The 55,283-nt window shown below is 44.7% G+C and overlaps 2 protein-coding genes and 1 pseudogene across 3 annotated transcripts; all 3 read left to right on the forward strand.

Moving 5' to 3' along the window:
- Positions 1–13,763: 13,763 nt before the first annotated feature.
- Positions 13,764–14,145, forward strand: LOC121463575 (annotated as a pseudogene).
- A 2,192-nt stretch (positions 14,146–16,337) lies between these two features.
- Thg1l (tRNA-histidine guanylyltransferase 1 like) lies at positions 16,338–25,133 on the forward strand. Of its 2 annotated transcripts, XM_041676279.1 has the most exons (6): positions 16,338–16,586; positions 17,982–18,158; positions 19,563–19,732; positions 21,586–21,674; positions 22,693–22,800; positions 24,775–25,133. In XM_041676279.1, the coding sequence occupies exons 1-6, from the start codon at positions 16,396–16,398 to the stop codon at positions 24,934–24,936; spliced, it is 897 nt and encodes a 298-aa protein (XP_041532213.1). In that variant the 5' UTR covers positions 16,338–16,395; the 3' UTR covers positions 24,937–25,133. The 2 variants fall into 2 exon arrangements, with proteins under 2 accessions (XP_041532213.1, XP_041532214.1); XM_041676280.1 differs by lacking the exon at positions 16,338–16,586 and having other exon boundaries at positions 18,092–18,158; positions 19,658–19,732.
- A 3,545-nt stretch (positions 25,134–28,678) lies between these two features.
- On the forward strand, positions 28,679–48,743 carry Lsm11 (LSM11, U7 small nuclear RNA associated). The gene is made up of 4 exons (XM_041676696.1): positions 28,679–29,144; positions 35,317–35,456; positions 44,958–45,041; positions 45,425–48,743. Exons 1-4 carry the CDS (start codon positions 28,694–28,696, stop codon positions 45,836–45,838), a joined length of 1,089 nt encoding a protein of 362 aa, XP_041532630.1. The 5' UTR covers positions 28,679–28,693; the 3' UTR covers positions 45,839–48,743.
- The last annotated feature ends 6,540 nt before the right edge of the window (positions 48,744–55,283 follow it).

Here is a 55,283-nt window from a genome sequence, read left to right on the forward strand (position 1 = left end):
GAAGAAGAAGAAGAAGAAGCTGCTGCTCACAGAACAAGTTTTTATTCATGCTCTGGTAATGAGTTGATCTTTTTGCTTTATTCTCTTTCAGGCCAGGAAGAGTTTCAATATTGGAAAGACTAGTTGGGAAGCAGAAGGGAAGGGGGCCAGTGAAATGGGAGAAAACAAGATAAGAAAATTAGGGGTGGATATGATTAAAGCATATTAAATTCTTGTATGAAAATGTTATCATGAGACCTATTATTTTATGCAGTTACTATATACTAATGAAAAAGCAGACTCAAAAGTAGAAAATCGAGCAACAGCTGTGCACTATGCCATGCTGCTGGGGCGAGCAGAACTTGACCAAGCTCAACCAAGCACTCAGTTCATGGTTTCTAGCCCCAGGCACCCTATAGCAAGTGGGAGAGAAGACCCTGCACCTCGCCTGGGCAAGACAGTGGAGCTGGGCCTGCTGGTGTGAGTGTGAGTGAGCCAGACAGGTTTTAGTGGGTGGGCTGGCTGAAGCAGTGCTGGAGAGGACATGGTGGGTGTCGACAGTGGGGAAAAACTGGCGAGCTGACTAGTTTGCCCACCTGATACCCAGGCAAGGACAGAGATGTGAGTGGGCCCAACCCAACATCATCTACGAACAGAGCAGGAGCAGGGTATGATCCTACAGATGCAAACCTTACAAGAGCTCCATGACACAAGACAATGGTGGGAATGCCTGGGCAAGACCTGGTGAGAGCCCACTGTCGATGGCTACAGAGGACAAAGGCCTCTAACCAGACCATGATTCCTGGTAATGAACACTTACAAATGAAGAGAAAAGACTGGAAAGACTAAAGGGTGAAGACGCGTCAGCTTCCACAACGAAATCCCCCCCCCCTCCTTTATTTCATTCTTGTTTTGCTTTGTTGGTCTGGTTTGGTTTTTAGTTTTTCTTTTAAATTTTGTTTTGTTTTGTGGGGGAGGTTGCAAGGGCAGAGGTCAGATGTGGGCTGGGAAGATGGGCAGGATTGGGATGCACGATGTGAAAATCGAAAAGAACCAATAAAAGTTAATTTTTTAAAAAGTGTAAAATCTGAATTTCTCTATATTAAGTAAAGACATTAAATTATTTCTGAGGCTGGGCAACAAGCTAAGGAGATTATAAAGAGATGCCCTACTTGTTCTTTCTATAATCAAACACCGTTGCCTGCAGGAAGTAACCCAAAGGGTACTCAAAGAAATGAAATATGGCAGATGGATGTGTTCTACTTTACAGAATTTGGTAAATTAAAATATGTATACCACACCATTGACACATATTCAGGTTTTCAATGGGCAACTGCCCTGAGCTCAGAAAAGGCTGATTCGGTAATCACACATTTATTGGAAGTTATGGCCATCATGGGTATACCTGCACAAATAAGACAGATAATGGTCCAGCTTATGTCTCTAGGAAAATGAAATGGTTTTTTGGTTATTATAATATTAAGCATGTTACAGGCATACCACACAGTCCTACAGGTCAAGCAGTTATAGAAAGATCAAATTGTACTATAAAGGATATGCTGAACAAACAGAAAGGGATGGAAAATACCCCCAGAAATAGATTGCATAATACTTTATTAACCTTGAATTTTGTTAACGCTTATGAGAAAGGAACAGCAACAGCAGAAAGACTTTGGATAATGGAAAAGTCTGCTGAACTAAATCAACCAGTTTATTTCAAGGATGTGCTGACCTCCTTGTGTGATCAAGATAATTATGCATTGTTTACATTTGGAGGTCATTGTCCTCAATTATTGTACAATTGTTTATTGTCTTAGTCTTTAAGTTAGATAGGTATTAAGAATTATAAATCAATAGTCATCTATGTTTGTCATACTTATAGTTAGACTAATCAGGTTCTTTAGATACATAGAGATTATATTCTGTATAGATAGGTAATCTTCAACCACTTCAAGGATCTGTGGAACATGGCATTTAAATAACTTAGGGTTTTGTTAACATAAGACATGATTGCTTCTGGCAGCACTGATTTATTTCTGAGAGAATGTTGAGCACCAAAGACACTCCACTTGGAGCCTGTTTTCTTCTTGGCAAAAACTGGCCTTTGGGCAAATAAATGTTCATGCCTCAACCACTGAAAAGATATAGTATCCAAAAATAGATAAACAGGACTGTGAAATCTTGCCATGTCAGGGTAAGATGGTTGTGAAAAATCCCTTGCCTTTGAAAATGGTCTGTCAGTTATTCTAGGCCTTAGCCAAAGTTGGTTGCTTCAACGTTGCAAATGAGACTTTGGGTGATTGCCTAGGTAGTCAGTTGTCTTTGTCATATATTGCTAGCTTTGGAAGCTACTTGATTGTACTTCCTGCCTGCTCAAGTAATATTATCTCCCTTCTCAGGCCTTCGATAGGGTTGAAGATTAGATGGTTGTAGTTACCTTCCTCTTATGATCTAGCCAAGCCATTTCCAATACAAGACTTAGACTCCCTAGGATAGAATGTTTATTAAAACATTTAGCATATGTTCCTCTCTTAATATTGTTTTTCATCTCTCAAGAAAGTACTAATTACCAGCAAGATGTGGTGGCACAGGTCTATAAACCCAGAATTTGAGCATTGGATACAAAAGGATTAGGAGTTGAAGGCTAGCCTAGGCTATATAATGGCACCCTGCCTCAAGACTAGTAAGCCTCAGGATAGGGATATAGCTCAGTTTGTAGAGTCATTGCCTAGTATACAAGAGGCCCTGGGTTTGGACCCTAGTATGCATAGTGTGGTCATGGTAGCATAGGCCTGCATTCCATAATGCAGCAGTAGGAGTGGGAAGATCAGAAGTTCAAGGTCATCCTCAGTTACATAGCAAATATGAGATCAGACTGAGTTATGGGCAATGCTATCTGATGAACAACTACAACAAAAAGTGTCCAAAAAAAAAACCATAGGGGGATCATAATTCGGGGTTATCTTCCACTGTATTTGGAGCTTGAAGCCAGTCTAAGCTACATGAGATTCCCTTCTTTAAAGAAAGTGTTTATAGGGGCTGGAGAGATGGCTTGGTGGTTAAGAGCACTGACTGCTCTTCCAGAGGTCCTGAGTTCAATTCCCAGCAACCACATGGTGGCTCACAGCCATCTATAATGAGACCTGACACCCCTTCTGGCTTGCGGGCACACATGGAAGGAATGCTGTACACATAATAAATAAATAAATAAATATTTATAAAAAAGAAAGTGTTTATAAAGAAAAGAATCCACAGATGAGTGTGATATTACAGCATGCAGTATCAAAACACTGGCTAACGATATAAGATTTACATTACAGCCCTGACTTCCTAATCCTTGCTCTGTCACTTGCTATGTAACCTTGAATATGACACTGAATTTTGGACGCCTGTTCCCCCAGCTATAAAATGAGCATAGCGACCACATATACTTAAGTAGAGGTAAAGAGATACTCCATTGGAAAGGCTGAGCATGGGGTTTGGTCCCGAAGAAACACTTAAAACGGGGTTCTTCTTATTGGTGAAGAATAGAGAATAGCTGACATCTTTGTAAATCTCAGTCCTGGTTGTGTGGGAAGATGGAGAGACATACGGCCAAAATTCAATTCAGAAATGGAAAAGGCAATGTTCCTCTCCGGATTTAAAAACTAGAACCTATGTCTAGTTACAAAGTAAAGATATTTGGTGTTTCTTTCTATTCTACTAAGTTCTGATTCATACTGCAGCTTCTCATTCTGAAATTCTTCCGTTCCAGAACCGTGTCTTACAAAGGCTTAAAGGGAGGGTCATGTTCACATTATTTCTGTGACGAGTCAGATCCGAGCACGCAGGAGTTGCTGGGTGTTTGGTCTAAGAATGTATTCTCAAGCAGTCATCTTCAAAACCAAAATATCTTGGAGAAAAAAAAAGATTTCCTTAAATGGTGTAAGTTCACATAGAGCCCAGGATGGAATGTAGTTTAGTCTCTGAAAGCCTTTGAATTCTCTTCCCAATTTAATATTTCACCAGTGGTAATGTTATAATTAAAGAGTTAGGGTTAAATTGTCAAGGTCAAGAACACTGAGGTGGGCAAATAAGGCTTAGAATAAGCTAGCCAAGCTAGTCAGATAAAAGGAAGAACAGGGCTCTGGGAAAGGCTAGCCTGGGTGGCCTCTGGCCCATTCCCACAAGGCAGTCTCCGAGTAGCATATACTAGGCATCACTGCCATTTGCTCTAGTAAACTCAGCTTTATGGGTAATCATATTTTGATAATATTCTTGGGTCTAATTGTAAAAGACTGAATTGGGAATAAAGGTGCTCTAGTAACCATTTTATTCTTGTTGCTCCGGTGATAAAAGACTGTGTCCAAAAACAACTTACGGAAGAAAGAGTTTATTTTGGCTGATGGTCCTAGAGGGTAAGAGTCCCTTGTGGCGGAGAGACATAGTGATGGGTGGCAGACATGAAGGCAAACGCAGGACGCCAAGGAACCACATTTCCAACCAGAAGCAGAAAGCAGACAGCAAACTGGAAGTGAGCTATAAACTGTTGTTTTGTTTTGTTTCTCAAGACAGGGCTTCTCTGTAGCTTTGGAGCCTGTCCTGGAACTTGCTCTATAGACCAGGCTGGCCTCAAACTCACAGAGATCCGCCTGCCTCTGCCTCCCGACTGCTGGGATTAAAGGCGTGCACCACCACCGCTGGTAAGCTTCTAGAAACTCTGCAAGCACAGTGTCAGTAACGTACTTCCTCCAGCAAGGTTGTGCCTCCTCTCCAAACAGACCCACCAACTGGAAGGAAACCAAGTGTTCAAATATCTGAGCCTATGGGGACATTTCTCCTTCCAACCACCATGAACAACTTCTAAAAAAACTGCCTCTGCCTATTGGCAGAAAGAAACCATATAAGACCACTCCCTAGGCGGGGCCAACCATTGCCTCGCTTACTAAATAAGCCTTAACTAATGCTCGCTTCACCCTCCACAATGCACTGATTTTAATTCTTTTTTTTTCTGTTGATACAATTAAAAAGGTCATCCTATTGAATTACAAGTGTGACATACTCCTCTCAGACTAACCACACACACACACACACACACACACACACAAATCCTTTACTGGAAATGTCCCCTCTATCAACATGTCAAAGAGTGCCATAGAAACAGAATTCACGTTTAGACTGGCGGTCCAGGTTCCATGTTTAGATTGGTGTGAAGAGTTCAAATGGCTTGTTCAATAACCCAGGTCTATTCATTTGAAAAAATTAAATTGAAATCTATCTGCCGGTGTCAATCTGACTATCTAATTAGGGCCCACACTAATTCTGAAGCACTCAATTACACAGTCCTATAAATAACTCCTAGCTGTATGGTATAATTTATACCTCTTCAAGCATGGCTCTGCCTCCATACCAATTATATTTTCATTGTTCAGAACATCTCAACACTTTGCCTTTTAAAAATAGATTAAAAACTGTGATTTAAGACCGGCAAAATGTTTTACAGAGAACAAAATGTTTTTTGTTTTTTATTGTTTTAATCAAACTCTTCCTTTTAATCAATGCTGCATATCCCAAAATATCTAACTAGATTCTCAGCTGGCATAGATGCCTCCAGGTTCCCTTTGCTCTCCTCTACTCCTCACGCCTCAGCAAATTAATTTTCCTAAAACATTAGATACAACAAAGTCAAATCCTCCGCTCATATTTCATCTCTGTAAATCCAGTTTGTCTCCTGGTTTCCCTCCTACAGCCTGCTCGCCATCTCTCTTAGGATTGTCCCATGCTCTTCGATCCAACTGCATTAGCCTCGGTTCTTTAGAGGAGCAAACCTGACAGACCAAGTGTAATTTATAGAAGGGCCATGATTAGATTGACGAGCAGGCTAGGGTAAAGTGGCAGTAGCAGCAGCAGCAGTAGAGAGGCAGTCAGTCCAACAAGGGCCCTCTGCAAGTTGAAGAAGCTGAACCCCTGCAGCTGTTCAGACTTGAACCTGAATGTCTCAGTGAAGCCCCCTGCAATGTCACTGGTATTGAACGCCCATGGGAAGGTAATAGAAGCTGGCATCTGATGTCAGAGGAAGATGGTGACAGCAATGATGGTGACAGCACTTATTTAGGAAGGCGCCAAGGCAGGCTGGCACACAGCTATTTTCTCAGCCCTCTTTGTACCTGGACTTCCTTGAAAAATTCCACCCAGTGAGGAAATCGTCTCAGCTCATCCTCTCTGGAAACACGCTAGCATCAGAGCCCAAAGGTTTACCTTTGAAGTAAGATTGTAAACCCTGCCAGCCTGACATTGAAGACCACACCCGCACCTACATATTCCGAATTACAGCCAGAGTCTCTCTTCCGTTCATTGTATCAACTGCTTTTGATTCCCTAAAACCTAAGAAACGGGATTCAAATGAGTTTTCCTAATATTCGGAAAGCATGCCAAAGGCTCAAAGTTGAAAAACTTAAGTAGTCTATTTCTAAATTCAGAGACCTTAAGAATCCACTGGCAGTCGGACTTGGTGGCACACACCCTTCATCCCAGCACTCGGGAGGTAGAGGCAGAAAGATCTCCGTGAATTTGAGGCCTCCGGAATAGTCAGGACTACACAGAAAGAGTCTTCCTCAACCCCACACCCAAAAAAGGAAAGGAAAAAAAGGAAGGAAGGAAAGAAGGAAGGAAGGAAGGAAGGAAGGAAGGAAAAGAACCTACTGTTACTTTGTACACACCGCCTTTAAGGGTGTGGTGACAAAAGCAATCTGGTCAAAATTCTTTTATTTTACTTTTGAAACCACATTTTTATTTACTTTACAGGTAGGGGTGAGTGTGGAGGTGAGAGGGCTGCTCACATGAGTAAGTTCTCGTCTACCACGCAGTCCAGGGACTGAACTCAGATTCTCAGCTTGGCGGCAGGTGTGCATTTACCTGTTGTCTTTTGGGCCCTGGGCAAGCTTGTTTAAGCTAGTCGTTAACTACCAAGAAATGAGAAGCGGAAAGAATAGTTATTGGGAAAATACAAGCTTTTTTTATTGTTGTTTGTTTGTTTTTTGTTTTTGTTTATTTGTTTGTTTTTTGGCTGTGAAGACAGGATTTCTCTGTAGCTTTGGAGCCTATCCTGGAATTCACTCTTTGGACCAAGCTGGCTTCGAACTCACAGAGATCTGCCTGTCTCTGCCTTCCGAGTGCTGGGATTAAAGGCCTGTGCTACCACAGCTTGACTGAAAAAAATATATTATTTTACATATGATGTACAGCCCCAATGAATTAAGAATTCAAAAAACCAACTGTTACATAGAAAAACACGTTTGGTCTTATTCATCTGGTAAATGTTTACTAATTGCTTTGTGTGTGCCAGCAACTTGCTCAGCATGAAGGATGAGTCTCGAAAGTAAAGAGGACTTTTTAAGGTATAATCCCAGCACTGGTGGTGAGGACTGAATGAGACCTGTTTTGAGTTTGTGGACAGCCTGTACTATGTAGTGAAACTCTGCCTCAAAAAAAAAATACCTTCCCCCTAAAAATTAAACAAAGTTCTTGTTCTCCTGGGGCTTAGAGGACTCCAGAGCTGTCTCTGGTCCAGTCATGACACTCAAAAATGTCATCAGAAATTTTCTTCTCAATTTCTCAAATTTCCTTCCCTTTATGGACTGTGTTGGCCAGTTTTATGTCAACTTGACACAAGCCAAAGTCATCAGAGAGGAGGGAGACTCAATTCAGAAAAAAACTACAGAAGATTGGGCAGTAGGCAAGCCTGCAGGGTGTTTTCTAATTAGTGACTGCTGTGGGAGACCCAGCTCCTTGTGGGTGGGGCCCATGCCTAGGCTGGTGATCTTGGGTGGTATAAGAAAGCAGGCTGAGCAAGCCATGAGGACTCAGTCAGTAAAGCAGCTCCCATCTGTGGTTGTTGCATCAGCTTCTACCTCCAGGTTCCTGGCCTATTTGAGTTCCTGCAGTGGAAGTGTATCCTAAACGAACCCTTTCCTCCCTAAATTGCTTTGGTCATGGTATTTCATCACAGCAACAATAACTCTAAATAGGACAGAGACCTTATTCCTTTTTTTTTATTTTTATAATTTAACTTCTTCATTGATTCTTTGAGGGTTTCACAGCTTGCACCCCAATTCTGCTCACCTCCCGGTCACCCATAATCTCCCCTCATCCATGCAGGGTCCCCCCCCCACCAAAATAAAATATTTTAAAAATCAGACCAAAACAAAACAAACAAACAAACAAAAACAAAACGCCTCTTCACATCTCTCTTTCCTGCCTCTCAAACACACCTCTGCATTCATCCTGGTGGCACTGGGAACCTTGGTGTGTCATACAGTACATCCTTTTGTCCAATCAGCTTTATTAGCAAATGTTCAAGGCCTCCGGTTTCTTAAACACCATCATTATTGGATCCTCACTGGAACTCTCCTGGGATATCCTGTGCATTATTCCCCAGGACCAGAAGGGACTTGATTCTGTTCTTCCCCTGAGAGTCAGTACGAACAGGAGAGTGGGAGAGGAGCCCAGTGGTAAACACTGACCGGGCCCATTGACCTGGCTTGGGTCAGATAGGCATCTCTGATTCTCTCCATGTCTGAAAGACTGGGAAGACCACCAGATATTTCTATTACAGAGAGGACGAAGAGAGTATGGAATTCAGTGTGGGCTGTACCCAAACCTTCTCCCAGAACAAGCCTGGGTCGGCTTGGGGAGGGGAGGTCTTTCCTCTGTACTAATTTGCACTGTGTTTACCCTGGAGCAAAGGTAAGAAAAAGTTATCTCTGCCCGAGTTGTGAAGTCTGCATATGGGAACAGACTGTTGGGCTGCTGTGACCTAAACTTAGGAAGATAATGAGGGGTAATAAAAAACTATGGTTATCTACTTTGTTCCTTAAACCATGAAGAAACAGGGAGGTACAGAGGGCACTGGACTTGGAGGCAAGAGGACTGATTTCCGACTACAGTTCTAAAAGCCAGATATCAGGAAGCCACTTCATGAACCCCACTCCCACAAACTGTTTCTTTTATGATGTTGAGGATTTCTGTCTTGACTCACCTACAGACTTATTGGGAGGGAAAAAAGTGAGATCCTGTATGAAAGAATGGTTTGGAAACTCAGCTTCTTCTGCCTGTGTGATGGTTAGACCTTGTTGTCCATTTAAATGGTTTTGAAATCACCTAGGAGACACACCTCCTGTGTGTGTCTTTGAAGGAGTTTCCAGAGAGGCTTGGCTAAGGAGACAAGACTCAGCCTGAGTGTGGATCTCACAATCCCATGGGCCAGGGATCCCAAGGTGAATAGCAAGGAAAAGGAGAATGACTTGAGTACAGCATCATCTCTCTTGCTTCTACACTGCAGATAGAATGTGACCAGCTGCCAAAAGCTCCTGCCGCCGTGTGTTCACCACCATCGCGGACTGTATTCCTTCAAACTGTGGGCCCAAATAAACTCTTCCTGCCTTTCTTAACTTTTTCCTTGTCAGATATTTTGTCAGTACAGTGAAAAAAGTGACTAACACAGCCTGGAAGTTATTGTCCTTGTTTATTATATCTTTCTACACAAGTGTTCCCTCTCACATAACAAAGGAGCTCAATAGATAATTATGAATTGTCTGGTCAATGATATGAAAACTCATTTCCTGTGGGTACTTTTCCAAAATTGTATACAAGGGACAGGGCAGAGACAGCACTGTGCCTTAAAGTGTCATCTCAACAGAGCATAAACTCTAATAGGCAGGCACCATGGGCATTGTATTGTTTCACCAGCTGGACATGCAACACAGTAGAGAATTAAGAAACATTTGTCCAGTGATTTAAAGTAAAGTCATGAAATAAATGTGACAAGGTCTAGTGGACTAGAAAAGCACATCTATTTCCCATTTTTGTTCTTGTAACTCCTTTCCCCAGCCCTCCAGCAACTAAATCCTTCTGGAATTCTGCTGAATAGAGCAGTCGACTAAATATATCCATTTAAGGACACACAATCAATGACTATCTTAAAATAAAAGCCACTCATTCTGAGTTGTAGAAGAAATATCTTAAAATACAAAAAAAACCCTCAAGGCTCTGTAATTATTCACTTCTTCTAGAATGTTCATTCCAGATTTCATAACCTTGAACATCCTGGAATGTCTTAATGCCTCTATGTTTGAAAACCATGGCAGAACGAAGCAGCCCTTCCTGGAAGCATATCCATGACTCAGACAGAAATTGGATTAGAGTGGTTCTGAGGGCGAAGGAGAGTTGGGGGGCAAGTCAATCCTTCCCCTTCCCTCTTCCACCCTGAATGCATTTGCATAATGCTGCTCTTAGTGAAATTGAAATGAGTCAGCATGGAAGAAGACAAACTGAAATATGACTTCCAAACCAAAACCAATTACTTCTCTCTCCATTAAAGCAGTCTTTGAAGTAATAGAAATAATAATAATAATAAATAGAGGCCATTATAGATGTGAGTCAGAAATACCTGTCATGTTCAGAATTCTTTATTTTTAATCATGGAAAAATATACATAAAATTTACCATTTTGACCATTTTTAAGCATACAGTTCAGTAGTGTTAAGTACAACCACATTATTGTGAACCAATCTCCAGACCTCTTTTCATCTTATAAAACTAAATTCTGCATCTATTAAACAAAGGAACTCTCCATCGTCCTCCCCCAGCAACCAGCATCCTACCTCAGTCTCTGTGGGCTTGATTGCATGAGACACGTCACATGAATGCAAGCACATGCTATTTGTGTTTATGAGCCTGGCATGCCTTATGTGGCGTGGCACCCTCAAAATTCAGCCATATTATGGCGTATGTCGATGTTTCCTTACTTTTCCAGACAGAATAACATCTTGTCATAAATCCATACCACATTTTGCCTTGCCTATTCATCCATGATTGGACATTTGGGCTTTATCTTCATCTTAGCTATGGCCATAGGTGTACCTCTTAGAAATTTAGAACAATTTACAGGTGGTTGTTAGCTGCCACGTGGGTGCTGGGAACTGAGCCCAGGTCCCCCTGCAAGAGCAACAAGTGCTCTCAACCATAGCCATCTCTCCGGCTCTTCATACATTTTTAGACACTTTGTGTATTTGTGTGTGCTGGGAATGGGGGGCTTCATGCCATGATGTGCACTTGGAGATCAGAGGACAATTTGGGGGTGGTTGGTTTTCTCTTTTGACCCCATGGTTCTAACTTGAGTCATCAGGCTCAGTAACAAGCACCTTTTCCTGCCTAGCCATCTTGCCGGTCCAAGACCATTTTTAATGGTGCATTAAATATTTTTCACTTTGCAAAACAGGTTACGTAAAGAGGTTCTATTTTATTTTCAGTGCCATCTGCTGTAACTCTCAGTTTTGGCCTTTATGGATGATCAAACAGCAATGCAAAAACAAATACCTAATTTTTATAATTAATTCTATAAACTAAGCTTTTCTCAAAATAAGCTTAGCTTAAGGAGAAATCAGCCAAATCTTAATGAAGCAGTGGTTTCTGAATGGAAGAGTCTCAGAAATAGAAATATAACAAAAACATGTTGCCATTTAAAAAAAAAAAAACTTCAGAAAAAAAAATCCCCATTGTTGGTGACAGCCAGGCGCCAGGCTAAAAGAACTGCATGTCCTAGCGTCTTCTGAAGATAAGAAAGGCCAGAAATAAGTCAGAAGAATTTGTCCTGCTTTCGTGAAAAACCCATAAAGAGAAATGATTCATGGGGAGGTATGGCCTTTGGCTGCCTTTTTTCTTTCTTCTGCCCATCTGGAACCGAGATGCTATGATCAGAGCTGCAGCCACTGAAGACAAGCTGCATACCAGAACGGGAGGCCCCAACCTCTGAGGGTGATGTGCATAGTGCATGAGCTTGTGTGCACAATGTGAATAGTTCACAGCCAAGCGCCGAGCAGGTCCTTAAAAACGGACCAGATAAAGTTACACGGGATGTCTGTTTGGACTTTAAGGTATGTTGATAGGAAGGGACATAATCCCTCTATATGTCCATATAGGAAAGATGAGATATTAAATACAATGCATGTCCCTACAGCAAACACTAGAATCAATCACTGTTAACATTCTGCCACATGTGCCTTTTCTGACAACCTATGTTTACCTTGCCAAATACTTCCAATATCTCCTAAGTTTATTCTCCTGTCCAAGCACATAGCTGTTCTCTTCCCTAACTCCCTGCTTTTAATTAGCCAACATTTCCAGTAGATTGCATTACTGTTCCACTTATTGATTTCCCCCTTCTGTGTAGGAGGATAATACTCCCCTGCTGGCTCCAGGGCCCAGGGAACATCAGGGAAAGGGGGCAGAACAGAAGAGAGAGAGGAGTGCTGTAAAACATTGTCTTCTGGTAGTGGGGCAGCCATAGCAATCAGGAACACTGGCAGCTGTGGTGACAAGCAGAAGAGCCGTGCCAAGAAAACAAGGTATGAAAGTAGGTTTAAGGGACCAGTTGGGGAAGAAAGGGGCGGGTCAGGAGGGTGTGAGGTAGATAAAGACGATAATGGGGGAGTGATGATGATCACAGAACATCGTATGTGTATGAAACTGACAAAAATGGGGGGGAGGGACAGCAAAAAGATGCTGCACCGCCCAGTGGTGAAACTTCTCAAATCACTTCCTGGATTTTGCATTGAGATTATTTGGGGATCAAGAGGCCTTCCTGGAAAAAAAAAAAAAAAAAAAAAAAAACAGCAGTGAGCAAGAAGTAAACTCAAGCAGACAGTGGTGATTAATGACTGATTATTATTAGACTACTCCTAGAGTGTGTACAGCAGTTTTGAAGGTAGTGCTGAGTCAAAATGTGTACCTTGTGTTTGGTTTGACCTTGAAGCCCTTTTCAATCTGAAAGAGCATGCTGGTTAGCTTGTGTCAACTGGACACAAACTGGGCAAGAGGAACCTCAGCTGAAGAACTGTCTCCATCAGGTTGGCCTTTGGGCCTATCTTCGGGGCATTTTCTTGATTAATGTTTGATGTGGAGAGCCCAGCTCACTATGAAAGGCTGCATTTTTCTCTCATATGTGGACTCTAAAATAAATATGTGGAAATAGAAGAGGAAATATTATGGAAAGAAAGAGGATCAAGTAGAAAATGTATGAGAAATGGGGAGGACAATGGGAGATGAATATAATCAGAATGTGGTGCACACATGTATGAAAATGATGTCCATTATTTTGTACAATTGCCACACACTAATAAAAACATTCATAAAATAAATACGGTACAGCATTGGTAATGACCTGAGTTCCTAGAAACACCTGTGGTGAATCCTACTTCATTCGTGGTGTTAATCAGAAAAGTAAACACAAAGTTTTAAGGTCAACTCACAAAACAATAAAAACCCCAGAACCAACACAAAACCACTAAGGATTTGATAGATAAATGAATGCAAAAAAAACTGAGAATTTCCAGGCAAACCATTACTAGGATTTGGTGTCTATCTCTACACAAACCTATGTTTGTACACAAACCTATGGTGGGTCAGCTACCCAATAACCAGGCCAACTCATCCTTCTGTCCTAGTATGCACACTAAGGTTTTCATCTGTGTTTTTGTTTTTTTGTTTTGTTTTGTTTTTTTATATTTATTTATTTATTATGTATACAATATTCTTTCTGCGTGTATGCCTGAAGGTCAGAAGAGGACACCAGACCTCATTACAGATGGTTGTGAGCCACCATGTGGTTGCTGGGAATTGAACTCAGGACCTTTGGAAGAGCAGGCAATGCTCTTAACCGCTGAGCCATCTCTCCAGCCCTGTGTTTTTGTTTTTTAACTTTTTAAAAAACCAGAGGCATGGAGGAGATGGACCTTCCACCCTAGACCATGGCCAAGTTTGACCGTAACTTCACGGAGAAGGCCCCGGGGCTAGTATCCGCTGCTGTGACTTACTCGAAGCCTCGATTGGCCACATTTTGGCAATACGCGAAGGTTGAGCTGGTTCCCCCAACCCCTGCTGAACTCCCTGCAGCTATTCAGAGTGCGGAAAAAAAATAATTCAAAGTGCTAAAACTGGTAGCTTCAAACATCGTACGGTTAAGGAAGCTGTGCTGAATGGTTTGGTGGCCACTGAGGTGTGGATGTGGTTTTATGTCGGAAAGATCATAGGCAAACGTGGCATCGTTGGCTATGATGTGTGAAGACTGACCTTCACATCTGATTTTATTTGAGTTCTTTCAATATTCTTGGACCACAGTAATGAGACTGCTATCTGAATAAAATACGAACTGTCACAAACAAAACAAAAAGCCAGAGGCGTGGCAGAGATGGCTTATTGCTTAAGAGTTCTTGCTGCTCTTTCAGAAGACTGGAGTTCAATTCCCTGCACCCACATCTGGGGTCTCACAAGCAACTGTAACTTCTGCTCCAAGGGAATCTCACACCCTCCTCTGGTCTTCTTGAGTACACAGGAATGCACAAGCAATAAAAAAGAAAATCTCTTTTCAAAGATGCGAAGAGAAAATTATTTAAAATATACCATTGCCTGGATCATACTTGAAAGCGTTCTGTAAGAAGCTTGGGACAAGCCAGGAGCACGCCTTTAATCCCAGCACTCGGGAGGCAGAGGCAGGCGGATCTCTGTGAGTTCGAGACCAGCCTGGTCTACAAAGGGAGTTCCAGGACAGGCTCCAAAGCTACAGAGAAACCCTGTATCGAAAAAACAACAACAACAACAAAAAAAAAACAACAAAAAAAAGAAGCTTGCAATTTCCAAAGTATCCTCCAATTCTAAGATGTGGGGAAGATTATGACCATTGGTTCACTACTTGAGTCAACTCTAACCATGTTTGTCATGTGGCACTGACCGGGATCTCCAGGGGCTGTAGGTTTTAACAAAATCCATGGCACTTCCTCGGTGACTAGCGGAGGGTAGTGAGTGATCTGGCTTGTGACTAGGTTTTTTCATTTTGTGACTAGCAAACAATTTGTGAGACAATACCACCAGATTTGGGGGAATGTGGGGTTTTACACAAATTATATAAATTACAGTTTTAGTATCTATTAGTAATCCATGTTTGAATTATTTCATAGAAAAACCTGATTCCCTGAGACCACCATTCTATATCTGAAACTACGCAGTGTTCTCTCGTAAAGTACTTTACCTCATCAACCAGCACTGGATTACAACTCTACACAAGACAAACAGGAAACAAATTAAAAAAAAAAACTAAATAAAAAACCCGCCAGTTAGCAGGGTAAGAAGTTAGTGGTTAGTGTAATAACTACCTCTAACACCACCACATAAAGCTTTCCTGTGGGTATGGTTATAGTGTTGTGGGCTTTCGCCTTTTCCGTGTACCATCATCAATGACCGTAGTTCCTACTGATGCTCAGATCATCTCTAACTTGCCCGGTGGGGCCCTCCTCATACAGGCTCGTTTTTTTGTCCCCACCTCTTATTACTCCAATGAGGAGCGGCGCTGCAATCAAGAGCTGACGATATTTCTTCTGTGCCAGTGGGCAAAGCTGGGAAAGGATTCCCAGAGTTCAAGGCTGGGTAAATGGCTCAGCATTTAAAATGATTGCCAGGAAAGCATAGAGAACCTAGTTCAAATCCCAAACACTCACATAAAAAGTGGGACATGGGAAGTTTATTCCTGTAATCCCAACACTAGGGAGGCAGAGGTGAGACGCTCCCTAAAACTTGCTGACCACCTAGTTTAGCTGAATCAGTGAATGACAGTCTCAAAAATTAAGAGGGGGGAGGGGTGGAGGAAGACACTTGACGTCCACCTCTGACCTCCACGTGCACATAAACAGATGCACACAAACTCATACACATGCAAAGTTACTTTATATTGATGAGTACAAAGCGTAAATTCACCTAGTAGTATATATGGCAGAGTAACATGTCTCTGGTATTAGCTATTGGGAAGCCTGAGGAAGGAACCATGTGGCTTCCAGGGACCAAAATTAAGTCATCACACTTGGCATCAAACACCTTTATAGATTGAGCTGTCTCGCTGCCACTGTCTTTGTTTGAATCACACATCTTCAGAACAACCAGTAAATAAAGCAAGGAAAAACAAACAAGACCAATGGGAGAAATACAAAATTGTACACAAGACTGATTTCTCTTTTATGTTCCTTGTTTAAACTTACCGGGATGAATCTGGAAGGTCCTACCCACAGTTATAAAGTGATAATTTAGTGTATTTCAGTCTTTGCAAGGAATTTATAAACGCTATTTAGTAATTTATAAATGCTATCTAGAAATACGAGACAAAAAAAAGTCACGACTACACTTTTAAACTTGGTGACAAAACGACGTTTAACAGCTTCGTGAAAGAGATTTGTTGCGGGGGGGGGGAGGGGGGGACACAATAGTGCCTAGTCCGGCAACTTGCAGAGTTGAAGACGGGAGAGTCGAGAGAGAAACCTCCACCTAGGCTAGAGCGGCTCCACCAGCGACAGGAACTTCCGGGGTGGGGCCCGCCTAGTGCTACCCCCACGGGGAATGTGGCCTTTCAGCGCTGCTGAGCTTGGCAGTCGCTTTACCGCTACTTCTGTTACTTTAAGACGGTGCCTGAGGTTGGGGGTGACCATGGCCAAGAGCAAGTTCGAGTACGTGCGGGATTTTGAGGCTGACGATACCTGCTTGCCGCACTGCTGGGTTGTGGTGCGGCTAGACGGCCGGAATTTCCACCGGTGAGCTGGCGGGGCGGGAGACCGCGTGCGGGCCGCCCGCATTTCCGGGGAAATGGGCGGTTCCCAGTTACTGGGGTAACGCGGCAGCCAATGAGCACTCAATATTGAGCGTCACCGGAAGGGTTGGCTACTGTCAGACTTTGTTGCCAGCTAGTTGAGATATTGAAAAGCAGCCAGCTACTGTAAAGCTACTTCACAGTAGTACAGCTGCTGTGAAGAGCCCGTGCTACTTAAGCCGAAACCAGTTAAGAAACCAGTTCTTGGAGGCCGGGCGGTGGTGGCGCACGCCTTTAATCCCAGCACTCGGGAGGCAGAGGCAGGTGGATCTCTGTGAGTTCGAGACCAGCCTGGTCTACAAGAGCTAGTGCCAGGACAGGCTCCAAAGCCACAGAGAAACCCTGTCTCAAAAAACCAAAAAAAAAAAAAAAAAAAAAAAAAAAAAAAAAAAAAAAAAAAAAAAAAAAAGAAACCAGTTCTTAATCAAGAACTTTGTCGGGGGGGGGGGGGGCGGGGGGGAACGTCACATCCCAGGCCAGCACTTGAACTCCAGTCAAATGTGCAACCGTTCAGTTATCTTTGCGGACTGGCTGTTAAGAAAGAGGCCTCTGTAAAGCTAGAGGTGGGCAGGAGTTGACAGCATGCCCCTTTCTCCCTGTCAGTTTCAGATAACATGGATGGCTGCACTGTAGTCAGGGGGGAAAAGAGGGAGACAGTGTAAACCGATGGGGACTTAATATTAATAAAGGGTTACGTTATTGTTAGTTATTATCATTTTACAATTGTATAACTACATAGAGATATAAAAATGTGTACTGAGTACTTAAGAGCCAGGCAGAAATACATTTTGATTTCTTAATCATCAGGACTATTTACCCAGTAAGGTGAACTTCACAGGAAAGTCAATTAAAGCCTAGTAATTGTATCCCTTTTTGTCAACTGATTAAAGCAAGAAAGAAAACTTGCATTTTTTTTCCTCTGTGTGTATGTAAGCGTGTGGTCAGTTTTCGGGTGTCACCCCTCAGAGCTGTCCACCTTGTCTTTTTTGAGACAGTGTCTCTCAAGGAACTTCCTTGGAACTCACCAAATACTCTAGCCTGGTGGTCATCTGGCCCCAGGAATCCGCTTGCCTTCACCTCCCCAGCATTGGGATTGCAAGCTTGTGCCACCAACTACCCCCCTCCTTTTGTGTTTCAGTGATAGAACTTAGCCTTCATATTTATAAGACAGTTTACCTGCTGGGGCTTTTCTCCATCTCTGGGCTGTAGTTCTCAAGGAATTATGTCCAGCTGTAGCTAGTAACACACTTGTGGCATCGTCCCCTCTTAACTGCTCCATGGATGGTGTTGGTAATGACCAAGTCTCCGCCATGTGCACCCTTCTCTTTCGTCTGTGAAGGTTTGCTGAGAAGCACAATTTTGCAAAACCTAATGACAGCCGAGCTCTCCAGCTGATGACCAAATGTGCCCAGACAGTAATGGAGGAGCTGGAGGACATTGTGATCGCGTATGGACAGAGTGATGAGTATAGCTTCGTGTTCAGGCGGAAAAGCAATTGGTTTAAAAGAAGAGCCAGGTGAGTTTTTGTTTTGTTTTTTTGAGATAGGGTTTCCCTGTGTAGCTTTGGAGCCTATCTGGACTAGCTCTGTAGACCAGGCTGGCCTCGAACTCACAGAGATCCACCTACCTCTAGCTTCCTAAGTGCTGGGATTAAAGGTATGCGCTACCACTGTCCAGCTAGCCAGGTTAGCTTTAAAACCAGCCCTCTGTTAGGGTTGTTTTTTCCCGTTCCCTGCTCCTCTTTTTATCTCAACAACAGCTGAGATCTTAAAGATTTTGGGTGATGTTGCATATACAGAGGTCACATTTCCTATTTTAACTGTTTCTTTCTATTGAGGTCTGAGCGTTCCTGTGCTATCTATTTTTCAGATGCTTTTGTTATCTGATTCTTTCCCATCTGTATCTCATCAGTTCGGCTTCCAGACTGACCTACATTGAATATTTAAGACTGTAAACAGAGAGTATTAAAATAGAGTATTAGTGATTCATAGGTAGCTTTGCCAGTGTCATTCTTTTCCATTAAAGTATTACTTAAACATTTAACTAAGGAGATAAATTTGATATTTAATCTGGTAGTATAATGAAACTCTTAGAGGAATCAAATTATATGATGAATTGGTATGTTTTAAAAATATCGGTTCCCCTTCTTCTGAGACTGAAAACAATACCCAAACCCCAAAGCAACAACGACAAAGTCTTGAACCATAAATTTATACTACATGCTATGGAGAAACATTTGGAATGTGCTTGATAGTTTTATGTCAATTTGACCCAAGCTAAAGTCATCTGAGAATGAATCTCAGTTAAGAAAATCCCTCCAGAAGACCCGACCGTAGGGAAGCCTGCAGAGCTTTTTCTTAGTGATTGATAGGGGAGGGCCCAGATCATGTAGGTGGTCCTGGGTTCTATAAGAAAGCAGGCTACCCTCTAAGGAGTGGAATGGGGGTGGAAGGAGGTGGGGATGGGAAAAGAGGAAGAAAGGGGAAGTGGGTTGGTATGTAAAATTAAAAAATAAAACAAAAAACAGTAAACAGCACCCCCTCCGTGGCTTTTACATCAGCCCCTGCCTCCAGGGTCCTACTCTGCATGAGTCCCTGTCCTGACTTTCTTCAGTGATAAACGGTGATATGGAAGTATGAGCCAAATAAACCCTTTCCTACCCAAGTTGCTTTGGTCATGGTGTTTCATTGCAGTAATGGTAACTCTGACTAAGATAGTGAATAACTTAAATAGAGGCAGGCTACATTCAAAACATATAGCCAAAATGTTAGTAGTTTTTCTTAGCTGAATATATTTTCTCTTCTGGCCGGCTGGACAGTTTGTGTACTTTCTCTGTTGCATCCACAGGTCCTATCTTGGTGTCGAATTAATATCAAACACTTTCTTTTCCCCTCCACCCAACCTGTCTTGCATTTGCAAGTAAGTTCATGACTCTCGTGGCCTCCCAGTTCGCCTCCAGCTATGTGTTCTACTGGCGGGATTACTTTGAGGATCAGCCACTTCTGTACCCACCAGGATTTGATGGCAGAGTCGTGTTGTATCCTAGCAACCAGACCTTGAAGGACTACCTCAGTTGGCGACAGGCAGACTGTAAGTGGCACCGTGTGCACAGTTCAAGTCAAACTACCAAACCTGTACATTAACGCCGTGGGTCTCATACAAGGTTTGCTCATTGGTGTGTTGTTTAGAGTCAAGTATTTAAAAAAAAAAGTTTTTCTTTTCTATAGAGTCTTGAGTGTGCGTGTGTGTGTGCGCATGTACATGTTTGTATATGAGTGTATGCGCTTATGTGTGCTTGCCTCTACAAGAAGGAAGAAGTGGGATGTACTGCTCTGTCACTCTTCTCTGCTTTATTCCTGGAGCAACTCTGGCAGCTAGAATGCCCCAGAGATCCTCCTATCTCCAACAGCTCAACAGCTCTGGGGTTCCAGGTGAACGTGGCCTTTTATTTTATTCATTTATATGTTTTTGTTTGTTTGTTTATGTTTTTTATTTTTCAAGACAAGGTTTCTCTGTAGCTTTGGTGCCTGTCCTGGAACTAGCTCTTGTAGACCAGGCTGGCCATGAACTCACAGAGATCCATCTGTCCCTGCCTCTGCCTCCCCGAGTGCTGGGATTAAAGGCGCGCGCCACCACCGCCCGGCTCCACGTGGCTTCTTACACTGGGATCCAAACTCAGGTCGTCTGGCTTGCACAGCAAGAACTCTTACCCATGTAGCCATTTCTCCCACCTCTGTTAGCTTTTTAAAATCAGAAGATAAGGCAGTCTTGCATTTGCACTCAGTTTATGAGAGCCTGCGTGGTGGCAGTTGCCTTTTCGCTCTGAAACACACACACAGAGACACACACGAAGTCATAAGTTGCACAGTACCTGCTTTTCCCGGCCATTTCCCTGGAGCTATCCACTGATCTGTGACCTTTCAGAGCATCAGTGCCAGCGTCGGTGGCACTTGTGTTGTGATGCCCGCCTTACATGACTACACTGGTGTAGCATGAATTCTAGTTGGTCTTAATAATAAAAACTCAGAGTCAGATATTAGGGAGTGAAAGGGGAGAGATCAGAGAAGCAGAGTAGCCAGCCACTAGAGAGTTTCTTACCTCTACCAATGCTCAGACCAAAGGGACAATCCGGTCCTCAGACTGCGTCCTCAGACTGACTGCCTAGACTGCACTGGCCCCCAGACTGCATCTTCAGACTGCATGCTCCTCAGACGGCACTGAGCTCCTGTCTCCTCCTGCTTTAGGTTCCTCTCTCTGCCCAGCCATATCACTCCTGTCTCCACCTCCCTAGTGCTGGGATTAAAGGTGTGTGGTCCCAAGTGCTGGCATCACCTTGTGTGAGCTCTGTTTCTTTTTTAGACAGATTCAATCTTGTGTAGCCCAAGGTGGCCTGAACTAACAGATCCCTCTGCCTCTGTCCCCTGAGTCCTGGGTTTTAAAAGTGTGTGCCAACACTGCCTGGCTTAGCTCTGCATTCTGATAGTAAAACACAAACAAAATATTACTACACAATGAGGCTTGTAATTGCGTGTTTTTATTTTGCCAGAAAAATTGGGAATGAAACTGAAATAATATAAATCAAGTAGGCTGGAAAATATTTCTAGAATGAATGCCTATGTCGGCATATTTGCATAAGGTATTACTGAAATGACCACGTGAAGCTGTTCTCAGGGAATAAGTCTTATGTACCTAGCCCTTTCCCTGTCTGTCCCCTGTGTAGGTAGACTGGGCAAGCCACTAAATGTTTCTGAGATCTGTGTACTTTAAAGTGGTGAGAAGCTAGGTTGTGGGTTTCTGGAGGCATATATAGTCTCTATATAAAACAATGTACAGAATAATAGTCTATATATAAAACAATGTACAGATACTATAAAACATACTATTATATATTTATATATAACTAAGATTCAGTATACATAAATGTTATTTTGTTTTCCTCACAGGTCACATCAATAATCTTTATAATACAGTGTTCTGGGCCCTTGTCCAACAGTCTGGACTAACACCAGTCCAAGCCCAGGAGAGATTAAAGGTATAAAGATCCTATGGCAGAAACATAGCTGACAACATTTGCTCTGGTCTCTCATAGCATTTCTGGAATGTTCTCTTTGGTTCCTTAGCTTCCTTTATAGCTCATTTTGAAAGGCTATAAGATCTCAGTAGCAGAAGCTCTCCCTTGCTCACTGTCGGCAGGGATTGGTTATTATGTCTCCCTGGGCTGTTGTTCTAGCATGCTTACTCTTGGCTGCAGCTGCGTCTTTAGATGGTACGTGCGTTCTTCTTATTCCTGCACAGCCTCTTCCCTCATGGTATGTTCTCCTGGACTCCTGTTGCTTCTTAGGTTTAGAACCCTGGAGAATAGTGAGAGTCAGTGTTCTGAGATTCAGAATACCATAGTTCTGTGTATCCTTTCTGCCTCAGTAAAGTTTAGGAATATTAGTTCTTGCCTCATAGGTTTATGGAAAGAACATTGATGCGTTTAAACCCATGGAGAAGTCCTAAGTAAGTACTGCCCTTCCTTCTGAGATAGCACTGCTCCCTATGGGATGATTAACTCTGCAGTGTGGTGATGCCCTGTGACAGCTCCTGATACAATGTCTTCTGTGTTATGATTCCTGGGGTAGCTGTCTTTACTACTGCTGTCAGTGGTGAAGACCTAACACCAGCAGGAATGCCAGCAGCCATGTCTAGTTAGAGGCAAAATTAGATTTTGTTTCCTCTTAGAAGGGTAAAGGCAGCCTTCATCCTCTTTTTCTCCCCAGAAATGACATTGTGATCAAGCAAGAACCATTAGCACCAAGTTTCTATACAGAGTTCCTGTTTCCTGTCAGCGCCAGCCCACATAGTCTGGACAGTGCAGCAGAGGGGGATTGATGAATGTGGACATCTAGATCCGATGAGGATGTCAGGGACTGGTAATGATCTTGGTTGGATGAGAATGTCAGGGTGTAGCTCAGCAGTCGAGTGATCTGAAGATGAACTCTAGCAGTCCTGGGGACAGGAGTGTAGGAGAAACCGACTGAGCTTTATCTCTCTTTGTGTCTCCCCAGGGAACTCTGGCCGGAGACAAGAACGAGATTCTGTTCTCTCAGTTCCACATCAACTACAATGACGAGCCACAGATGTACAGGAAAGGGACCGTGTTGGTGTGGCAGAAGGTAAGACTATTTATCTATTAGGGAAAAATGGTGGTCAGGATGCGAGAACCCTAGTCTCCCCCAGGTTATGTTTTGCCCACCACCCCATGTGTGGTAAGGTGCTGGCTGCTACCAGGACATCGATACTCTCCAAGAGAAGGCAGTGTAGAGGAATATTTTGGATGCTCATTTCATCAGTCAGAAGTGGCTTAGAATCTCTCAGAATCGATGTGAATAGTATCACAGAGTTTAAGTTAGTTCTTGTTTTCTGCTGGAGAGATGGCCTAGCAGTTAGGAGCATTTGTTCCTTTCTAGAGGACTCGGGTTCAGTTCCAGCACCTACGCGGTGGCTCACAGTCATTTGTAACTCTAGTCCCAGGGGATTCAGTACCTCCTTCTGACCGCCTCAGGCATGGCATGCATGCGGTATACCTAAGCAAAATACTCATACACATAATATAAATATAAGCCAGGTGTGATGGCACACTCCTTTAATCCCAGCACGTGGGATATAGAGGTAGACAGAACTCTTAAGTTTAAGGTCAGCCTGGTCTACATAATGAGTCCCAGGCCAGCCCTGGCTACATGGCAAGACTCTATCTTAAAAATAAATATTTTTTAAGGAGTAGACTATAGGAAGAATTTTGCTTTCATAAAACATTCAAAAACTACTTCTCCCCATATCATTAAATGGTCCGTCCACTCCAAGACAGCCGAAGTGCTGAGCACAAGAAGATGTTGTAAACAGGGGAATGGAGGTAGCAAAAAGACTTTGACTTTCAGCAATCTCATGAGATTCTCCAGAATTCACACTTGCCTTAGTATTCTTGGATGCCTCCATTCTTAATTCCACCAATATTTTCTCTGCTATCAACCCATAGGCATAATTATCTCTCTAAATTCATTTCTTTTCCTGTTAGTTTTTTATGAGTACCTGCTTTTAAGAACTAAAGGGTGCCTTGAGAGTCATCCATCCCACTGGTAAGCTCTGCTCATTTACTAGCTTTTTCCTACATGTTTGTTCTTCAGTACAGCCTTGGATAGGCAGAGGAAACGTACATTCAGGTCCATAGTCAGTAATAACCAGTGAGTTCCCTGCTTTGTCCTTAAGTCTGCTGTATTAGTTGGTGCCTCCAGAGAAACAGCGACAGGATAAATATGAATATAAGTATAAATATGTATTCACATATACATATATGAATATATATACTAATATATATATATTAGTAAATCATCTTACATTAAAATAGTAACAGCAGTTGTCTCTCACCTAAGAAGATGAGAACCCATTTGTTACCTGGTTCTTGGGCTACTCCTCAGCAGCTGGAGTTGTCCCTCGGGGGCTGTCTCCCACTGGCAAGGGAGAGAACCCTGCGATTGCAGTCCACAGGGCTGAGGTGCTCAGCAGTCCTAACCTCGCACTGCAAACCTTCAAGGCTTCCTGGGTTTGCTGGTCCTAAGTCAATGGTGGGAGCTGATTTTGGTACCAGAAAGTGCTGCCCACACTGAGAGTGGGTCTTCCATGTCAAGTAAGACAGTCTGGAATCTTCTGACTCAGATGATTCTAATTGGTGGACAGTTGTCAGTCACTCTTCAAAATACAGTAAAGTCACCTTTTTAGGAGACGTTGAAAATTTGGGTTGCTAAGGATCCCCCCAGAGCTAGGTCTCCTAGAGAGGAACTTTGCTCAGATCTACAGCCACAGCCCTAAAAGTACTATTTTGTTCTGTTTGTTTTTCAGACAGGGTCTCACTGTGTAGCCCTGGCTGGCTTGAAACTCACTATGCAGGTTGGGCTAGACTTGAACCTATAAAAATCTGTCTGCCTCTTGAGCTCTGGGATTAAAGCCTAAATGTATTTCTACTTCGAAAGAAAGATGTCTATTGATAAAACTCTTAACCGTCAGTGGCATATCAAATAAAAAGGTGAATTTCTCCCATAATTCTCTTTGTGTCCCTCTCCCACTCACAACACTGTCCCTGCCTTTGCCCGTAGGTGGATGAAGTCAGGACACAAGAAGTCAGGCTGCCTGTGGAAATGGAAGGGGAAAGGATGACTGTGACCCGGACCAGAACCAGGCCCGTGCCCTTGCACTGCGATCTCATTGGGGACGCTTTCTGGAAAGAACACCCAGATATTCTGACGGGAGAGAACTGACCCTGCATTCTGCAGTTCTGCTGTGCTTAGCCATGCAGGTCTCTCAGAGGCTCCTCTCCTTAGGTGGCTCGAGCATCCCTAGCCCCAAGAGCACTGTAAGGAGCCACACGACTGGAACCCAGTGGAGACAGAGAAAGAAGCAATGGACGGAGGCGGCGTATCTCACTGTGCTTAAACAGAATACCTTTTTTTTTTTTTTTTTTTTTTTTTTTTACGGTGTTAGAACATAACTTTGGCTCTTTTTAAAATCATGGTCCTATTTTTATAAAGAACTATTCATGCTTTGCTGGATGAGTCATTTTTAGCTGTGGCATAAACCTCTCAAAATCCTGTCACCTCTTTTCACCTCTGATAGAAGGGGAGCCCAGACTTTACCCTCACCCACCTTTCTTAACTCGAGAACCCGGTGACTGCACATTCCCACTCTGACACCCGTGTGCTTGCACTCATGTTCTCTTCTGGCGTGAAGTTAAATATGGGTTCCTGCCTGCACGATGCCTCCAGATTGAGGAATCCCAGAGAACACTCGCGGATTGGTGCCAGTTCCCCAGAGTGGCAGCTTTGGCTGAACAAACGAGGAGTGTCCTGGGTATCCCGCACCATTCCAGGATTGATTTTTCTGGAATCGTTAGCATGATCGTCATCATCTCTTACCAGGGACATAGTTTCCAGTCCCCTACATCTTTTGAAGGGAAGGTTTTGGGGAGGTGTGGTGTGTAGGGTTTTGGGGAGGTGTGTAGGGTTTTGGGGAGGTGTGTAGGGTTTTGGGGAGGTGTGTAGGGTTTGGGGGAGGTGTGTAGGGTTTGGGGGAGGTGTGGAGGGTTTTGGGGAGGTGTGGAGGGTTTGGGGGAGGTGTGGAGGGTTTTGGGGAGGTGTGGAGGGTTTGGGGGAGGTGTGGAGGGTTTTGGGGAGGTGTGGAGGGTTTTGGGGAGGTGTGTGTGTATGCGAATGAGGCTGGAGAGCAGCTACGCCGTGGACGCTGGAAGTACTTCCCTCGGAAAAGCAGACTTTGTGTTAGACTTCTGGGCAAGCATTTTCAAACAGCCTCTGTTGTCACAACCATAACCTTGGAATTCGAGAGCACCAGAGGCCTGATATGGTGGTTTAGCCTAATCCTAGCACTCAGGAGGTTGAGGCAGGAAATTTGAAGCCAACATTTGAAGCCAAACTGGACTACATGGCATGGCTATAAGAATGGGTGGAGTTGGAGGCTCTATTGATTTCAGAGGTTTGAAAATAGCCCCGCCTGCTGATGGCAGGATGGTGTTGGCAAGGGGGCAGAGAGTAGTAATAAAAATCATTTGTTGCCAAGGTGTTGGACTCAATGGGAAAGTCACGTTTCTCCTTGACCTTGTTTTATGTTTTAGAAGAAAAGGATTATTTGCCTCCATCAGGAATTAATTAAAAGACAGCCTATGTCCTGCTTTCTGGTCTTGATTGCAGAATTTCCAGCCAAGAAGAAAATGTATTTTTGAAAGAACAGCGTCTGGCCTCATCCCTCACTAATTGACACCCCATCTGCTGATGCCTTTTTTTCCTTCCTGTTCTCCCCACTCCCCAGGAAGAAGCAATAGAGCTCATGTTTGGCAACTGCTGTAATCTTTTTAAGGGAGGGGAAAGTATAATAAAGATTTCAATTTCTTGGCCCACTTAATTGGTTTCTGCAGAATGAGTCTAACTTGTGTGTGTGTGTGTGTTTGAGGAAGCTAGGAGGCATATACTCACGTGGCAGACATCCAGACACTTCTGGATACATTTTAAAAAATGTTCGTTTGAATGCTTAATTTGAAAGTGCCAGTGTAAAACACCCATGTGGATATTTGGGACTCAGCAATGTGGGTTTTTTAAAGCCCAAAGGCTTCTGATACATGGCTATCAGCATTATAGCACTTTTGGCAAGCAATTCCCTCAGCATACTGATGAGGCAATGAGATCATTAGTTCTTGATGAGCAAATTTAACTTAATGGTTAAATAGATAGCGTGTTATATCAAAGTTGGACCAGTAGGGAATAAAACCAAGGTTTCATGACAAGCACTAGAGGAAGTTTGTGCTTTCAGACACTGGGAAACCTATCTCCGGACTGGTCCAGATAGTCATTTAAGGGAGTTATGAGGCTTGGAGGTTTTCACTCACAAAGGAGATTTTAAAGCAATAAACCAGGTTTAATACCCATGCCATCAAGAAACCATTCCTGGGCTGGAGAGATGGTTCAGCAGTTAAGAGCACTGGCTGCTCTTCTAGAGGATCCAGGTTCGATTCCCAGCACCCACATGACAGTCACAATTATCTGTAACTTCAATCCCAAGGGATCTGATACCCTTACACAGATACCAATGCACATAAATGTAAGTAAACCTTAAAAAAAAAAAGCATTACTTACCCAATGCTTGATTTTCATGTTGTATGTTTGCATCCCACCATGGATCTTGCAGTTGCCTGTTAATTTTCATCTTTGTCTTTAAGGTCATAGTTTTGGGTCATAGTTTCAAACTTACAGAAAGTAAATAAGACCCTAAAACAATTCGTGTAGACTTAATACTGGTTGATCTTTTGAGACGGTGGCAGTGAGGAGAATGGCTTATGTGGTCAGAGATGGTAGGAAAGAGGTCGGCTCTGCTGGATGAAGAGGTTCTAAACAGAAGACTCACTTTAAAAAAAGTAAGTTTAGAGCTGGTGAGATGGCTCAGTGGTAAGAGCATTAGCTGCTCTTCCAGAGGACTAGGGTTCAATTCCTTGGACCCACATGGCGGCTCCCAAGTGTCTGTAACTCGGGTTCCAGGGGATTCGATGCTCAGGCCCTTGCTGGCACTGATTATCGCACGTGGTGCACAGACATACATGCCGGCAGACATACACGTGAAATATATCTTAGTTTTGCTGAATTCGACCTATAAAATAGTGTTAGTCTGATCTTATGATCCTTTGGATTTTGCAGTACACGGGAAACGATGGAGTGAATTTTCTTTCCTTTGATACTAAGGGGTCTCCAGACTTAGTGAGCAGGGGAAGGAAATGAGGATTGGAGTCACCATCTTTTATAGTATTTAACTGGCTAATATGCGCCCATTTGTGTGCGCTGTACCCTTCCTGTCATATTTCAGATGACAGTAGAAACCCAAAAAGGCGCAATAATTCGAGTTCAGACCGGCTAATGCGACCCGACCCATATCAGGAGTAGTACTTAACAGGAAAGCTAAATGGGGTATGCTTTGTTGTCCTGTCCTTTGCACAAGTTGGACAACAGAGAACGTCCGGGGACTTTAAAATGCAGGTCTCAGGGCCCATCCCGAGCATCAAACACCCTAAGCTGTCAACTGAGCTTTTGAAATAAACGGTTAATTTTTGTTCTGTGTTCCCAAGGTTGGCTTTGTTTTCGAATAATTTATCCCTAATTGCTTATTTTGTTGACGTTAGATCTCAAATTCAGAAAAGACAGTAAATGTCAATAGGACGGGGGAAATGAGAACTTATAAATAGTATCTACTTCACTAACAAAAGGAAAAGGTCAGAAGACAGCCTCAACCTATCAGCTTCCTGTGAGGCGGAGCGAGGCCTAAGTGGGTCACGCCTTCGGCCACGCCCCCACCGCGCGCCACGCCCCCTGCAGCTCTCCGCAGCTAGTCGATGCTGCTCCCTGGTGGCCGCGGCTGCCCACTGCGGTCCCTGAAGCCGCGGCTGCGGCTGCGCAGTGCCGCCCTCTGCCGGCCCGGCTCCTTCCTCTCTCCCATCGGCCTCGGCTTGCGGGCCTTTCAAACATGGAGGAGCGCGAGTGGGGGGCGAGGCCGGCTCGCGCCGGCAGCCCAGCCAGCCCGCCCAGCCCGCGGCTGGACGTCAGCTCCTACAGCTTCGACCCGCTGCTGGCCCTGTACTCGCCGCGCCTGCCTCCCATCCCCTACCCCAACGCGCCCTGCTTTAACAACGTGGCGGAGTACGAGAGCTTCCTGAAGGGCGGGCGCACCGGGCGCGGCCGGGCACGGGGCACGGGGGAGCCGGCCTCGGCGGGAACCTCCACCGGAACCTCCACAGGAGCCGGGACCACCACCAGGAGCCGTCGCCGCGCCGCGCCCACCCCAGATCCCGAGCGCATCCAGCGTCTCCGTCGCCTCATGGTGGTCAAGGAGGACGCGGACGGCACGGCCGGGGCTCGTCGCCAGGGCCCCGGGCGCAGCAAGAAGGCGCCCCGCAATGTGCTCACGCGAATGCCCCGTGAGTGGTGCGGGGCGGCGGGAGGTCTAGGGAGGGTTTGCAGGGGTCCTCTGCGGGAGACTCGGGGGTGGTAGGGACGCGGGGAGGGTCGCCTGTGAGTCACAGGGGCTCTGCACGAGTTGAGGACGAGGGAGAGTGACGACCCACGCGGGAAGATCTACACAGGCCATTGATATCTGGAGGAGTGTTCCCCGGTGGAGAGGAGCTGCAGAGGGGCTGCGGGAGTCATGAGGCATGCGGAGTGATTGTGGGTCTTGCAGACAGTTTGGGGAGCATCAGAGGTCTGCAGAAGTGATGAGAGGTCTTGGGGACCACTGCAGGCAGATGGGCAGGAGACGTAGGGAAGTCTTAAGGTGAGTGGGATCTGAGGGTCAGGAGGAGAGTGAGGCAGTGAGTGGATCTGTTCTCATAGCACGAGACATTTCATATCCTGGCATGGGAAGTGACAGCTCCGCCTGAGGTGCCGTTTGCAAAATTGCCTGCGGGGACTTGATCCACCTCTGTTCACATTAACTAAATAAATCACTACTGTTGGAATGCCCCAGACACAATGCCACCAACACACAGGTGCCTTTCTACAGCCACTAGCTAGCTCGGGCAGTATCTGCCAGGCTCAAGTTCCCAGGGCGGGCGTGCAGGTGGTTTAAAATTCTGAAGGTGTAAATGGCACAAAGGAATTTCTTGCAGCTTCCTAATAGGTGCTCAGGTGAAGCTGTAAACAACAAAGGTTCTAATGTACTAGTAGGGTCTTGTGCAAATGGGATAGAAACAGCCTAGGGTTATACCAAATAATTCCGACATCTGCCCTGTGAACACAATGACCTAGTTAGCCAATTAGGGTGTCCGTAGCCTACTAATTAAATCGGTACAATGTTCAAGTGACTTCTTTTCGAACAGAGGAGTGAACTCGGCAAGAGATTTTGTTTTGATGTTCCTAGAAATATTTGTTTTTTAAGAGAGAAATATCCTGAAAAGTTGTGTGCTGCCGCTGGTGCCTTTGTGGGAGACACACGGTACCAGAGCCTTCCTGCCGAGCTAGGATTTTTCAGAGCTGGCTTGCACAGCAGTAGCAGAAGGACAGAGCCTGCACGGCTCTGGAAGGAGCCGTTGCAGTGCCTTCTTTTGCCTATGTGGTTTTGCGCTGTTCGCTTGTTGAATTGCACCCAAGGCTCCGGGTGTCACATTTATTCCCATTTATTCCTCTTACTGCCTCGCTACCAAGAATTGTCAAGGGAAACACTTGAGAGCGGTTCGGTTTTTTTCTGTGTTAGGACTGTGTGAAGACCAGCTCCATCTGGTTCTCTTGATTAAGTTCATTTCTGGAGTCAGGATCTCAGGGTTAGCCCCGTCACTGGAAACGTTAAGCAGTTGGGAGCACCATGAGAGATAGGTAGATACCACAAAGCCTTCAGAAAGCAAGCAAATGATTGAAATCAAAGGATTATATTTAAGGAGTTTTTTTTTCCAAGGGTCCTCTTTAGGATTTAAAGTTAAAAAAGGACATGCATAAAAAGTCTTCAAAAATCAAGTTATGCAGTATGCTTAACATGTTGCAGAGGTTGGCCCCTCTCACACATATACGGGATTCACCTTGGTTTGAACACTGGCTTCATCTCCTTCCAGCTGTTGTATTTTAGGCACATCACACCGCTGGCTGGACCTGACTTTCCAACATGGTGATGAAAGCGGTAGTGACATCTGTCTGTCGCTGTAAGGGTTAAAGTGATCAACAATTTGAAACCATTTGCAACAGTGACATTCTCTAATGGAGAAGGTTTCCGCGATGTCTGCTGTCACTATCTGTAGGATGTAGTGGTGGTCGTTATTATTTCCAGGTTGACATAATTAAGGGTCAGAGACTTGTAACCTCAGCAGACAGCTTTATAAGTGACCTTGAACAGATTACTTTCCTGCAGTGGAGCTCTCTGTAAATTGGAGTGAGATAATTGTGAGCGCAGGGGGAGGCAGCCTTCCCTGAGGGTACTAGAGAAAGGGCACCAGAAAAGAAGGTTAACTTTGTGGTAGACCTCTGCTGACAGCACTCCTTAGTATGTTGTTTACCTTTTGAAAAGGCTGAAGCAGTGAAAGTGAGCATGCCAGTCTGTTCATGGCAACTGTCAGAACCTCCCCAGAGCGCTCTGTAGCCCAAACTGCCCAGGCAGCCCGTCAGGTCAGGCAGGGAAGTAGGCCAGATAGGACCTTCTGTTATCTGTGTGGTCCCTCCGCCCACTGGTGCCTTGAAGGACCTTGTTGCCACTCCTGAGGTTTCCACTGGGGAAGGTGGTGACTGGGCCCTTTTTGCTCCAGCACTTCCACTTCAGAAACTCTGGAGCCATCAACCATCCAGCCACTTCCACAGTTAGGGACTGTTCTTAGGAACTATGGTGACTTTTTTTTTCCCTTGAGGCAATTTCTCTATGTAGCTCTGGCTGTCCCGGAACTCAACTCTGTAAACCGGGCTGGCCCTTAACTTGCAGAGATCTGCCTACCTCTGTCTCTTAAGAATGCTAGGGTTAAAGGCATGCACCACCAACACCAGCCAGCTGGAGCTATGGCTACTTTTAATGCTTCATATCCACCCAGGAACACTTTGTCTCAGCCACCTGGGCCCTGTTACCTCAGGCCGTTGTAAGTCTGGCCACAGAAATCTCTGTAGCTGTCGTACATGTTTGATATGCTCTCACTTCTCATCATACTGACTGACAACTGCCACCTTGAGAGACTGTGCTTCAGCTCTACAATGTCCTCCTAAAATAGCTCCAGGAGACACTACTTCATCAACCTCTCTGGATGGCCCCACCCATCTTGCAGATGTCCCCAGATGGGGGAGGAGGATCACCTCTTCTACTCATGACAGCCACAAGCGTGCTCAGTAAACCTGCACGTTCTGTGTGACCAAGCGCAAAGTTAGCGGTTAGCAGACTGGGGGCCATGCTTGTGCTATGGACACGGCCCTTGCTATCCCCTCCCCCTCTGTATTACCCTCTTCTGCTGGAACACTTGGCTCAGGTGAATCTTCATATGATGGTTTCATTGTCTACTTGTGCTCTTTATCTTGGGCAGAGCAGGCAGATCTGGTAACATGAAGAGCAGACAGTCCTGAGGACGCTAGCCCCAGGCACAGCCAGCAGCAGCTAGAGGGTTGCTGGAGCATTCAGAGTGGCTGGGAATGGAGATTGCACAGGCTGAGCCAGTGAAGAACTGAAGGCGTGCTGAGATGATGAGTCTGTGGACAGAGAAGGGCAACTGAGAGCCATGAAGATGGAGGAGCTGTAGCCAACAATCAGGAGTTATTAGTACCAACTGGCTGTGGAGGTGTGGACCTAGGAGAGCGGTCCTGGCACCTTAAGCTTGGAGTTGCTGAACTAAGAATCCGTCATTCATGATTTCCATCTGAATACAGCAAAAGCACCCTCAGCCTATTGGGAGCAAAAGCACCTGTGTGTTAAGGTAGTGAGACTTAAATGATATGAGCGATGCAAAGTAAAATTATCCAAGGGCCTGGCTCTTGGAGAGCCTGGAGTGGCAGTAATGAGGAGGATGCTGTAGCTGGTGAAGGGAGCCAGGAGACCTGGAATGTGCCAATCAACTGGTAAGATTCTGGACCAAATTTGTTTCAGAAAGAGTACTGGGAATGCTGGGAAGGTCTTAATCCCTGACAGTCTATTGGCTTGAACCTCTTGCTAACCACAAGCAGAGATGGCAAAGCTCATCTGGAGTTGGACAGATATGTCTCAAGAGTAGTGGCAGTAGAGAAAAGGATTTTGGAAGAACTTTCTTCAAAATAATGCACATACACACTTCCATACAAAGTCTAAGGAGCCTGCCTCATGTCCATTTGGAGTCTGTCATGGAAATGGCTGGAAAAAATGTTCAGTGTTAGTAGAATTGAAGACTCCTTTTTGCCTTGCTAGTGTGCTTTCATAGGTGGTGCTCATGTTGTGTTTTGACCACTTATGGAGAGAAAAGAATGCTTCCTGGTACTACAGCTTATTGAATCTTTGAAAGGAGAGAAGTCAAAAGAACTTTACCGATGTAAGCAAGATCCTTGTGTTGCCGTTCCCTTAGTTAAGATGCATGACAGTTCCCTCTGTTTTAGGAAGCTACATTAAGGCCCCTGGCTTGTTCATCTGAGAAAGACAACTTCCGCCTTGTGAAAGCGTGTGCCTGGGAGGCAGGGCAGTGCATATTTGTGCAAAGGGTCTAACAGAGACATTGTGGTGCACTTAATAAATGGAATAGATACCTGTTCCCTGAAGTGATCTAGAAGCTCACTCGTCCGATTTCATTTCACAAATGAAGAAACTTGAACTTATAAAGGAAAAGTCACTCACCGGCGTTACTCTGGGTAAGGTCTGGATGCTACTTCCATACCTGATTTTGGAAAGCCTGTGACATGCACAGATCCATGTATAGGCGTGTGCATGCACATACACACATACACGCTTATCAAGGGTCCAAAGCCATTGCCAGAAGACACGTCAATGACCAACAGCATCTCTGCTTCCCTTCTGAGGCTGCTGTTTCTGTCACTGAGGCCACTCTCACTTTGCCCCCAACTGTACCGGGTTACCTAATTTCCAATCTGGCTCATAAACGCCCACTTGCGTCTGTTGAGTCATTTCCTTCCAAGAGGATTTTCCTTCGTTTGTCACGGTATTCATTTCTATGCCAACTCATGAATGAGGAAATCGGTTATCTGAACTCAAGTGCAAGGCTGTTCTTTCTTATACCCCTAGCAAGAATCAAGTTTTTGTTTAAAAATGCATTGAGGTCTTTTGGGGAAGTTTTTGTTTATTTGTTTTTTAATACTCAAACCAGCAGAGCACAAAAAATAAATTGACATGAAGAAAAACCTGTCATTGCCCCAAGCTTTGCAAGAGAATTTCTCATTCTGAAAATAAAAGCTTTCCTGCCCATTATTTCTTCTTTGCATAGTCATAGTGCTATGTTCACAAGATGCTTATTAGGACCCTCGGGAGCCAGATGTTCAGCAGATGCCCTTCAAACCATCAGGTCCATTTCTTCCCAGCATGGAGATGTACATATTTCAATGTACCAGGAACTTCAGGAGCTCCTGCAGGCTATACATCAAAAAGCTATTCTACAACAAAAACAAACATTGCTCCATAGTGCCATCCTGAAACCTAATATTGTGTATGAGAAATTGAAAAATAAAATTTTTAAATTTAAAAAATATATAATTCACCTTAAAGGCAGACATAACAACGTATTGATTAAACTAAAATAGATAAAATTACAAACATTGCAACAACTTTACATCTTCTGAACAGCTAGGCTTGAATTTACAAAGGTCTGTGTGGCTCTGCCTTTAAGCACTGGGATTAAAAGCGTGCACCACCACACCCTGTTCACAATTTTGAACTTTTTTGGTACATAATATAGAATTACTCAGATGAACAAGTCTCTACACCTGTAGAAATAAGTATAATGGTAATATTCTTAAAATACGGCTTTATTTTTATACTTATTTTTGTTTTTTTGAGGCAGGGTTTCTGTGTGTAGCACTGGTTGCCCTGGAACTCACTCTGTAGACCAGACTGGCCTGAACTCAGCTCTGCCTGCCTCTGACGTCTGAGTTTTGAGATTGAAGAGGTGTGCCACCGTGCCTGACTTAAAATGTGTTTTTATTTTAGTGAGTAATGTTTAAAAGGCTATTTTCTTTGAGGGGATAGCATGGATTTATAGGCAGTATAAAGCACAGCTTTTTTCCCTCAAATGCATGAATTGGCTTTTAGTTCACAAGAGGGTTGGCTCAGGTATGCAGTTCACCAGAATTGTCCCGAAGAACACAGGACTGAGAAGAACCCAACTACTGGTGCGAGCATTCCCCCTTTATTTCTTTTTTTTTGCCTGCAGACATTTTTAAAAATGATGGTACATCTTAGAATCACTGTCATGATCAAATAGAGGAGACATTTATAGATAGTGAAAGACTTAGATCTGAGTCGTGTGTGTGTCTTTTCCACAGTCTGTTGGAATGTGGCCTCTTTCTGAAGTGTGTTGGCTGTGCTAATTCTGCCATTCACGAGGCTTTTAGTGGTAAATGTGAGGTTGCCTTGGCTGTGCCAGGAGTGCCCGGTGGCCTTGGCTAGCCTGCCGCTGAAGGCAGGTGTTGGCCATTGCTGACCCAGGCCTTCTCTTGTTTCAGTGCATGAAGGCAGCCCCCTGGGTGAGCTCCACCGCTGTATCCGAGAGGGAGTGAAGGTCAATGTTCACATCCGCACTTTCAAGGGACTTCGGGGTGTCTGCACAGGCTTCCTGGTTGCATTTGACAAGTTCTGGAATATGGTAAGTGCCTTTCTCAAAGCTCCTATGTGTCTAAAGGACATGGGTAGCCTTGTTAAGCAAAGCCCTCGGAAGACCTCAGAACTGAACTCTTCCTACACCTTGACCGTCCCCACGGAAAACAGCATTACTGCTCCTTTCCCTTAAAGCAGGGTGTTCAGCCTGTGTTGTGCTCTTCCCTCCCTCCCAGGATCCGGGGTAGTGTGTGGAGAGTTGTTTTTTTTATCATATCTGTTTGAGATGCTGGAATGCTGCCTTATAAGCACTGACAGCACACAAACAGCCTCCCTCCACCATCAACCAACTATCTTGTCCTACATGCCTTTAGTGCTAAGGTTGAGAGACCTAACCCTAAGGTATAATTATGTTATCATTTAGTAATTTTTTTTTTTGAGACAGGATTTCTCTGTGTAGCCCTGGCTTTCCTAGAACTACCTCTATAAATCAGGTTTTAGACAAAGTCTCATTATGTACTCCTGGTGGAACTCATTATATAGACCAGGCTGGCCCAGAATTTTTTTTTTGGGGGGGGGGATTTAGAAACACTTTAATGCCTACAGCAGTAGCCCCGTTTCCTTTTTAATTGCAGGCTCAGACTTGATTATAAACGTTTATCATTATAGAAATCTTTGTTTTTATTAATTATCCTTTTATTGGCACGCTTTTCAGGAACAGGCCAGCTGTACATTTTAATAGGCAGGTGTATTTTATACGTAAGAACTTCCCTGCTGGGTCAGAGCCACAGTGTTTGATTCTTGCCAGGGACAGAAGCCTCTGAGACTGTGTCAGTTCCCCCTTTATTTTTTTTTTGTTTAAAAATATTTATTTATTTATTTATTATATATACAATATTCTGTCTGTGTGTATGTCTGCAGGCCAGAAGAGGGCACCAGACCTCATTACAGATGGTTGTGAGCTATCATGTGGTTGCCGGGAATTGAACTCGGGACCTTTGGAAGAGCAGGCAATGCTCTTAACCACTGAGCCATCTCTCCAACCCCCAGTTCCCCCTTTATTTTTTTCTTTTATTATTTATTTATTTATTTATTTATGATTTCTGCCTCCTCCCCGCCACCGCCTCCCATTTCCCTTCCCCTCCCCCATTCAACTCCCCCTCCCTCATCAGCTCGAAGAGCAATCAGGGTTCCCTGATCTGTGGGAAGTCCAAGGACCACCCACCTCCATCCAGGTCTAGTAAGGTGAGCATCCAAACTGCCTAGGCTCCCCCAAAGCCAGTACATGCAGTAGGATCAAAAACCCATTGCCAATATTCTTGAGTTCTCAGTAGTCCTCATTGTCCGCTATGTTCAGCAAGTCCGGTTTTATCCCATGCTTTTTCAGACCCAGGCCAGCTGGCCTTGGTGAGTTCCCGATAGAACATCCAATTAAAGGACATTGAGCCTATAATTCGCAATCCTAGAGAAGCTAAATAAGAAGGTGAATCCAAAGACATATAGGCATCCTCCTGAATATTAACCTTCATCAGGTGATGAAATGAGACAGAGACAGAGACCCACATTGGAGCACCGGACTGAAATCTCAAGGTCCAAATCAGGAGCAGAAGGAGAGAGAGCAAGAGCAAGGAACTCAGGACCGCGAGGGGTGCACCCACACACGGAGACAATGGGGATGTTCTAGCTGGCCCAGAACTTATGGAGTTTGCCTGCCTCTGCCTTCTGAGTGCTGCCATTAAAGCCATGCATCACTATACCTGACAGCCACTCTTTTGTTCCTTTCTCAAAAATCAAGGTGCCAGCTTCTGTGGCCTGTGACACCCGGGTCTCACTGCTGACCTTGAGCACACACACCTCTGCTGGAACCTGGTCACAGGCTTGCAGCCTTCCCACCCATCTCCTCCATGTCTGTTGATGGATGGGCTGCCCATTCTGCTGTACCATTGACAGATGAAGACTGAGTCCAGGGAGTTGGACTCATGCCACATCTTACTGTTAAGAAAGTGCAAGACTTTAGCCTGAGTCTTTATGGCTCCTAAAACCCTGCTTTTATTGTTTGTTTGAGTCAGTGTCTCTTATTATGTAGCCCTGGCTGTCCTGGAACTAGCACTCTAGACCAGGCTGGCCTCAAACTCACAGAGATCTCCTGCCTCTGCCTCCCAACTGCTGGGATTAAAGGTGTGCACCATCTGGCTTTAAACCCTTCTTTTAATTGTTACAGAATTTGAATCCTAGTGGCTTCACCATTTAGTAGCTCCCCCGAGCCTCAGGTTTCTCATTTCAGAAAGAAGACTCACATGCTGTGATGATTTTATTGTTGATAAGAGCCAAGTTTCTCTGTTTGTCTTTCTGGACAGGATCTCACTCTAACTTGGATCCCATTATGCTGCCTAGACTGGCCTTGAACTTACAGCAGTCCTCCTGCCTCAGTCTTCTGCCCAGGATTACAGGGGTGAGCTACCATACCTGGCCCTGGGGAGAATTATGGAGAATAATTATTGTCAGTAGTGGTCGTAATTACTATTTCTTTAGATGTGTAGGGTAAGTTTGCATTTTTCAGAGTAATTTCCATTGCATAATCTCATTGATCTTGACAGTTGACCTGTGAGGCTGATGCTGATCTTGCTGGTGAGAACTGCCTGGTGAACCCCAGGCTCACTGAAACTGAGGAGGATAAAGGAGTAATCATGCTTCTTTAGCATGGGTTAACAGCTGTCCTGCGGCATAACCACCTAGGGTTTCTGCTTAACAGTATGCATGGGAATCTCAGCCTTGGGGCTGATGAGATGGCTCAGGCAGGGAAAGTCATTGCCCAGCAAGCTTGAAGACCAGATCCTACTGGTAAAAAGCAAGAGCTGAGTCCTGCAGATTGTTATCTGACATCCTTGGTTTTGTTGGATGTTTCTGTCCTGCCCAGTTCCAGCAGTCATTAAGTCCCAAAGAAATCACACAGAGGTCTACATTAATCATAAACTGATTGGCCCATTAGCTCAGGCTTCCTATTGACTCTTATATTAGCCCATTATTCTTTTTTTTCTTTTTTCTTTTAACAAGTTTCCACCTCCTCCCAGCCTCCCATTTCCCTCCCCCTCCTCCCACCCTTCTTCCCCTCCTCCCACCCTTCTCCCCCTCCCCCCACTCCTTTCCCCCTCCCTCTCCAGTCCAAAGAGCCGTCAGGGTTTTCTGTCCTGTGTTAAGTCCTAGGTCCTCCCCCCCTCCGTCCATATCTAGGAAGGTGAACATCCAAACTGGCTAGGCTCCCACAAAGCCAGCACATTAAGCAGGATCAAAACCCCGTGCCATTGTCCTTTGCGCTCATCAGCCCTCATTGTTCGCCATGTTCAGAGAGTCCAGTTTTGTCCCATGCTTTTTCAGTCACAGTCCAGCTGGCCTTGGTGAGTTCCCAATAGATCAGCTCCACTGTCTCAGTGGGTGGGTGCACCCCTTGTGGTCCCGACTTCTTTGCTCATGTTCTCCCTCCTTCTGCTCCTCATTGGGACCTTGGGAGCTCAGTCCAGTGCTCCAGTGTGGGTCTCTATCTCCATCCATCACCAGATGAAGGTTCTATGATGATATGCAAGATATTCGTCATTATTGCTCTAGGATAGGGTCATTTCAGGTTCCCTATCCTCAGCTGCCCAAGGAACTAACTGGGGACCTCGGCTTGGGCACCTGGGAGCCCCTCTAGGGTCAGGTCTCTTGCCAACCCTAAAGTGGCTCCCTTAACTAAGAATTGTGGTTCCGTGCTCCCCTATCCACCCTTCCTTTATCCCAATCCTCCTGTTTCCCCAAGGCCCCCCCTCCTTCCCTTCTAACTTTTCTCTCCCCATCTCCCCTTACCCCCATCCCACCCCACCCCCAAGATCCCAATTTTCTCCCCGGCAATTTTGTCTACTTCCCTTAGCCAAGAGGATAACTATATGTTTTTCCTTGGGTTCACCTTCTTACTTAACTTCTTTAGATTCACCTATTGTAGACTCCGTGACCCTTATTTATGGCTAGAAACCAATTATGAGTGAGTACATCCCATATTCATCTTTTTGGGTCTGGGATACCTCACTCAGGATAGTGTTTTCTATTTCCATCCATTTGCATGCAAAATTCGAGAAGTCATTGTTTTTTACCGCAGCATAGTACTCTAATGTGTATATATTCCATATTTTCTTCATCCATTCTTCCATTGAAGGGCATCTAGGTTGTTTCCAGGTTCTGGCTATTACAAATAATACTGCTATGAACATAGTTGAACAAATGCTTTTGTCATATGATAGGGCATCTCTTGGGTATATTCCCAAGAGTGGTATTGCTGGGTCCAGGGGTAGGTTGATCCCGAATTTCCTGAGAAACCGAAACACTGACTTCCACAGTGGTTGCACAAGATTGCATTCCCACCAGCAATGGATGAGGGTACCCCTTCCTCCACAGCCTCTCCAGCAAAGGCTATCCTTGGTGTTTTTGACTTTAGCCATTCTGACAGGCGTAAGATGATATCTCAAAGTTGTTTTGATTTGCATTTCCCTGATTGCTAAGGAAGTTGAGCACGACCTTAAGTGTCTTTTGGCCATTTGAACTTCTTCTGTTGAGAATTCTCTGTTCAGTTCAGTGCCCCATTTTTTAATTGGGTTAGTTAGCATTTTAAAGTCTAGTTTCTTGAGTTCTCTATTTATTTTGGAGATCAGACCTTTGTCTGTTGCGGGGTTGGTGAAGATCTTCTCCCAGTCAGTAGGTTGCCTTTGTGTCTTAGTGACAGTGTCCTTTGCTTTACAGTAGCTTCTCAGTTTTAGTAGGTCCCATTTATTCAATGTTGCCCTTAATGTCTGTGCTTCTGGGGTTATACATAGGAAGCGATCTCCTGTGCCCATCTGTTGTAGGGTATTTCCCACTTTCTCTTCTATCATTTTCAGTGTGTTCGGGCTGAAATTGATGTCTTTAATCCATTTGGACTTGAGTTTTGTGCACGGTGATAGATCTGGGTCTATTTTCATTCTTCTACAGGATGACATCCAGTTGTGCCAGCACCATTTGTTGAAGATGCTTTCTTTCTTCCATTGTATACTTTTAGCTCCTTTATCAAAAATGAGGTGTTCATAGGTTTGTGGGTTAAAATCCGGGTCTTCTATACGATTCCATTGGTCGACTTCTCTGTTTTTATGCCAGTACCACACTGTTTTCATTACTGTAGCTCTGTAATAGAGTTTGAAGTCAGGGATGGTAATGCCTCCAGAAGATCCTTTATTGTATAGGATTGTTTTGGCTATCCTGGGTTTTTTGTTTTTCCATATAAAGTTGATTATTGTCCTCTCCAGTTCTGTGAAGAATTTTGATGGGATCTTGATGGGGATTGCATTGAATCTATAAATTGCCTTTGGTAGAATTGCCATTTTTACTATGTTGATCCTCCCAATCCAAGAGCAAGGGAGGTCCATCCATTTTTTGGTATCCTCTTCAATTTCTTTCTTCAATGCCTTAAAGTTCTTGTCAAATAGATCTTTCACTTCCTTGGTTAGATTTACCCCAAGATATTTTATGCTGTTTGTGGCTATCGTGAATGGTGACGCTTCTCTGATTTCCCTCTCTGCTTCCATATCCTTTGTGTATAAGAGGGCGACTGATTTTTTGGAGTTGATCTTGTATCCTGCCACATTACTAAAGCTGTTTATCAGCTGTAAAAGTTCTTTGGTGGAGTTTTGGGGGTCGCTTAAGTACACTATCATATCATCTGCGAATAACGAAAGTTTAACTTCTTCCTTTCCAATTCGAATCCCCTTGATCCCATTATGTTGTCTTATTGCTACTGCTAGAACTTCAAGCACTATATTGAAGAGGTATGGCGAGAGTGGACAGCCTTGTCGTGTTCCTGAGTTAAGCGGGGTGGCTTGGAGTTTCTCTCCGTTTAATTTGATGTTAGCTGTCGGCTTGCTGTAAATAGCTTTTATTTTATTTAGGTATGACCCTTGTATCCCTAATCTCTCCAAGACTTTTAACATAAATGGATGTTGAATTTTGTCGAATGCTTTTTCAGCATCTAATGAAATGATCATATGGTTTTTTTCTTTCAGTTTATTTATATGCTGGATTACATTGATAGATTTTCGTATGTTGAACCAGCCCTGCATCTCAGGAATGAAGCCTACTTGATCATAATGGATAATTTTTCGGATGTGTTCTTAGATTCGGTTTGCCAGTATTTTGTTGAGTATTTTTGCGTCGATGTTCACGAGTGAGATTGGCCTGTACTTCTCTTTCCTGGTTGAGTCTTTGTGTGGTTTTGGTATCAGAGTAACTGTAGCTTCATAAAAGGAATTAGGTAATGACCCTTCTGCTTCTATATTGTGGAATACATTAAGGAGTATAGGTATTAGCTCTTCTTGGAAGTTCTGGTAGAATTCCGCATTGAAACCTTCTGGTCCTGGGCTTTTTTTGGTAGGGAGGTTTTTGATAACAGCTTCTAATTCTTCGTGACCAACAGGTCTGTTTAGATTGTTCACCTGGTCCTGGTGTAACTTTGGTATATGGTATTTATCTAAAAAAGTGTCCATTTCTTTTACATTTTCCAGTTTTGTGTTATACAGGCTTTTGTAATAAGATCTAATGATTCTCTGAATTTCCTCTGTGTCTGTGGTTATGTCCCCCTTTTCATTTCTGATCTTATTAATTTGCGTATTCTCTCTCTGCCGTTTGATTAGTTTGGATATGGGTTTATCAATCTTGTTGATTTTCTCCAGGAACCAGCTTTTTGTTTCATTGATTCTTTGGATTGTTTTCTGTGTTTCTATTTTGTTGATTTCCTCCCTCAGTTTGATTATTTCCAGTCTTCTACTCCTCCTAGGTGAGTCTGCTTCTTTTTTTTCTAGAGCTTTCAGGTGGGCTGTTAAGTCTCCAATATGTGCTTTCTCTGTTTTCTTTAAGTGGGCACTTAGTGCGATGAACTTTCCTCTTAGCACTGCTTTCATAGTGTCCCATAAGTTCGAGTATGTTGTTTCTTTATTTTCATTGAATTCAAGGAAGACTTTAATTTCTTTCTTTATTTCTTCCTTAATCCAGGTATGGTTCAGTAGTTGACTGTTCAGTTTCCATGAGTTTGTAGGCTTTCTGTGGGTAGCATTGTTGTTGAATTCTAACTTTAATCCATGGTGATCTGATAAGACACATGTGGTTACTAATATTTTTTTGTAACTGTGTAGGTTAGCTTTGCTACCGAGTATGTGGTCAATTTTTGAGAAGGTTCCATGAGCTGCAGAGAAGAAGGTATATTCTCTCCTATTTGGGTGGAATAATCTATAGATGTCTATTAAGTCCATTTGCTTCATTACCTCCATTAATTCTCTAATTTCTCTGTTAGGTTTCTGTTTGATTGACCTGTCCATTGGTGAGAGAGGAGTGTTGAAATCTCCTACTATCAGTGTGTGGTTTGATGGCTGCCTTGAGTTTTAGTAATGTTTCTTTTACGTACGTGGGTGCTTTTATATTAGGGGCGTAGATATTCAGGATTGAGACTTCATCCTGATGAATTGTTCCTGTTATGAGTATAAAATGTCCCTCTCCATCTCTTCTGATTGATTTAAGTTTGAAGTCAACTTTGTTAGAAATTAGTATGGCCACACCTGCTTGTTTCTTAGGTCCATTTGCTTGATAAGCCTTTTCCCAGCCCTTTACTCTGAGTAGGTGCCTGTCTTTGTGGTTGAGGTGTGTTTCTTGTAAACAGCAGAATGTTGGATCCTGTTTTCGTATCCAATCTCTTAGCCTGTGCCTTTTTATAGGTGAGTTGATTTGTAAGCATATTGGGCATAATTAAAAAATCTGTAAACTCAGCCAAGCGATGATGATGCATGCCTTTAGTCCCAGCTCTCGGAAGGCAGAGGCAGGTGGTTCTCTGTACGGTCAAGGCCAGCCTGGTCTACAGAGTGAGTTCCAGGACAGGCTCCAAAGCTACATAGAGAAACCCTGTCTTGAAAAAACAAAACAAAGGGGCTGGAGAGATGGCTCAGAGGTTAAGAGCATCGCCTGCTCTTCCAAAGGTCCTGAGTTCAATTCCCAGCAACCACATGGTGGCTCACAACCATCTGTAATGATACAGAATATTGTATACATAATAAATAAATATTAAAAAAAAGAAAAACAAAACAAAACATGTCTGTAAACTCTGTAATTAAAGGTTAACTTAAAACTTTTAACACTGGGGTTGACAGTTAAAAAAACCTGTACATAGGTAATCTCAAAAGAAATGTAGCTTGCTGTTGTCACCCCACTGGGATGGAGGCAGCCACGTCGCTGACAGCCATCTTTGCTAGAGTTAGAAAGGATGGAATTTGCCATATGACTTCATTCCCATCTTGGTTAAAATAAGCCAACCACAGAAGAATCAACTCCTCCTAGCTATGAAGCTCAAACCGGATGTTTAATAAGGGATTAGAGCTGCACCCATGTGCAAGACTGTACCTCAACTGCTAACTGAAATTTGTAATACAAGAGTCACCTAGGTGGCATTAGTGTTAAAAAAAGGGCATAGAAGGGTTGTGGAGAGCAACTGAGGCATGGCACTGTATGGCAGGACTGGGGTTCCTAGAGCACACAGGAGAGGCTGTGGTGAATATACAGCCCAGTTGCAATGAGAGTCTAAGGAAGTGTGTGATGATCTGAGGACGTAGGGTTAAAAATCTGAGATCAGAGTTCCAGGGCTTCAAAACTCACCAGTCCCTGGACTCTAGATCCCACCAATCCCTGAGTTTAAAAATCCACCAGTTACTGAGCTTGAAATCCCACCAATCTCTACCCTGAAAATCTCCACCCTGGAAAACTGCCCCCAAGAAACCTTATATTAGCCTTCCTCCCACTCAGTTCTCTGCTGCTTCTCTCCTGAGCAGAGGTAGCCACCCTCTGTGTCTTTCCCAGTGAATTCTTGTGTGAGGTTTGTTGTGCAGTGTGACTTTGTGGTATTCCTCGACTCCCAACTGCCAGACTTCCCCTAAGAGCTGCAGCATTTGCTTTGGAGAAATCCTTTCCTCAGAGCTCAGTGTCCACCTCCCCACAGACACACAAATGTAAAAACTTTCTAGCCGTGTGCTAGTGTACACTTTTAATCCCAGTTCATCAGGGCAGAGGCAGGCATAGCTCTGTGATTTCAAGGCCAACCTGGCTTACAGAGAGAGTTCCAGGCCAGCCAGGTCTATATAATGAGATTCTGTCTCAAAAAGGGGCGGGGGGGGGGGGAGTTAGGATAGAAGGGGTAAAACAGAACCAGCCAAACAAAAAAACTTCACTTTTATTTTAAGAACAGCCTTATGTTTGTATTTTAATAAGCTCTCTGAATATTTCTGTGCACTGAAATTTCTGAATACCTACCATGGGGTTGTAAAGGCCTTGCCATTGTCAAAGAAGCTCGCCTAATATGCTGGAGGAAGCTTGGACATCCTAGGCAGCTGCATCGGACTTGACTGTCTTGTGACCAGGCTGAGTCACCTGTGTAGTTCTGTACCTAAATGCTCTCTACCTTTATCAGTGCTGCTGTCAGTAACACTCTTTCCCCCTTTCTTCTTTTGGGCTCCTCCAGGCCCTCACTGATGTGGATGAGACCTACCGTAAGCCTGTGTTAGGCAAAGCCTACGAACGGGACTCTTCGCTGACTCTCACAAGGGTAGGCAGCTCTCCCTGACCTCCTGTGTGCCCACCCTGCCTTCTAGCTTAGATGCTATGGTCACAAGCCACTGCCTGGGAACCAGGTGTCCACATCAGAGTCTTAGTCCCTCACTGCACGCTTCCAGCAGATCCTAAAGCACCTGCTTTTTCCCTGCATATGTGAGCCACAAGTTGCCTTCCAACTTTGTACCGTAGCTATGAGGGCTGCCTTTTCATAGTTATCTGAGTTTTGTCTGGAAATTGAAAAGTGACCATTACCTTTTTTTAAAAAAGTCAATGCAAGGCGTTCACAAGCTGTAGCTGAGGACTCTGAACTTGGTGTGTTGGCAGAGTCAAATGGAGATATTCCACAGCTAATAGTTGTCACTGCTTTCCTTATAGCTGTTTGATCGGCTGAAACTTCAGGATTCCTCCAAAAAGGAAGCAGATTCCAAGTCTGCAGTTGAAGACTCCACCCTGTCTAGATACTCCCAGACATCCACTTGGAAGGTGGCTTCAGTGTGGGGACGAGGAGACACTGACCGGGGCTCCTCCCACAGGCGCTCACGCTCTGTCCCCTCCTCCCTGCAGGCGTCTGCGAGGGAGGGGTCCAGGTCTGAGCTGTCAGGGAGGACTACACGGACAGAGGGGTCCAGTGCGGGAGGCACCTTCTCCAGGGCCACCACCCTTTCACGGGGCACATCCCGAAAGAAAAAGAAAAAGCCCAAGGTGGATTACCAGCAGGTATTCACGCGACACATAAATCAGATTTTCATTAGAGGCGAGAATGTCCTGCTGGTTCATCTCGCACAGTGACCAGCTCAGCCCCACTTGACCCTTGGGTTTAGAAATAAAGTGCATGACCTGTTCCTTTGCCATACCCTAGTACCCCAATCAAAGTGTGAGTCACAGGGGTTCCCACTGGTCCTGCCCGTTCAGAGGACAGAGCTGGCTCACCCTCTGGAAGCCGAGTCGAGGGGTGGACTGGTCATCAGTCCTAAGCAGGCAGAAGCCATCCACGGTGTATCTCTTGCCGGGCTGTCCTGGTCTACTCCAGAGTCTCAAGCGTAAGCTGTTCCCTTTGCCTCAGGGTCATAGCAAGAGTGGAATCCTCTCCATGGAAACTGTAAGAAACGCCTAAGAAAGAATGATTTCATTTCTAAAAGCTAGTGCTCTGAGCACCCTGAGTCTGACCTAAGAACAACAGTGTAAATCGCCCGAGAGCCCTGCACCCATATCTTGGAACTGACCTTTGCTCTGCATCATTCTGTCTTGACCAAAAAGTGACATTTCTCATCCTTGAATATTAATAAGGTCTAGGAAAGTTACCAATGTATGCAGGAGTAAAGCTCAGCTAGGTGGCTGCTCTAAGTAGTCCGTGGAGACAGCTCCACTTTGATCCCCTCTTCTCGCGGGAAGGAAAGCAGAAGCTTGTTGATCTGCCCCTCACCAGAGGTGGCCTCTGCACATGGTGTACCAGATGGGACTGTGCCGTGCTTGTGGCTCGTTGTCCTCTCCGACTCCTGTGGCATGGTGCTAGTGTGCATGTGCTCTGTGGTATCACCCCGTGTGTCGTGTGTCAACTGTCCTGATGTGACCTTCGTGTCTGACCACAGAGAGTTCTGCATGAACTCAGTAATACCCATGTATCACGTGGCTGAGAGTCCCCTTTCTAGGCGGGACTGGGTGGTTACTGTGAAAGAGGGGTCATACACTTCTCTTCCCTGTGCCATGCCTGTGAGGGTCTTAGAAATGAATGGGTGTGTCCTAAGGGCACTTGGCTCCCATTTAAGCTTGAGTGACAGGAATACCAAAGGACCCAGGGATGCTCCTACTTGAATTCTATCACTGTATGCTTTTCAGTCACAATACAGAATGGGCTACATCTTGACACAGACTGTTAGGCAATGTTGATTTTCATTGTTTATACTTGCTTTATGTTAGATAACTTATGTTCCAAGTAAGACTAAAAAATAACTAGTCAAAATGTATGTATGAATAGAACGTTTCCCCTGCTGGGTTTGTAGATAGCAAGGATAAGCCTCCTCAGACGCAGGCTAAATAAAGTTATGTTAGCTGGACCACTGCCTCATCAGACAATGAAAAGTGAGCAGATGAGCCTCCGTTTCCCCATCAGACACCTACCTCACCAGGGCATTGTGGCAGAATTCTAGGAAGGTGTTTTACAGCCTCTAAGCATATCCAAGTGCCATGAGTAATTTTCCTCACTCTCTTGCATAGCTCAGTAAACATTCTCTTGTCCTATGAGCAAAGCGGGTGCTATTTAAGAAAGGTGTCTTCCCAGCTGTCGGCTGCGGTCCTGTAGCCATCCGCAGAGGGCCGTGAGAACTGAGCAACTGTGTTTCACAGCCTGTTCTTCCCTCCAGAGAGGAACTGTTCTCAGAGGAACATCTTCATTAAGGAAAGAGTGACTTTCTTTTTGCTGCTCCCCGACATCTCAGCCCCTGTTTTTCAAGCATATCTGTTGTGTGCGTTGTTTCCAGAGGGGATTTGTGGGCTTTCTGTTTTCTGTTCACCTGCTTTTATTTCTCATCATATCTAAGTTTGAAGGCAGGGCAGATGCACTGAGGGCTGTGGAGGCATTGGGTACAGCCCAGGCTCATGATTCTTGTCTTCTGATCTAAATTCCCTTCTGCCTCCTGTGCCCGGTCTCTGTTCTCCAGCCACTCCTCAGGCTGTATCGCCTCCATCCCCACCCGTGTTGCCTGTGTGGCTGTCCGTAGCTAGGAGCTGTAATGGATGCTCTTTTTTCCTGCCTATGTGGGAATGTGCAATCAAAAAGAACAGAAGGGATTTATGTCCATCCTAGTGACCCTCCTGACTTATTTTACACACATGCTAGTTTCATGTTGCTGTATAACTGTCCTGTATTTCTATAAGGATTGATTGATAATTTCCTGCTCATCATGACAGCGGGAGCTGTGGAAATTGTGCGCTCTCCCTTTAGATTGCCTCCACTGTTTAATTTGGACAGTGATCTGAAATGAATGCTCGCTAGGAAATGTGCAATTTTGTGCAAAGCATGGTATTTATTTTTCGATAAGTCAATCTAATTATTGCCTTTTATTTATTATTGGAAAATTTTTCAAAAATAAAGAAAAATAGGTTCTAATGTATTGCTGTTCAAAAATGATATCACATAAATTATAGTGAGTCACTGTAGTGACTGGACTGGGCTGGTTGTTTAGTGATAAGCTCAATGCTTGGTGTTCAGAGACCCTGAGTTCAGTCCCTGGCATGAATGAATGAGTGAATGAGTCAATCAGTCAATAAAAGTTGCTATGGAAACAGCTGAGAAAGAAAGACCCCAAGGAAAGGAGTTGGTAAGGTCGAGTACTAGCAGACTCTAGAAGACCCCTTCCTTCTAAGGAACCCATGAATCTAGAATGGAGTAGAGCCTCCTCACTGGTGTTCTGTGGAGATTAGGGTTTTCTTTTGAATAAACAGTTTTGGTTGTTCAAACTAATTTTTAGACACCCAGATAATTCACAGAATATTCCTGTATTCTTGTTGAGGTCTTTTCAGGAGTATTTGGCTTTGTTGGGTGGTGGTGTTGCCAGCAATTAGTATGGTCAGTAATTGGCTTGTTTTTGTTTTTTTGGTTTTCTTTTTTAATTTTTTTTATTGTTTTAATTGAACTATATATATTTTTCTTTTCCCCTACCTTCCTCTCCCCTCCCCTCCTACCCTCTCCCATGATGCCCATGCTCCCAATTTACTCAGGAGATCTTGTCTTTTCTTACTTCCCATGCACATTAGATCCATGTATGTCTCTCTTAGGGTCCTTTTTGTTGTCTAGGTTCTCTGGGATTATGAATTGTAGGCTGCTTTTCTTTGTTTTATGTCTAAAAGCCACTTATGAGTGAGCACATATGATATTTGTCTTTCTGGATCTGGGTTACCACATTCAATATGGTGTTTTCTCTAGATCCGTCCATTTTATTTGGGTTTTCATTTGTTTGTTTTCGCTTTGCTTTGTTTTTTGAGATAGAGTCTCACTGTGTCTCCCTGGCTGGTCTGAAACTCACTATGTAAACCAGGCTGACTTCAGACTCACAGATGTGCCTGCGTCTGCCTGCCGAGTGCTGGGACCAAATGGGTGTCCCCCCACCCCTGACTCAGCTAGAAGTGTTACAAGTTTAGCCACAGTTTTTGTGGAATTTTGAATAGAAATTACAAGTAGGCGAGCATCACTGTAACGGCGTAAACGAATGCAGACAGATTGTAAAAATATATATATCTATAGCTTTAATGTAGAAATAGACTTACAGAACCACCGTTCCTGCGGCGACCAGGAAAGCAGAAGCGATGGCTGGGAGCATGCTCGCCAAATTTATAGGCAGACATTAGCCCGAGGTGAACACGCCCCCCAAGGGGCGGGACTTATCCCTACACTTCACCTCCTGAACAAGGTTGTTAAAGGTTCCTGCTCAAGTGTAAGGGAGACAGCATCACAGGTCTGGGCCCTGGGTGATGTTCAAGGACTAAGGTCTGCAGCTTAAATAGACAAAGGAGGCCAGGCTCCTCAAGGCGCAGTCAGCCGTGCACAGACGCCAGGATTTCTGCCCATTTTGCGGTGACTGGTTTGACAGAGTGGTCTGCTCATGTCTGTTGGCTTTGTTTGTGCTCAGCTTGCAGAAGCTCCTGGTGGTGCTCACACCTCCATTTGGGATGACCACATGCTGGTCAGGTTCAGACATGTTGAGCATCTAGGTTACAAAAGCTGGGGAAGGGTGGAAACACTGTTTGGAAAGTAGCCTGCATTAAATGGGCAATGTTAATGTGGAAGTAGGAACCTTGGTGTGCCCTGTGGTTAAGAGATGACTGCCGGAGCCCTGCCATGTGCCATTCTGTGCCCACAGAGCTGTTCTTGTGCTCCACATAGGCACAGCTTTCACCTGAGCTGCCTGTCAGAACCCTTGCAGTGAGCTGCGGTCAGATCAGGAGCAGCCCTGTTTGTCTTGACAGGGAAAAAATGCCCCATGCCCCTTCAGAGGTTGTCAGGTTGCGGTCACGTCTGAGCTGCCTTTAATCCTCATTGGCCTACCAGAGACCTGTGCCAACACTTCTGCCCTTAAAGAAAAAAGAAATCAACCCAGCATGGTGCAAAGTGGGTGTTTGTGTTTCTGTTTGCACTCTCTCCATAACGGCCACTCAGGCAAAATCATGAAGTATAGTTGGCTCTATAAATTGCTTCTTTAACTGTCCTGCAGATTTTTCCTGTAGGAAAAAATTAAAATTTGAAGACAGCTAGCTGTCATTGGTGCTCCCCCAAAGTGTTTCGTTCCCTTCTGTACTTTTTATGAATGAAATGGTTGCTGTGTGTAGGTCAGGTTTATGGGAGGAAAGATTCTGGTAGTATAAGCTGAGTAGTTGGAGAGACGTTTTCCTTTTTCTCCTCCTGAACCACATCTGGAATGCATGCGGCTTATTGTCAGCACCTCTGTTCACCTGTCCATGGCTTTCTTGCCCAGAAGGCTTGTTCTCAGTGGCTGAAAGCAAAACCATCTCATCTGATCTGTGTGGGAAAGTCTGCTGTTACTTTCTAGCAAATTGGTGGACTTGATAAGCCTTCAGGCTCCTGTCAGTTTTCTGAAGAAGAGTTGGGCCTCTGTCACTCCCCATGTTTCGAGTACATTTCAAATGGTTGTCAGTTCACTCTCCTAATAAAAGTGAAAGCCTTCTGTCAAGAAGTGGTCTGACGGTGGGGGCGAGAAAGCTCATGCATTCAGGACCTGTCAGAGTCCAGGCTCCATGGGAACACCGTCTGCAAACACAGGGTGTCCCTTCGGACAGCTGAAACTGTGGTTGCTGGCACATTGTAATCGCCTTTGTTGTGAGTCCTTGGGAGCAGGTGTCTGACGTGCTTTCAGCTCCCCAAAGGAAATGTCTGGACATTCCCAGGGTTGCTGCAGGTGACCTGGCCGTGTCGTGTTGAGCTGGGCCACACAGCAGCTCTTCCCATCTCTTTCTGTTCTCTCAACCGGAAAGCGGACAGTAAGCCATGTCCTAAAAAACTCACACCTGTGATACTAGCCCTAGGAGACTGAGGCAGGAGGATCACTGTGATCCAAGTTAGTCTAAGCTACAAAGGGAAACTGTCTTTAAAAAAAAATGACAGCAACCAAAAAGTGGTTTGTTTACTCAGTACGGACATGTAAAGGCTCTGACGACCGTGTCCCCTCTGCACCCTGACTTGCTGATGGCTGAAGATGGATGGCTATAGTTTCAGTGCTCATACAGCAACTGCTAAACCTCAACTGGTGTCATCTTTACATTATCCCTTGTTAGGTTACCCGAGCCCCTTCCTGTTGATGGGGCCTGCTGCTAGGAACCTCCATTTGCAATGTTCGCTTTTGGTATGTGTCAAATGGGAGTCTGGAAACTGTAATAAATACGATTGTATCCATTTGCTTGATGCTTGGTCTCTGCTGATTTGAGGGAGCCCAGGAAAAACGTGGGTCTGTTACCAAGAGAGGACACACATCTCAAAAGTTAAAAGTATTTTCAGAGGGCCTGGAGTGATGGCTCAGCAGTTCAGAGCTACAGTCATGAGGACCAGAGTTAAAATGTGAGTGCCCACATAACAAGCCAGGTGCCCCTTATACACCTGTAACCCCAGCTCCTGGGTGGACAGACAGGAGACATGGGCTTGCTGTCTTCTAGCCTAGCTGAGAAAACTTGAGTCCAAGTTCAGGGCTGAGACCCCGCCTCAAATGAAAGAGGGGGAGTGAAGGAGGAGGGCTCCCTAGGCACGCACACAAATGCATGCACACACATGCATCACAAAGACAAATAACCAAATGAAATATTTCTAGCCATTTGTACTCCTGATGCTGTGATCTTGGGCCTTTTTGGTGCCAAAACTCACATCTGGGTGCCCATCATTGAGGCAGCTTTGTTCCCCCAAATTTGAATTCTCCCACCCCAAAGCTGTACTAATTGCCCTGTGGGTTTCTTCTGCCTGGTCTTCACTGGCATTAATCCATTCTCCTCAGATTTGCTGACGTCACCATCAGTTTTTATCCCCTCTGAATGTCTTTCCACACTGGAGTAATTGATCTACATACACTTCCAGAAATCTGTGAGTGGGCCACAGCTTCCCTCCATGCAGGTATAGAAGCTGAGCAGCCTGAGGGCTTGCCATGTTGGTGACTTAATCTATGTACTTTCACAGCACCCAGTAAAACAAATGAACATCAAGCTAGCTCATACATGGCATATGCTTGCCATCCCAGCACTCAGGCCCTGGAGGCCAGCCTAGGCTACACAGCTGGACCCAAACTCTAAAACTCCAAAGACAGGTATAGCGCAGTGGCAGAGTGCTTGTCTAGCATGTGTGAATCTCTAAATTCCATCCTCAGTGCACACACACATGCTCAGAGACACAGACTCACACTGATTCTTTCTCAAGTTAACTTAGTATGCAGTGCCCTGCTCTAAAAGACATGGGTTAACCTGAGCCCAACTGCTCTTGTAAATTCCTAACCACCACAAAAGGAAGAGGGAAGCTGGTCCATGGTGGTACACGCCTTGATTCCAGCACTTGATTCCAGGAGAAAGAGGCAGATGGATCTCTGAGTTGAAGGCCAGCCTGGTCTACAGAGTGAGTTCCAGGACAGCTAGGACTATTATACAGAGAAACCCTATCTCAAAAAAAAAAAAAAAAAAAAAAAGGGCAGGGGGAGTAAGACCCACAGCTCTAGGTCTGGTCATTCCCATATTCCAATTTTGTTTCATACATCAGAGATTGTCCAGGGTTTAGAAAGTCAGTAAATAAATATATCTTTATCCTGGCTTTCTGAGTAGGGTAAGCAGAAACTAAAAGAACTTGTCTTCTAGACTTGGATAGAACTGTGTTTCTCAGTCTGCTTAGTTGCCACTAGGTGGCAGTGGGTTAAAGAAAACTGCCTCACGAGGTCTCAGCAGGACCCACCCACGTTTCCAGCTGCAATCCATACTTAAATGTGTACAATCTTTGACATCAAGAAAAAAAAATAGGGGCTGGAGAGATGGCTCAGTGGTTAAGAGCATTGCCTGCTCTTCCAAAGGTCCTGAGTTCAATTCCCAGCAACCACATGGTGGCTCACAACCATCTGCAATAAGGTCTGGTGCCCTCTTCTGGTCTTCGGCATACACACAGATAGACTATTGTATAAATAATAAATAAATATTAAAAAAATAAATAAATAAACGGTGGTCTGTGTTATTCTTTTGGTCCCTGCCCTAGCCACGCCCACTCCTTTTTAACCTCTGCCCTCCGCTGGCCATTGCTCCCTCTCCCTTGTGTTCTCCCCCGTGTACACACGGGGCTCTGCCTCTCTCCTCCTCTCTCTCCCTTCTTCTCTTTCTCCTCTCTCTCTCCTTCTCTCTCTCTCTCTTCCTCTTTCTCTTTCCCTTTCTTTCTCTCCTTGTTAATAAATTCTTATATGGCTATTTCCTGTGTTTATATGTCTGTTACTGCCGCCACCGCCAGCGCAGCGCGGGCCCTCCCGCGCCTCTTTTTCTCATGGCGGGCTCCGCCAGCCCGTCAAGGGATATTTTTTAAGAATAAGAGTCTGCCCTGTGGCAGTGTGGGTTGCTGTCTTTACCTAATCTTAAACTCAGGCAGCCCAACTGCTGGCAGCCAGGGAGGGCTAAACTTAGAAGTGAGGTAGCCCCTGCTTCCGTGTCTGTCACTATTCTCATCGCCCCCTGCTGGCAGGAGACTGGCCCCTGCACCGCTTTCTGGAAGCCCTTGTTTCTCAGCCCAGCTAAGACACTGGTTGCTACTGTTTTTAGATTTCATCTCCAGAATGGAGTGACCACTCCAGAACTGGATGCACACATGTCCATGACTCAAACAAGCGCCTATAATTAACCAAAAAGAGCCGTTGTTTTAGGGTGAGGGCGGGGTGTGTCAATGCTTATCTACACCCGACACACGGAGACCTCCAAAAGACTTCCCTACCCCTACCTGAAGCATGATTTTCTCCAACAAGCATGGTGGAGAGGAATGTGGTGTGTGGAATCACAGCTGATTTCTGAAAGGAATCACTAAAAACAGGGTCATGGTTATGTTTGTTTGCTTTCCATAAATACAACGAAAAACCCAAGTTGGTCAACTTATAAGAAGGGTTTATCTGACCCATCATTTCGGAGGTTCCTACCCACGACTGCTCAGCCCCGTTGCTTCAGGCCTGTAGGGAGGCGGTGTGCCCCGGCAAAGTAAAACCCTTTCTGTTTCATGATGTAGTCATGATTCTCACTAATTACTTCCGAGCCTCAGTTTCCTCATCTCTAAAATAGGCACACACCATTTTCATCTTTAAAATTTGGCAGTAGGGGTTGGAGAGACGGTGCTGTGGTTAAGGGTGCTTACTAGTCTCCAGAGGATACCACTTTGGATTCCAGAAACCACGTCCAGTGGCTCACGACTACTGTGTCTTCAGCTGGGCATCCGATGGCCACTGCCGGCCTCCCAGAGCCTCTGCACATGTATGGCAGACACAGACATAATAAAGTAAACCTTAAAATGTTAGTGACGTAGCCTGCTAATCCGAAAGAGCACACCCTTGGTGCCATTTATACTTGAACTTGCTGTGTGATGTTCTAAGGTTCCCCTGGGCTTGCATCCTGGGTCCTGAGACCAGACCCACCACACTGGTCCTGTGTCCTCCTTTTTCCCAGCACACAGGTGTCCGTGATGCTATTTCTTGGCTCTCCCAAATTCTCTGCACTCCATCAGTTAGCTCTTCCTGGATTAACCCTTTAGAAGATCCCATCTGCTGGTGGGGGAGCCGCTCGCATCTCCAGGAAGGCCATTAGGCTCCATGGGACATTCATTAGCTGGGGTTACAAGAGGCCCACGGGGCACTGGAATGGTAATTTCCTACAAGAGACCCCAGTGACCCAGTGCTAGCTAGCTCAGCCGGTCTGTGCATGTGGCTAATGAGGGAAGGGTCACGGTTTCGCTCCTGTGTGGGCCAATTAGAGTCACGTGGAAAGCACACTCTGGAGGCAGCAAGCAGCAGCTCACGCATTAGCTACTGGTCTCCAGGATGGTATGTCACCAGCTGTCGCCACTGACAGGAACCCAACCCAATGCTTCCATCATCCTTCCTGTGACTGCATGGCCCCGTGGAACTCAGAGCGACCTCACAGTTTCTGCCTTGGTCATGAACGGACCACCTGCCTTGTTTTGATTTAGCTACCGCTTTCCTGTAGGTAGGTTGACTTACTTTGTAACTTTGACTTCAAA

The sequence above is a fragment of the Microtus oregoni genome, unplaced genomic scaffold (genome assembly GCF_018167655.1).
Source record: "Microtus oregoni isolate MIOR12 unplaced genomic scaffold, Mior012 000027F_ref0000203, whole genome shotgun sequence".
Lineage (NCBI taxonomy): Eukaryota > Metazoa > Chordata > Mammalia > Rodentia > Cricetidae > Microtus > Microtus oregoni.

Excerpts from the sequence above, each read along its gene's own strand:
- Thg1l (XM_041676279.1), top strand. The coding sequence starts at position 16,396 with ATGTGGCCTTTCAGCGCTGCTGAGCTTGGCAGTCGCTTTACCGCTACT. Across the intron at positions 16,587-17,981 it reads GACGGCCGGAATTTCCACCG|GTTTGCTGAGAAGCACAATT; the intron begins GTGAGCTGGCGG and ends TCGTCTGTGAAG. Across the intron at positions 21,675-22,692 it reads AAGCCCAGGAGAGATTAAAG|GGAACTCTGGCCGGAGACAA; the intron begins GTATAAAGATCC and ends GTGTCTCCCCAG.
- Lsm11 (XM_041676696.1), top strand. The coding sequence starts at position 28,694 with ATGGAGGAGCGCGAGTGGGGGGCGAGGCCGGCTCGCGCCGGCAGCCCA. Across the intron at positions 29,145-35,316 it reads TGTGCTCACGCGAATGCCCC|TGCATGAAGGCAGCCCCCTG; the intron begins GTGAGTGGTGCG and ends CTCTTGTTTCAG. Across the intron at positions 35,457-44,957 it reads TTGACAAGTTCTGGAATATG|GCCCTCACTGATGTGGATGA; the intron begins GTAAGTGCCTTT and ends GGGCTCCTCCAG.